The sequence below is a fragment of the Ailuropoda melanoleuca genome, chromosome 1 (assembly GCF_002007445.2).
Source record: "Ailuropoda melanoleuca isolate Jingjing chromosome 1, ASM200744v2, whole genome shotgun sequence".
Classification (NCBI taxonomy): Eukaryota; Metazoa; Chordata; class Mammalia; order Carnivora; family Ursidae; genus Ailuropoda; species Ailuropoda melanoleuca.
Genome location: NC_048218.1, coordinates 167,486,777 through 167,558,865, shown reverse-complemented (window position 1 = coordinate 167,558,865; position 72,089 = coordinate 167,486,777). Strand labels below are relative to the sequence as shown.

Genomic DNA, 72,089 nt, shown 5'->3' with positions numbered 1-72,089 from the left:
GCATCACAGGGGTTCTTGTGGAGCAAGGAGCTCAGGGCTCATCAGAGCAGCCGTGGCAGAGCTGGGGCCTCAGCAATGGGTCCCGGCCACTCATCACTGCTCCTCAGAGGAGGCTCCTCGCCCCACGGCCCTGTTTCCCGGCCTGCAGAGCTCCAGAGTCACGAACCTGTGCTCAGCAGGCAGTTTGGCCTGTTCCGTCCTCAGTTCAGAGAAGGCCCCTCCTGGGTCCTGCGCGGACCGACCGTGCACACCCTGACCACTGGGGCCCTCAGGCGTGCCCCCACCCCAGGCTCTGGCTGTGAAATGCCCCCAGAGCCATTGTTAGCCCTCTGTGGGTCCCGCACTGGGTAACCTCGTTAGCCATCTGCTCCTCACAGCCAAGCCAGGCCTCGTGAGCACCTACTTCAGCGTGGGCAGTCCCTCGCTGAGCTGGCTTTCCTGGAAAGTGGCCTCTGGCAGACTCTCCTCCCTAGTAGGCAAGTTCTGGCACCCACACCCCTCCGGGCCCTTGGGCTCTCCTGTTTAACCCTTTCACTCCCCGGATTTATAAAGCCGAGGAAGGCTTGAGACCGCGAGGCCCAGATGGACACTGAGAGACTCCTGGGGACACGCAGAGGTGCACCCAGACCCCAGACACACACATGTCCATCAGTCAGTCGTTCCCCATTTACTGAGCACCACTGAGTGCCACGTATGGAGATAACAGCACTAATAACACAAGGTCCCTATTCCAAGAAACCCAGAATTGACTTGAGAAGAAATAGCTCCCTAACGGCACCAGGTAGAAGCAGGAGGAAGGATGTGCTGTGTCCCTACCTGGCTGGCTGGGTCTGCCGGTGTCTGTTTCTGTCTGCTGTGGTGAGGAGAAGAGGGTCAGGCCTAGGGACGGAAAACAAGTCAGGTTCTGCGGCTGGCGCTTTCCTCAGCTCCCTGCGTTTTCCACATTTCTGAGACCACGTCCGTGGTGGCCTCAAGCCAGGCAAGGTTTGGGGGACACAAGAACCTCAGCTGCCCTCCCCTGTTCCCTGCCCATGTCCCATAGTCCAGAGACAGACAGAACTGGAAAAGGAGCCCAGTGTTTGCTGCTCTTCCTTCCTGGGCATCTTCAGAGTGAAGTGGGCAGATGGGGCGCATGGGCAGTGAGGCAACGGGCTGGGAAGGGGGGCTGCCACACAGCAGGTCGCTCCCTTCCCATGTCTGAGGCTGACACGGGCGTGCCTGGGGGCTGCGAGGCACGAGCGGAGTCCTTTCCTAGAGTGACACTTCAGCCAGGGTCAGAGAGAGGTCTGTGGAAAAGAGCTCTGCCTCAAGCCAGGGAGCCTGGCCAGGGGCTCTGAGAACACACCTGGGTGGCTCATCAGAACCCACGGGACTGCTCTTCAAGAGCAGACTTCGGGAACCGTTATTTCCAGACTGGGTGGGATCTAGGAATCTGCATGTTCACAAGCCCCTCAGGTGTTTCTGTGCTGTCTAGTGTGAGAACCGCTGAACTGCACAAAGAAACATCTCATCTCTTCTTCCCAACACACACACGAACACACACACACTCTCTCTCTTTCTCTCTCTCTCTACTAGAGAAAGGGAAGGTGAGTGACATGACCTGCCTTTCTGGAAACCTCTAAGGGAAGGCAGCTATAGCAGGAGGAAAGAGGCAGATACAAAACATGTAAATTTATTCATCGATATGCTTATTATGGTTTCCAGCTCTGCCCCTGAGATGCCACTAATTCTCCTGAGGGAGTCGCCCCACTTAAGAGATGTTAGTTAGCGGGAGGAATGGGCTGAGAGCATGCAGAGATCACTGCCCTGTGTTGACTGAGTTTCCCCCAGATATTGTTGGTAGGGATTTCTTTGCTCAGAGCCTGAGGCCCTCCCACAGAGCTGTGGCATGCTTCCCTCACCACAGAACGTGGACCCCATCTACAGAATCCCGTTCATTCCACAGGACCCAGCCCAAAGAGTCTCTCATCTAGGAAGTCTTCCTACCAGCGTCGGTCAGACAAGTCCCCCCTGGGAGCCCCTATGGCAATCCTTGCCAGGCTCCACTGCCAGGCTGAGAATTGCTCAAGGCCTGTGCTGCTACTTACACCCACAGCAAGAGCTCTGCACCCAGTAGGAGCTCTAGAAACATTCACTGAATAAACGGGCCTTGCGTTATCTGTTCCACCCAGAGCTGGTAACTCACAGGCTAGAGTCCAGTGCTAGCAGGACAGACCAAAGGTACAAAGAATCCCAGAGATCTATTAGCTTTACGCTGGGGGAAAATCCATTCTCCTGCTCCATACCCCACCAACACTAGAGCTCAGGGGCCAGGCCCAGCCTGAGGGCATCCCCTCTCCACATGCAGGCAGAAAATTGGAGGAGAGCCTCATCCTTCCAAGACTTCCCTGCAGGCGTCCACCCATTAATCTCACACCATGGGGCCCCATGCCTTGATGGGCCCTAACTTCCTGCTGGGGTGGAGGTAGGGGACCAGACTTGTGCCCCTGCTGTCTAGGGTTGTGCCCATGGTCCTGTCCTGGGGGAGTGGAAGCACCTCTCCCAACCACATGTCCTGGCTTAGCCAATTGACTTTATGATCACCCTGCTTAAACCTCACATTTGTCTGAGGACACGGCAGGGGCCACAAATGCTGCTTGGAAAAATGAATGATGAAAGCCAGGGCCCCAGAAACTTCGAAATGTTGGCTACTACACTTTGGAGAGAGAACCCAAGCAGAGGGACCTTCCGAGGCCAAGTCTGGCATCCAGGCTTGATAACTGCTGGTTGGACAAATGAGTGAACAGGAAGGGGCATCAGCTCTGAAGAAAATTGTCCTTCTGCTTCTGCTGTGAAAACAAGAAGTAATTGATTGTGCTTAATAATTAGTTCTGCAGGGCACCAAGTGAAGCCTTCCCTGGCTCCCTGAGGCTCAACCGCATGCGATGAACAATCCAGCATCACGGATCCCCATAGAGGCCCCTCTGCCCAAGAAGATAGAGAAATTCAGAGACTTGTCATTTCTTCCTACTTCTCCCATTTCTGGTTTCCCTGTCCTCTGGAGAAGGCTGGTGGAGGACCCATGAAGGATAAGGGCCCTTTCCTTATTCCTCTAGCTTGGCCCAAATAGCTTGTCCTTCTGGGGCTTTCCAAAGCATGCACAATGGAATCTGTGCCTCTAGACCCTAAGCTAACGAACTCCCCCAACCCTGTCTCAGTCCTCGGTTTGAAACAGATTCTGGGCTGTCCCCCGCCACACACCCTCAGCATTGCACAGCTAAATGTTAAGGTCTTTATGATGCGGGATCGTCGAGCGTGAAGGTCAAGAAAGAATTCTTGAGACATTTCACGGTGCAAAAAGGTGCTTGTATTAAAGCACGGGGACAGGACGCACGGGCGGAAAGAGCTGCCCTTGTGGGTGTAAGGAGTGACTGATTATATACTTTGTAGTTAGTGGGGGGTTAGGGCTAAGTCTCTAAGGAATTTGTATATGTTGAAAGTGAGGTTTACGGGATCTTGGAGGTCTGGCTATTGTCAAGATAAGGTTACCCTTTCTTATCTAGCAAAACATGAGTCATGAGACCCTTGACAAATGTCCCATTTGCGTTCTACATGTCTCAGATGTGCATCAGTGGGCTGCGTGTTGTGTATGATTTATTCTTAGTCATATTCTTCCTGCCTTTGTTTGCCCTCAACATTCCCACCTGAAGGGATGAGAAGAAAAAGTCCTTCTTTGGAAATGTGGGTTCTTTTCCCTACCTAGAAAAACACAAATATATGAAATGTACAAATACTATGCATTAAATAGTGCAGAAAATTTCCACAGAAATTCTCAAAAGAACCACAGAACCAAGTTGAAAAGCCCGTGACCTCAAGAGACAATAAAAACGCTCTCATGCAGCTAACGAAAGAGTGTCTCACGCTGGCGGTGCTCACGCCTGCCTGTGCCAGAGACAGCGGGGCATTCTGCGTCACACAGTTTCTGAGCCCACTCCAGGCCTCCTGAAACACAGTCCCAGGGGGTGTGAATTCGCACTTCTAACAGGCTCCAGGAGTGCTTCTCACCCAGGAGGGCCCTGGGAGCCACCAGCACACAAGGCCCTCCTCCCTCCCTCCCTCCTTCCTTCCCTGGCACACAAGGCCCTTGGCTCCCTGCATCTCCTGCTCCGACCACCTCTCCCCTGCAGGGCACAGCTCTGCCTTTCCTGTACCACCTACTCTATGCGGGTTGGGTATCCAGCTGGAGCCCTGTCTGCCCCGGCCCTGAACTGCCAGGACCCAGGAAATGTCGGGGTTCCAAGACAGATTTCATTTGAACCAAGGGTCCAAAAGAATGAATCTGTAAACCACTGAATTTACACAATCTTCGTTCCTTGGGTTCTCTCCTCTTGGTGCCCCGGGTAGGAAGGAGCTTTCTAAGTGAGATTGCTAGAGGAAGCTTCTACCAAAACACAGTGGAATGAAACAAGACAGTACACGAATTAGAGTACATAGCAGGGCTAGATGTGTCAGCGTGCTGAACTTGGAGGGAGAAAGCACAGAAGTGAACACCACACATGCCTCAGCATGGCAGACTGGACTAAATGTTTTCCCATGTACTTTCTCATGTAATCCTCTTAAAAATCTGGCAATATAGAAAAACCCGGCTTATAAAGAAAAAAACAAAATAAAACGCTCGCTCGCTATCCTGAGCTACCAGCTCCTTTCAGGGAGTCTAACCCAGATCTGGGAACTCTTGTCCCTAAAGAACCTTGAAGTCTTAGAGCTTCTCTGCCTCAAACTTCTCAGAGTCTACAGATTTTGTAAGAATTTTTAAATTTACTACTTTCATTTGTTATAATCTTAAAAAGCCAATGAAAGTCTTAAAAACAATCATCTTAAAAAATATTTGACCCTAAAACACCCTTTTCATAGCATCAACTGAAAGATAGTTAAACTATCTTAGAAAACATTAGCTGCAGTTCCTCAAACTGGGGATTCCTTAATGTATTCCATGGAGTTTTGAGATTTTGTGTCCTCTATTAAGGTCACTATGATATGAATTCGTGCACCTGCCTTGGCATGAACAACTCGGCGACTGTCGGGCTTTTCTGGAGTGGGGACCTGCGTTTTGGGCCTAGAGTTGAGTTACACATGTGCGTTGAAGAGTTGATGTCGTGAAGTAGGCCAGTTTTTACACCAAAATACTGAATGTGGAAGCTGCCCTGGAGAATGTTCATTCTGAAGTCAAATATTTCTTGAGCACCTACTCAGTGCTCGCACTCTTCTGGGCCTAACAGGCATATAGCCACAAATAAAACAGACCCAAATCCCAGACCTCATGGAACCGACATTCTGACGGGGAGAGTGAAAATTAAGCAAGATAAAGAAGGAAAATATGTTATACAGTGTTAAGCAATAAAGGCAGCAAAATAAATGAGGGATGGGCTATAAAGTGTGTGCTATAAAGTGTGTGTTTGATTGTGAGGGGAGGAAGGTTTGGCTCGAGGTTGAGACTGTAAGTGGAATCACTGCGGAGGCCTCATTGGGGTGACTGCTGGATCAAGTCCTGAGAACAGAGGCAATACTTGTGAGCATCCAATCCTGGCGGGAAGCATTGCGGACAGATGGAAAAGTCAGCGCCAGGGCCCAGCTTCCGCGTGTGTGTATGCGTGTGTGTGTAGGTTGCTGGGGAGGGAGATGGGGGAGACCGTGCAGGTATTATTCTTGAGAAGAAAAGCCACTGAGTCTGAATTTGTAGGACCAATGGGCTCACTTTGGCTGCTGTGTTAAAAACAGATTGTGAGCTCAGATAAGAGTCTTGCAACACACCAGTGGGGAGATGGTGGTGGCCGGACCAGGGTGGTGGCCCAATTCTGAATATCCAGTGAGGCTGGAGTTGAGGGCCTGAATGCAGCATGTAAGAGGAAAAGCAGTCAGGATGGGCATTGGGGAGCTGTTACTATCCGAGAGGTCAGGTTTGCAAGCTTGCTTCAGGATTCTTTAGAGAAAAACAGAAGGTCTGGTCTCAATTTTTAAAAGAATGTTAATAAGGATTTTTTTAAAACTTGTGTTTTTTTTCCTTTCCCACAGTCTCGCTGTGCTTAATCTCACTATCAATTAACTCGCACTCAGATGCAGAACAGTGGGTTTTGATGAACTAAAAAAGGTTTTAATTAGGCTAAGTTGTGTTAGTTAGCATAACTGCTTTTGCGTTAATTGTTGGCGATTGAGTTTTAAGACAACAAATGCAGACACTGTCTGGAAAAATTCTACGCGGGCTCACTTCTGTACCAAGTCCAGAACATTACAAGAGGCAGAGAGCTCTGGCTCCCAAAGAAAGAAGGGCTCTTTTTTCCCAGCCTCACGCTTACGAAACTTCCATTAGGTTCAGGCTCAGGCTGTAGCCTGGGACAGAGGCGTGGAGGGCTACAGCAGGACCATCACAGTTAGACGGTGGAAGAGTCGGAACTAGAATGCACTTTATGTCCAGCACAGCCCCACCCCACCCCCATATCCTGTAAGCCCGTAGCTCCATGAGATCACCCAGGGAAACCGAAATCCCACTGCACACTTGCCCCTCCACCCTGCCCCACTTATGCAACTATCTCACTGGATACAGGTTCTTATTAATTTACATTTTCAAGGGAAAGCCCTTTCGGGGAAGCAATGGGTCCAGCATTTCACATGGTAAGAAAGTTCTCAACCGTAGAACAGTAGGGAAAACCCCGAAAGGGACTACAATCCCCTCCGAGGGACCCTCCACAGCTCATCTTGACTGCACTGTCCCTGCCCCCCAAACACACCATTACAGAGTTAGGGCTCCCACAGAGTAGATGGACATTCGCCAATTCAAACAGACCCCTTTCTCTTTGAAATCCAACTGCACAGGAAGAGGACTGAGGCTTCTCAAGCCAGTGTCCCGGGCTGTAGTTCTACAGTCACCTCTCTGGCCAGCTTGGAGTGGCCTTAGATTTAAAGATCAAGCCAGAAAAGGCTCACTCATTGGCCTTTATTCACTTAACACGAGTGCCAGCCACCCCACTGGGCCCAACACAGGTCCATCTATCTGCCTAAAGCTCAGAGGGTTTCTTCTTTCTTTTTAAATGAGGACATGAAGTTTCTCTAATGGTGAAGGCTTGTCAGCTTTAGGTTACACAAATATTCCAAGACACTACCCATATGTAGTGTCAGAGCCCGAGTCACACATGGACGTAAAGAATTCAGGCCAAGGACAGGAACTTTCCTCTCAACCAGCTCGAACGGCAAACTTCAGGGAGTGAGGGGGAAGACAGACACTCAGCTGTTTCATGGGCAAACTACCTTAACACTGAACCCATTCTGTTCAACCAGCTTTCAGAAAAGGAAATAACCCTCATGGACAGGAGCAAAAAGACCAGGTGACTTAAGTGACAACTCAGCTCTCCCCTCTCCAAGCAAAGGCCCTCCCTTACGGTTCCTTTTTTTTTTTTTTTTTTTTTAAAGATTTTATTTATTTATTCGACAGAGATAGAGACAGCCAGTGAGAGAGGGAACACAAGCAGGGGGAGTGGGAGAGGAAGAAGCAGGCTCACAGCAGAGGAGCCTGACGTGGGGCTCGATCCCAGAACGCCGGGATCACGCCCTGAGCCGAAGGCAGACGCTTAACCGCTGTGCCACCCAGGCGCCCCTTACGGTTCCTTTTATAATACTTTCCTTAGCACCCATCACAGCACAGCGCATCTAACGAACTGCCTGGGCCACGGACTCGGTTCTCGGACACGAGCTCTAGCCAGATTTCAGAACCAGAAATGGTTTTACAAAACAATACCTAAATGGTTTTGGTAAATCTAGGTATCAAGGCAAACAGGAATGCTCTGAAAGAACCTCCTGATGCTGAGTAAACACTGTCTTTTGTGGTGAATACCCCCAAGCGGGCTAACATCGCACAGCAGACAAGAGGTAAAAGCAGGAAGATGAGCAAGTGCCACATCAGACAGGAGAAAGGGGACAGGGAGGAGAAGAGAGGAGAAGGGAGGGCAGAAGAGGAAGAAATTAGCTAGCTAGGGCACTAAGCAAAGTCAGCGGCTGACAGAAACTGAGGTGCACAGAGACAGGAAATAGTTGCTGCACACAGTGAGCCTACGAATGGTCTTCTCTTACCTTCTTTCATCTTCTTCTCTAGTGTTAGCAACACCCTCCTCAAGCAGAGATCTACAGTTTCTCTTGAGAGAAGTCATGACTGATACAACTAGACTTCCTAACCTGGCTGAGAATCAGCTTTTACAAACTCCAAAGTATGGGACAAGAAGGAAAGGTCTTGAGTTACGGGGCAGGGTTAGATACAAATGAGCATATTCTGATAGCAAGAAACTACTGAAACTTTGTCCTAAGTGACCGAGTAAGACGCTGGTGCAGTGAGGATAATGACCAGGACGGGAAGTTAAGTTAGTAGGCTTCGCCAGGAGCCCCATCCCATACAGACCTACAGGCCTATTCAGGTAGTCCAGTTAGCCACAAAACCAACTATTCTAAGGCAGTAGTGATTAAATGGCTATACCTCAAGGTCAGCCATTTTGATTCCAAGAGCTCAGGCCTTTCCAACATCTAAGAAGGTACGTTCCCACTGCTGTCAGAGAACATGTGGATCTCCTCATTCACTGAGGCTGAATATCCTGAAACATTTTTTCAAAGGCAAGATTTTCTTAGACACTTCAAGACACCCAAACTAGCAAAACATAGACAGCAGCACAGTGTGACATGATCATGCACTTTGAACGTGGTTCAAAACTGGTTCTGCTCTCGGAGTGAACCTGAAAAGGTTTAGCTTTCTTTTCCTTTTCTGTAAAGGGACAATAATGATAAACTACTGTCTGGGTTAAAACACATAGGCACCCTCTTTGAACACAGCATAGCACATGGGAGGCACCCTACAAATGGGCCCTTCCCTCTATAAACAGTGCTGCAAGACTGCACTGCCGTCTCTGGACAGAATCAGAGCAGGCCGGGCAAGTGGGACAGAGGGGAATTCTTCCCCCAACACCAGGGGAGGGAAGCAGAAACTAAGCGGAGAGATGCTTAGGGTTTGTGAGAGCACATTTAGAGACCTCTCAGCAAAGTACCACAAAAACAATGCCGGCTAAATTCATCTTTTTCTGGAAACTTTGGTGTTGACATGACCCCTATTGTCAGAAGAAATCCTTCATTCAGGAGACCTTTCTCCAGTTCGGCAGAGAGGGGGCTCAGGCTCTTTATGGCTTGAGCTGAAACCTCCTTTAGAGCAGTGGTTCTCCCCCGTGCTTTTAGAATAATATCAATGCCCAAGCCCCACTCTGGAGAAACTCATTACACTTTGAGGGGGACACAGACATGGGTATTTTTTTAAAGCTCAAGTCATTCTACTCTGCAGTCAGGGTTAACATCTTTTACTTCAGTGCAGGTTTAAAGAGATGTGTCCTTTAACATGCTGGGAAGATACAGCATCCAGCTGGGAGAAGAGCCTGTCACAAACACAAGAGGAGACCCTGGACAAGAGGTCAGGGACACGGGCTGCTGCTTTCCAGCAATTCCTGTCGAAGCTCCCAAATTATATCCCAATTTCCAGAAGAGACCAAATTCCATCCACATAATTTTAACACCATTATTGCTTAGAGGCAGCCCGATAACCAAGAATTATTGAAGACGCAACAAGAGGGTAATTTTGAAGCACAGCAAACTTGTTCATCCATTCACTTACTGAATCAGCTCTATTTCCTCATGGTGTTGGCCAAATGCCAAATTAAAACCCACCTTAAACAGACTATCAGCAAAGATACTGGTGCAAGTTTCTTTAATGAAAGCAATGCTTTCAAAACCTCTCCATCCTAGCCTCAGTCAAGAGATACAGAGTAATGGTTTTTCCTCGTGATAGAAGGTTAAGTGGAACTATATCAAGCTAATTTGGATTATTTCCAGGGCACCCAGTTCTCTCATGAACAGATTCCATTGGCTAAAACAGTCACTACCATTACCCTAAGTTTATACTGGTTTAGGGAAAAGTAAATAGAGGTCTAAAAGGAATCTATTTCAAGTGATTTATTGAACAAAATAATTTTGCAAGTTGTTGTCGCAGAGATCATTTGACATCTGACATCTCTAGTACTGCCTCAGGCAATTAGTAAGATCATGTCTATATTTTTATGACTTGGCAATGAATTCCTTTTCTGCAACATCCACCTATATTCAGTGTTTTACTATTATGAGCTGTTAAGCAATATTAAGGTTCTGGATTCCTGCACAAGTCAGGCACAGATCACTTCTCTAGACATACCTCCTCATTGTATTTGAATGCCCTGAATTCCAACCTAGGTTTTAAAGGAACTACTGTGTTCTTACACATATTCCATGGAAACCAGTTTGAATCTGACCCCTCCCCATCGCTATTTCTGGAGAGAATGATGAACAGGAATAACTTCTCTGAGAGACAGTGCTGTTTATCCAGCTCTTGCTGAACTAGCCCACAGTCTGATACACACGGATACACAAATAATTAAGAAAAAGGCCTCATAGAGCATCAAGCCAGAAAGACTCTAGCTTTAAATACATACGGAGCTTGAACATTAGAGGGGTATGTGTGTGTGTGTGTGTGTGTGTGTGTGTGTGCACGCGCAAGAGCCTCTTCATTCAGAAGACAGTCCTTCACCGGCTTGTGCTCAGAATTGAGCACATACAGCACAAACAAAACTAGTGAGCTCTGCTACCAGCCCACGTTCCCCACTCAGGTAATCAGTCACTTGAGAGACAGCGGGTGTTCACTCAGGAGAAATCACGCACTGGCCCTAGGGGAGAACAGAGAAGAGAAAGGGAGGGCTCCCAGAATTACTATCCAGGACCGAACTCATGACAGATTTATTTGCCAATGAAAAGTGAAGACAGCTTTAGTTCTAATCCCTTTATGATCCAAAGTAGGCAGATCCCACTATGTATTAAATACGTATCTTTACTATTAATGAGCTCATAACAAGGTCTGAGGTGGTAGTGACTGACTGACTATGGAGGTCCTCGCTGTAAAAGGAAGGAAATGAAAATAAGCAAAGACGACCCCCAGCCCCAATGTAAGAATGCCAGAATATATGCCAAGTCAAGAGCTATAAGAAATTTGAGGTGAAAGGAATCCCTACAAGATGAACACTCAGTTTATTCAAAATCTAGTTCCTTCTAAGTTAATAATGAATGCTTTAAAAAGCACCAGGCAGAAGAGAAATAAGCTTCAGTAAAAGGCTTTCTTCCCCAAGAAGTTAATTCAAAAATTCAAGACTCATCCAAAGTCTATTTGTTGAATACCTACTACGTGCAGTACTGTGGCTGGCATCATCGGAGAGGAGATAAAAATAAAGGGAATCCCTGGGGGATCCACTACTTCAACTATTCTTCATACCCAAGACAAAGGAAACATTCTGGAGACCACCCGGACCTACCCTATACTGTCTGAGAGGAGGCTGGGACACTAGACAAGGTCCTAACTCTGGAGAGAGAGTTGTTTAAATTTGCACATCCTTGAATATTTTCCTAACAAATAAATATATGCCTTCTGAGTGTTCTCTACAAAAACATAATAGAAGTCAAGTCCCTCAAAAGCTGAGCCCAAAACTGCTAGGCTAGAATCACGGCACCATGATGGTTGAGAATTGCTAAGTGAGATGAGACAGGTGGGGTTCCTCCAGCATCAGGAGCTCAATGATCGCCAGGGCTACTTGCGAAGCCATGTACAAGCATGCCTTAAAATAGCAGCTTCTGCCAATGCACCCCCTCCTGGAGACTCAGAAGAGCAAAGTCTTTTTGACCTGAGAACAAAGTCGTCACTGCTGGCAGCCCTAAGCCAACACAGCAGCATGCGTCCTCTTCCCCTGCTGCTCCTGCCGCCCATCCCCCCCCTCAGCTTTCCCTAGAAGTGGTTCCAGCTGCTGAGGAAACGCTGTCTCTTTAACACAATGCATCACTTCCTCAGAAAAAGACAAAGAATAGAAGAAGCAAATCTAGACAGACAGAAGGTAGGTAAGTGGCTGCCTGGGGCTGGGATTGGAATAGACAGTGATGCTAAATGCACATGTAATTCTTTCAGAGTGATGGGAATGTTCTAGAACTGGATTGCAGTGATGGCTGCACAATTCTGGAAATACACTAAACATCACTGAATTGGACACTTAAAACTGGTGAGTTTTACAGAATGCGAATTTTACCCCAATACAGCTGTTAATTGAAAAAAAATGTATTAACTGTGTTTAACGTTAAGTCATGAGCAGGTCTACCCAAAGGTGGGAAAAAACAGCTTTGCTGAAAATGCAGAAACATGAGCAAACGGATTACAAGTCTGTTCACAATTCCTTCAACTTTAATTGTGGGGGTCAGATCAGGCAGCCACTGAGGATAAAATGCAGTCCCCAGGAGTAATCGCAATGCTGTTTGTAAAGTGGACATGATAAGAGCTATTTTTTTTTATTAGGGCAAGTGGTCGAAAGTTGCCAAAATTGTCGTCATTCCTCGATTGTCTCTTTTTTACCAGTCTCTTGCCCTTCAAAGACAGGATACCTGGCCTCCACATCGGCCCACGTGATGCTGCCATTGGCCAGATCGCAGACCACACTGGGCAGTTCAGAGACCTGGGGTAAAGGAAAGAGAATTCCAAGAATCAACAAACTTGATTAGACTGTTGAAAAGAAGATTCACCCTGAACTCAGGAGACCTTATAGAGAGGCAAATCAGTGTCTAAATAATGACAAGATCCCTCTGCAAACTGGTCCCTACAGAATGGTTCCCGTCACTCCTATAGAAGCCTCCTTACTTACTTATACTCACCTCTCTCCCAGGCCTGGGTTCACGCTTTTCTTCCAGCCCAGAATGTCTACCAGCTCCCCTGGATCACTCAATTCTCCCACAAAGCCTTTCCTAATTATTTTAAATCGCTGTCACTGGAAGCTATGTCGTGAGCGTTAACTTTAACTCTAAGAAGAGGAGCTAGTCAAGTAACATGAGTGAGGGGAGACTGGCAAACCAGAGAGCCCCAACCAAGGGGCCCGCTCTTACTCAGCCATTACCAAACACTGGCTACCACCCAGCAGTGGTTCTTAAACTCGAGCATGCATCAGAATCATCCAGGGGTCATGTCATGCCCACTCTCTATCTGTCTCCAACCTCCCACCCCACCTGTTTCTGATTCAGTAGGTCTGGGGTGAAGAGCTTGCTTATTTAACAAAATCCCAGGTGATGTGAATGCTGCTGGTCCAGGGACCACACTCTGAGAACCACTATCAGATGGGACTGTAGGTCCAGAGTAGCCAGAGCTGGCTTTGTAAAAAGACAAACCAGAAATTCTTGACTTCCAAATTCGACCATAAACTCCTCTGGGAAAAAAAGCAGTCTTTTACTTCTGTTTTCCTATTATTAACTCTCTGTAGCAAGCTGAGCACATAACAGGCATGCTAAATAAAACCTCTGCTCAAAACCAATTAGTCAGGCAGTTGTCAAGTAAAGTGGGTGTTCTTTCCTTCCCCTTCCATACTTCTCCCATCTCCATTATCCCTTCCCATTAAGTAAAATTACTGAAACATTACTGGCTATGTTGAATGGATTAACAGGAAAAGTTTATACATACATATGTATCCCTACATATGCACACATTTGTATAGAAATATAAAGATAAAAATGTCCAAGTCCCCCAAAGCCTGCCAATAAAGCTATGGCATCAACCACTCAGGATCATACTTCTCTTGCCCAAATAAACAAACAACTACATAAAAGCAAACTGCTAGAGAATGAGCCCAGAGCGAGCCAAATGGTTATAAAACATTAGATAACTGTTAACAGGTATTTTCATAATTAAACCAAGGGGATTTGGGAATCTGTGCTCTGTCTGATATAAGCCTATGATTAAAATTCAAAGAAAAAAAAGGGGGAGGGGAGCATAAACATAACAAAATCCAGGTCCAATCAGAAAGAACCAGTATACATTTCTAAGACTAAAAATGCCAAAGAGAGGGGCAGCCACCTCTGCTCTGATCTGCCGCATGGAGTCTCGGTCCCGCAGAGTTGCCGTGTGAGGGGTCTTGTTCACTGTATCGAAGTCAATGGTGATGCCGAAAGCCACGCCAATCTCATCAGTCCTGGCATAGCGCCTTCCAATAGACCCAGAGGAGTCGTCTACTTTGTGAGAGACGCCGTTCCTGGTCAGGGCCTCCGCTATCCAACATAAATTATGTAAATTAAAAACAAAAAATGGACAAAGTCCCAATGTCATCTACATGTTGTCATACAAACTCAGGAAACTTACAAAAGGGACTCAGACGAGAGAGCAATAAGTAACAGTTGCAAAAGAAGGAAAAACCCCCAAAGTTTACTAAGTGCCTCACTGTAGCTTCTATGTACATCTCACATGGCCGCAGGGGAACGAGTATCACACTAAGAGCCAAGGCCAGGAGGCCCCATCCAGACTCCCCCACCTCCACCTGCACGACCCCAAGCAACTCAATATGAACTCTTCCCACTTCCCAACTCCGAAATCAGTGGGCCCCACCACATGACCACTAGGAGCCCGTTCAGTGCTATGGGTCCAGTGGATGCAAATCCACTAGGGTTTTAACACTCCACTAGGATTCCCCTGATGAAGGGAGCAGCGCCAAGGTCAAGAGGAGAAGCAAGGATATTTTAAATCCGACCCTTGGGTCCTACCCTGACTAATTCAAATGCTAAGAGAAAACATTCTGAACAAGCACACTCTCTCTTTTAGAAGTAAGGGCAGAGGCTAAAATCAGTTGGATTTACTCCTTATTCTGTATGTATTTTTATTGAAAAAAAGATACATTTCCTAAAATTCAGTCTACTTGGCAGTGTTCCCTTGGAGATGACCCAACTGGATTTGCTTACATAATTCCTTGACGAACGGCATGAACTCCTGGTTTTGGCTCAGTGGCAGGACCGAACATTTGAATGGAGCTACGACAGCAGGGAAACTGAAGAACTACATGTTTTAAAGAAGAAAAAAATCCAAAGACATTAGTTTACAAATATCTAAAGAGTAATGTCCAAACTTCATTATCAAAATACCAGAAAACATGATTTGAAAAGCAGTGTGACAAAAGAGAAAAGCAAGATAATCAGACCCGGAAGGATCTGGTTTTCAGCTCTAAATTCGAACTGCCTTAGTGAACTCTGGATCTTAGTCTCTGCATCGAAAAGCGGGCCTCTCCCACATGCTCTGCCTACTTCACACGTCTGTAAGAAGCTGAATGATGTGAAAGCATTCAGAAAGCTACCATGGAAGATGGTCATTTCTTGGTACCACATAAAAGCCTTACTTCTTTCCGTGGAGATCCCTAAACAACCTCTCTCCAAATCATCAAACAGTAAGTGGCAGTGCCAAAAACCAAAATCCCATTCTGTCCTTTAAGAAATTCAGCATAGCTGTGAGTCTTAGTGACCAGGTAAAACAGAAAAATTTAATTAGTTTGCAAATGTACATCCAAAAGAAATAGGGAAAAACAAGAAGAGGTGCTTTGGATTCCTATACTGAAAATTACAACTCTCCTAAATGGCTCCTAAAGTAGGTTTTAGAGTAACTGAAAAATAAAGGAAGAAAAGATACTCTGGAAGGCGAACTAGTGTACGGGTTTGAGTTGGAAATAAGATCTGAAGCCAGTTTTTAAATAATATTTGTACAAAAGGTCCACAGGAAGGTAGGAATATGGAACTCAGAAGGAATAGGTCCCACAAAAATCACTGACACGGGTTCCAGCTGAGTCCCTCAAAAGCCTCATTAGCCGTAAATGCCAAGCAGTGGTGACTATCCCCGCTGTTAGCCCTACACTCCATGGCTGCCTGAATCATAGAACATTCAGAATCCACTCCTCTCCTCTACCTGGTGAGGGAGAAGCGAGGACCTGTCTTTATAGAAAAATAATTTTTTAAATCTCACTGGCAATATTTTTATACCAAATTTATAGGAAAATGGATTAAGGGACTATGTGATAAAAATTTAGCAACATTTCTGGCTTCTCAGAGCCTAATCAAATTTCTCTTCATGAGGGTAATCTCTATGCAATTCGTAAAACAGTCACTAATTTGCTCTTGCTTAGCCCTTATAAAATTTTTATTGAAGATCTAGTTGTATCAATATTGTTAGATTCAAAGACAGCGCTAAAAGATTTTTAAAAAAACCTTTATTAGAAAAATAAACAGAAAAGGCTCGAAGCAAATTTGGTATCTAAAAAGAACACTTTCAGTGTGCCACCATTCCTCAAGAATAAGCATGCCCATTTTACACGTCTGGTGTCTAGACTAAGGTTCCTACTATCTGCTGAATGAATGAAAACCTATTCCTTAAATGTCAGGAAATGAAGGTGCAATTAGGGTAGAGAATAAAACAGTTATGTTAATTAGCTACATTATTACCAAGAGTGTATCAGACTTTTTAAAATACTGGCACTACGAACTCATCCATCTCTTCTTCAAGGGTAAATGTCCTAGAAATCACTATAGAGTGATCAACTCCCATAGAGTTGATGTCTCACATTATGTACACTCTGCTGCAGAATGGTCATGCAGCTAAGAATGTTTCATTCCCTTAACTTGGCATTTACAACCTCTCCACTCTAGCCAGTCTTCTGACTGATTTTCCCGGAAGTCTGTGCCTATTAAGTGACAAGAGTGTCATTTCTGCAGGCAGTGGAGAGGTGAGAAAGGTGGGGTAAGGCAGAGTGAAGAGATAAATGGTAGGCATGGAACAGTGATTCAGAAGCACCACGGCCAAAAGACAGTGTGTGGGAGTTAACGAACACTTCTTAGAACCATTTCCCTTTAGCAGTGCTTGAATGCTAGGAAAGGCTATATATACCCCAAATACCACTGCCCAATTTACTACCTGTTGATCTCTCACACTGGAATCACTTGGGCTTACAAGAAAATATAAATCCCTGGGCCGCCTGGGTGGCTCAGTCGTTAAGCGTCTGCCTTCGGCTCAGGTCATGATCCCAGGGTCCTGTGATCAAGCCCCACATCAGGCTCCCTGCTCGGTGGGAAGCCTGCTTCTCCCTCTCCCACTCCCCCTGCCGATGTTCCCTCTCTCGCTATGTCTCTCTCTGTCCAATAAATAAATAAAATCTAGAAAGAAAGAAAGAGAAAAAGAAAGAAAGAGAAAAGAAAGAAAGAAAAAAGGAAGGAAGGAAACGAAGGAAGGAAGGAAAAAAGGAAAGAAAGAAAAAGAAAAAAAGAGAAAAAGAAAGAGAAAAAGAGAAAGAGAAAAAGGAAGGAAGGAAAGAAAGAAAGAGGAAGGAAGGAAGGAAGGAATGAAAGAAGGAAAGAAAATACAGATCCCTCGGTCTCAGATCTGTGAATCAGTATCTCTGGACCAGAACCTTTACCCCAAAAGTCCCCGAATTTTATGCAGTTTAAGGAAGTTCCCTTTAATCCTTCCTCAGTGCATAGATACAGTTATTTGGTTTGTCCAAATTCTCTGAGCCATCCCCTTCTTCCCAATTTTCTGAAAACGTGCGTATATCCAGAAAGTGCCAGTATCTTCCATTAATGCAATACAGATAGTTCCCCCACAGTAATATATTCTGTCTCAGAATAAAAGCACCAGGCAACTGAAAGGACCCCATCTAGAATAACCTACGTTTCCCAAAGCTCAAGTGAGCTAACGTAAGAAAGTGCTTTGCTTTGTAAACACCTATGCAAAGATGAGTGTTAATGCTGCTAGTACATTTGATAACTAACCAACCATTCCAGAGTCTTATTAATAATGTACTTCAGCAAATTTCATTCCCTGACACTACGAGAGAATAGCATACTATCCAAGACAACTTACCGTTCTCTGCTCATCTCCCTCACGTACATGGAATGTATGTTCAAATACCGTATACATGATCCTGCCCAGGCCAAAGGAGGGTTCAATTACATTCGGAACAACTTCTTCCACTGCAAAAGAGATAGAAATACAATAACATTCTCTCAAACCCTACATAATGCATTGCAGGTCCTCTCTCAACAATTCGTACTAGCACTAAAAAGATCTCTATTCTAGGTGGACTTGATTGATCCTATCATCAGGACAAGGAAGTCAGAACATCCCTTAAAACTATTTGCTGATAGGAAACATGATCCCTTTAAAGAGAAAGCTGGAGTGAAAAAATTTTTCACCAAATTTTTCTTTGCTTCTATAGCATACTATGTACGCAGTATACCACAGCTGGGAAGCTATGAGCAACAGCGGCTACTCCATCATTTGCCTTGCCCTACAGAAAGCATTAAAACTCTTGAGCTTTTATAAGACTTTGCTAGAACCAAAAACCTACCACCATAGCTGGCAAAATTAACAAAAACAACTCCTACACACAAGTATCACGTGCTTTGTGTTTTACTTTTATCTAGCTATCCTGATGAGAACTCTAAGAAAGTCGAGTTACTGCCATCGTACTCCCAAGGTTCTGGGGTCAAGAGGCCCTGAGAGAAGAGTTTGCTCGGGGATCTGCACTCAATCAAAGACACTTACCAGAGGCCTCACATGGGGGAGGCTACACCTGTGATACACACAGGAAATGGATTCATTATTACTTATTATTCGGAAAGGAAGGATTGCTAAGCACTGGGTCTAAGGTAACTGACCTTAACCTTGGATAGTTTCAAGGGAAATGAGATGAGTAGAACCAAAAATTCACATATGTGGAGGAAAAGAGAGGCTGTTTTTTTGTCTGTGATAAAGAGTACTTTTTAAAAATATGACCAAGGCATCTCCTGCCCATCCTTCTGGGTCACCCAAGCAATGGTGAAGTACAGTTCTGAACCAGCTGCCAGGATGGTGGCTAAAAAGCCCCAGAGCAAGAAGGATCCCCTGCTTACTCTGGTCACTGGTCAGATGGTTTTTACAGCTCACTGAAAGGGCTATAGGGCAGGCCAAAAACAAATGGAAAAGTAGGCATGCTCTCTCCAACAGCAGTAGCTTCTCAAATACCCACCTACTACTCTGTTTCCAGAAGCTTCCACTCAGCCACAGTTAACCATAAGCATCCTTTGTATATTCTCCAAAACACTCATATCCCAATTCACATAATTTATTCTACAAAAAATAATCACCTCCTTATCTTTTAAAAAAGCACGAAAGATCACTAATCTAAATGACTTTTTAAAGGGTTAATTTGCCACGAAAGCGAGAGGGGGTGAGTTCTCTCCTTTAAAAAAACAAAAGGACATTTCCTTAAAATGGGAGAAAACAAAAAGATGGCTTTAATCAAAGAGGTATTCTTCATATGTACCTCAGGTCATAGGAAATACAAAGGTGGCATTATAAACAATTTTTCAGTATTAATACAATTAAGTTTTTTAAAAAGGCAAAAGATAATGCATTAAGCATATTCATCAAATTTAGGGTTGTGGCATTAAAGATTTATTTTTCTTCTCCAAATTTTCTGTAAAATGGGTATGTCATAAAACCTAAAAACAATTTTAAGGCGTAATGATTTTTTGTTTCTTAATTATTTTTACAAACTTACCATGTAGTGTTTTCTGGAATCTATTCACGCTGACCATGTCTTTTGTTAACTGAAATGTTTTCCCCTCAGTTTCAATAGTGAATTCCCTACAAAGAAAACACATCATGTATTAGTGAAAACATGCACCCTTATGCCTTAATATAAAGGAGTTTAACCAACTGCTAAACTCTTTTCATTTTAAGTGTAATACAGGTTGGGCAACTCTCCAGATAAAATAGCTGAAGTCAAACTTAAATTATTTCATAAGGAACACCAAATTAAGTATTATTTTAACAATGGCACCAAACAGTATTCTGGGAAGCACCCAAAAACATGACTAGTCTTATAAAACTCCACAAGTGACTCAGTGATTAATTCCTTTGGTTTTGAGATCAAAATAAAGCCAAAACCATTTTTTTAAAATTTATTTTTAGAATAATTACAATAAAGTTGTCAGAAACAGGCCTGCTGGCAAAAAGACCACTGTTCTCATTATTGTCCCAAGAAATGTAAAAATGACCAGCTTGTCATCTTATAGGAGGTAATTTTAAAACCCCCACACTAATTCTAAAATAAACTTTGACTCTTATATTGAAGATCAGCTTAAAGAAATTTAATGATTCTGTTCGATATGTCAATATAGAACATTATCCCTTAGGGGCGCTTCAGTGGCTCAGTCGTTAAGCGTTAAGCGTCTGCCTTCAGCTCAGGTCATGATCCCAGGGTCCTGGGATCGAGTTCCGCATTGGGCTCCCTGCTCAGCAGGGAGCCTGCTTGTCCCTCTCGAGCTCCCCCTGCTTGTGTTCCCTCTCTCACTGTCTCTGTCAAATAAATAAAATCTTATAAAAAAAACAGAATCAAATAATCAAATAAATAAATAAATAAAAATCAGTGACTGCCTCATGTTTGTATCCTGAGATACGCCCATTCCACTTCTGGTTATAAGAATTCACCTTTTTGAAGCGCTTCATGTAATACCTATGTTTCAGTTTATGAGGTATTTCCTCACATTATGATCGGTTTGGATTTGTCTTGGCTCACAAGCAGCTCAGGGCCAGGAAAAGAGAGCCCTCATGTGATTGTCTTTACGCTGTGCAGTTGGCACATTTGCACTGCATTTTGCTAGTTTCTAGCACTAATAATCTCATGCATAAGTGGTTTTCACTAATTTCCTCCATTTTTACTATTCTATCTGAAGTTTGTAAGTACATTAAAATTCCATTACATAAACATCATCATATATATTCTGTGAGTACAGTCTAAGTGTAGAGTAGGTAAAAGTTATAAAAAATCTGAAATTAGCAAAGAGCCATTATTTGAGAATAATTAATGAAGGAAAATGTCATGTTTATGACAGATAATGGTATCTAACCAGTGCTCTAACTCGTCCATTTTAATGGCATTTGATGTTGTTTTAGCATAAATAGATGCTCGTTCTGTGAGACCAGAATGTTTTAAAATCTTCCTACTGAAATGGACGATCATATCTTCAACTTGTTATAAGCATTCATCTTACAAAGTTTCTTGACAATGTCCTCACGCAGCCCCCATCCCCCAAGGCTCCATTTCAATCCCCTCCACTCCCAGTCAATCAGTGATGTGCTTTCTATCACTATAAACTCGATTCATCTTCCCTAGTTTTACATATAATCTTTTGTGTCAGTTTTCTTTCACTTTGCCTATTGTCTAGGGCTAAATATTAACTCTTTCACAGTTTGCAGGCCATATGCAGTCTCTTGTATTCTTTGCTTTATTATTATTTTTTTTAAGAGTTTATTTGAGAGCGAGAGGGGAGAAAGAGCATGAGCAGGGGAAGTGGAAGAGAAGACTGAGACCAAACCCCCTGATGAGCAGGAAGCTTGCCCTGGGGCTCAGGTCCCAGAACCCTGGGATCATGACCAGAACCGAAGGCAAACCCAGAACGCTGGGATCACGCCCTGAGCTGAAGGCAGACGCTTAACCACTGTGCCACCCAGGCGCCCCCCTTCTTTGCTTTTTTAAACAACACTCAGAAAAAAACACAAAATTCAGTCGGAGGACTGTACAAAAAAACAATATAAAAGATTTTACAAGTTTACTTAAAAAACTGTACTCCTCGTTATTAGGTATTCTATAAATGGCAATTAAGTTGATTAATAATGTTTGTAACTTCAAACTCCTGTTTCGTTTTTGTTTTGTCTGCTTATTCTACCAATTACTGAGAGAAGGGTGTAGAAATCTGATGTAATTGTGGATTTGTCTATTTTCCTTCCAGTTCTGTCACGTTTGCTTTATATATTTTGAGGCTGTTTTTAGTTGTATACAGTTAGAAGTCATATGCCTTCTTGATGAACTGATCCCTTTAACATGATGAAATGTAACTCCGTCCCTGGCAATTTCCCTTGTTTTGAAGTTGACTGTCTGGATACAGCCAGTCCTAGCTTAATGATTAATATTTGTATAGGAAATATTTTTTGATTCTTTTATGTTTAAACCTATTGGTGTATTACAATTACAGCAAGGTTCCTATAAATAGCATTTAACTGAGTCTTGATTCTTTTAACTAGTCTGACAATCAATGGCTATTAATTCAAGTGTTTAATTAATTTAATATAATTGATACTGCTGACTTTAAATCTAACATCTCAAGAGTTACTTTCTATTTGTCCCATCTTTTCTTTGTTCATTTTTCCCCTTCTCCTGCCTTCTTCTGGAGTATTTTTTATTATTCTACTTTATCTCCCTCACTGGTTTATTATTTACATCCCTTTAGTTTTTGTGTGTTTTTTTCCAGGTAATTGCTCTAGAGTTTACTGTATGTACTTTTTCAAACTTATAGTCTCCCCTCAAAGAGTATTATGCCACTTCACAAAAAATGTATGCACCTCACAACAGTATATTCCCAATTCTTTGTTCTCATCCTTTGAGCTGCTGATGGCATTTTACTTCTATGTTATAAATTTCACAATACGTTGTTACTGTTTTTGCTTTATTTTTTTTAAGATTTTTTAAAGATTTTATTCCCTTGAGAGAAAGAGAGCACAAGTGGGGGTAGAGACAAAGGAGAAGGAGAAGCAGGCTCCCCACTGAGCAGGGAGCTGGACCCGGATCTCAATCCCAGGACCCTGAGATGATGACCCGAGCCAAAGGCAGATGTTTAATCGACTGAGCCACCCAGGCACCCGTTTTTGCTTTAAACAGTTATCTTTTAAAGAAATTAAGAGATGTTATTTCAAAGAAATTACAGAAAATGTTAATATATTCACCTACATACTTATCATTTCTAGAGCTCTCAATTTCTTTGGGTAGTTACATTTCCACACTTCCACCTGAAGAACTTATTCTAACATTTCACCTAGTATAGGTCTGCTGGCAATGTATTCTCTAAGCTTTTGTTTGTATGAAAGTATTTTGCTAGGCACAGGACTTCAGGCTGTTAAGCACCTTAAAAGATTTCATTCTACTGTACTGTGGCTTGCACAGCCTTTGAAGAGAACTCTAATCATTCTTAACTTTGCTCTCTTTTTTTTTTTTTTTTTAAAGATTTTATTTAACTATTTGAACGAGAGAGTGTGAGTGAGTGAGAGACAGAGCACAAGTTGGGGGGAGAGACAGAGGGAGAAGCAGACTCCCCGATGAGCAGGGAGCCTGTGGGGCTCGATCCCAGGACCCTGGGATCATGACCTGAGCCGAAGGCAGACGCTTAACCGACTGAGCCTCCCAGGTGCCCCTATCTTTGCTCCTTTTAATGTAATGAGTCTTTGTTCTCCTGGCTACTTTAAAGACTTTCCTCTTCATTGGTGTTCAGCAATTTGATTCTAGTACCTTCATGTGGTTTTCTTTGTGTTCATTCTGTCCGAGGTTGAATTTCTTGATCTGGGTTTACAGTTTGCATCAAATTTGGAAAATTCTAACCTATCCTATGTATTTCAGATATTTTCCCTGTACACCTTCTCTGTGACTCCCAATTACACATATGTTAGATTGCCTCATATTGATCTAAAGGACACTTTTCCCCAGTCTCTTTTTTCTATGCTTCCCTTTGAATAGTTTCTATTGCTCTCTTTAAATTCAATGATCTTCCTTCTACAATGTTTAATCTACTGTTAACCCCAGTTGGTGAATTTTCATTTGCAATACTGCCTCTAGACGTCCGTTGGTTCTTTAATATATATTTCCATTTCTCACCTTATACGTTCATGTTTTCCTTTACAGCCTTAACCATATGAAGTATGTTTATTACAGCTAAAACATCCTCATGTGTTTATTCCATGTTTGTCACTTCTAGGTGTTTCTTTTGACTGACCTCCTCAATACAGGTCAAGTTTTCATGCTTTTTCATATGTTCATAACTTTTTTTTAAGTAGATTCCACACCCAGAGTGGAACACAATGTGGGGCCTGAACTCACAACCCTGAGATCATGACCTGAGCTGAGATTAAGAGTCAGACACTTAACTGACTGAGCTACCCAGGCGCCCCTGTTTAGAAATTTTTTGTTTGTCAGATACAGTTAATTTTACATTGTTTAGTACTGGATTTTGTCGTATTCCTTTACAGATCTGTCTCTATTGTTTTTATCTTTATGCTTAAAACAAATACAAAGACCGCTCCAAAGTTCAAAAAAAGAGTAACTAAGAGAATGTCATTTCTAATTATTCCTCAGTCACTTCCTTAGACAAACCTCCTCCTCTAAGAAAGTTACTGGGGTGGGGGGGAGAGAGGGAAGATCATTTCAAATCTATTTCCAGGCTATAATGTCAAAATCTCAGCAAACACAGTTCTTTAAATATAAAGATAATACTTACTTGCAAAAAATTTCTACAGAAACTGATCTCACCCTTTCAGAACCTGCAGAGAGGATATTATCTAAGTGGAGCCCACATAAAAGTACACGTTACATCTTACCCTTTTTCATTCAGTAGTTTCTCCATTTCTGTAATGTAACACTCATCACAAACGGCCAGGTACTCCAGCACCAGCTTTGCATCCTTCTTATACGCCTTCCCAATTGCTCCCTTATTGGGTTCAAACTGAACAACATTGACTGTTTTGTATGAAGTAGTCAAGGAACCAAAAAACACAGAGAACTGCCATAGTATTTTGGAAAACGATCTTGAGGACAATCCATCATCAAATTAAAACAACAACTAGTTCTCTACTGGCACCCTAGATCCTGTTTACACCGACTTCAAGTGTAAGATGAAATAACTACCCACAAAATTATTCAGACAAACCTCACTGAAAATAAGTAAACACTGTCAACAGAGACTTCTACAAAGTTACAGTGAGATAAAAGGGACAGTATCTATTCAGCACCATAACCTGATAGGCAGCGTAATTACCTCTGCTTACCATTTACTGACTTCTGAAATGTCCCAAAGACAACAGGATCTACTTTCTGTCACTGGCCTACCCCTAAGATGAGCTCACAACTTCCTAAGAACGGAAATTTCTTTGATTTAAAGATCAAGTGAGCTAAATTATTATTTTATTTACCATAAAATGGCACTCATCTTTTAACAGAAGTATTCACCAGGTACCCTTTATTTACAGAGCACATAGGTAGGTGCAGGTGTGGAGAAATGCACAGTGGAAATAGCTAAGAATAACTGGCCAACGCTCGGAAAGACATTCAGAGCACTCTTCTGAATGAATATGTTTCTTTTAAAGACCAAACATTGGGTGGGTATGTCAAATTACAAAGAGACTAGGAAAGGAGCAATGAGATGGGTAGAATAATAGGTTTAAATAAGTGGTACCACAATATCCAAAACATCTCAGTTTATCCACAGAATGTGTAGGCCCGAATTTATCCATTTTCAAGATGTTTACACTTTAGACCTGAGTTGCTGCAGTGACCAGAAAGGATATGGGCTCTTTCAGACGTTTCTCAGCTACAAGTGGGACTTTGGTGGCTCGAGCATGACAAGAAAGGTCATAACAGGAACGATCAGCACATCCAACAATCTCAATCCAGCCCTAAGAAGACATAATAGATAAAAACATTTACTGCACTGGGTTCATTCACAGATGCACGCAGATAATAAGTAACTTTCACATACCCAAACATAATTTACTTTAGCATCTCCACTCAACTTTTACAAATGTTTGAAATGGGAATAGTTCTATACATCAGGCAGCTAACAACCCTATAAAATATAATTCACCCATGTACACAAAGTTGTCTTATTTTCTGGGCAGATTTATTTTGCCATATTGTGAATGTGGGGTAAACTAATATATTCTAGGATTTAATTATGGAAATAAAATGTGAACCTAGACAAAACCAGTAGATGTGCTTCAAATTTGAGACAATGATTCAAAATGAATCTGGCAGAAACCACTAGTCTCTCTGGATGAAGTGTCTATTGCTCTCACAACCTGGCATCACACGGCTGTGCTAACACACAACTCAGCTGGCCATGAACGTGGGCATTTGTGTTCAATTCAGTTTCTTACACAACAAAAGAAAGCTCAATAAAGAGCAGGTAACATTGAAGTCACAGAATTAAACTTAATAGCAACACCACCATATATATGTTAAAGGTTTATTTTAGTAGATATCTAGTTAGTCCACATGAATATTCATATTTTGCCTTTAATCCAAAGAGTATGAAAAATTCCAACTGTCACAACTACTAAGCTTTCCAAGCATGTGTTACCACACGGAGTGCTTAGACTAAAGAGGGCAAATGTAAACCTCACAAGCTCAGAAACCCCAACACATAACAACAAAACAGAAATTAAGAGAATGAAACCTAAAATCATGTAACTTGATCATCTGAGATTTACCAAAGATGTCAACATATGTATATACTAAAAGGTAAAATTACAAAAACATGTCCGAGAACGGCAAGCAACAACTCTGGGATAGTGGTTACCTTTGAGGAAGGAGAAGAGGACTGTGCAGCATTAGCTGCCTCAATAACTTTTTTTTCATTAAAAAAAAAATATATGAAGCACTCAAAAAGGAAGTGTTCAAGTCTTTTCTTGAATGCATGGGTTGTCTAATTTCTATTTATCAGACTGCTCTACTGATGGAATGCTTCAGATGGGGGAGGGAAACTCTTTACCTGTTTTATTTCCCTGATTAAAGTGAGTGAGAAACAATTCTCCTTTGTTCTCTTGGGCTGCAATGGAACAACTTTAATAGGGTTTTGGCATTTCCTTTGCTTTATAAAACATGCTCAGAAAACGGCACCAGTTGTCTACAGTTTGGTAAACTGTTAACAATTATGACATTTTATAAAGCAACTAGTTTAACAAAATCACTACTGTGAGGACTTAAAACAATAAAAAATCTTTAAAGGAGTTCTTCCCTCTCCTTGAAAGTTCCTGTTACTTTCGAGCTTCTGGTTTTAATTTTCCAATGACCTTACATAAAATGTTGTAGCCTAATCTCAATGCTGGGCCCACACTTTTCTCTTTCCAATTTTCTTCTTTAATTAAAAAAAAAAATGTAGGTACAACTGACATGAAACATTATGTTAGTTTCAGGTATGCAATGTAACCATTCGGTATTTGTAGATAATGCAAAGTGAGCACCATAAATGAGCAGTAAGTCCAGTTAACAGCTGGCACCATCCGTGGTTCCAGAATTTAAAGGACCTACTTTCTTAGCACAGCACAGCATTATTAACTACAAGTCACCATGATGGTCATCGCACCTCCAGGACTGAAGCCCACATTTTCTGACTCTCAAAACTCGACGATTTAGCCACAGCTCACAGTGACACTCAGAAAAGCATGGGCAGGAATGTCGTAGGGTCTATTAAAGCAGTGTAGCACAATGGTTAAGAGCACGGGCCTGGAGCTGGTTCAGACCCCAGCTCTACCACTCACTGTGAGACTAAAGCAAATTGCTTTAACTTCTCAGCACTTCAGTTGTCTCAGAAATAGGACCTGTGATGAGGATTACATAAGATACTACATATGAAGCATTTAGAATGGTAAGCACAGCCCTTACCAATTACACATGCCGAATGAACAAACAAATGAAGGAAATAAAATGTAATCCAGGCCACATTCAGAATCTCAAGTGAGATAGCAAGAATCTGTGTCTGCTTTAACAAAATTAGAGTCAGAGCAAACTCAGAAAGGGAACTGGTATGGAACAAAGAGAAAAGAAATAATCTTTTCTCACACAACACAGAAAATACTTTATTGGTTTGATTTGCAAATATGAGGAAATTCTAGAAAATTTAAAACATGTAAAGAAATTAATATTCATCTATAATCCAAAAATAACTACTACTATCATCTTGGTGTATGTATGTCAAGCAAATCTGTGAGGAAAATAAAGTAACAAGAAAAACCCAACAGATTATAGAAATTCTTTCCTAAATCCACAAAAGAAAAAGAATATATTTAAAACAACATCAATAACAGGCGCTACAGATATTTGCATACCATTATGCATGTATACATGCGTGTATGTTTGTAAGGCATGTAAAGCCATTTAGAACAGCAGCTAAAAAACCCTTAGGGCTAAGAAAGGTTTTTACATTTTTAAAGAGGAAAGGAAAGGAAAGGAAAGGGGAGGGGAGGGGAGGGGAGGGAAGGGAAAGGGAAGGGGAAGGGAAAGGGAAGGGAAGGGAAAGGGAAGGGAAAGGGAAAGGGAAAAGGGAAGGGGAGGGGGAAGGGGAGGGGGAAGGGGAAGGGAAGGAAAAGAAAAGAAAGAAAAGAAAAGAAAAGAAAAGAAAAGAAAAGAAAAGAAAAGAAAAGAAAAGAAAAAAGAAAAGAAACAACAACAAAGAAGCAACAAAATTCTGCAAAGCCCAAAGTATTTTTACTACATTTACTATAGAAAACATCTGCAGATCCCTGATGTAGGAGAGACGTGAATCACTTTGGGGAGATGTATAACAACTGGAAGTCTCACTTTCTACATAATATTCTTCGGAATTACTTTTTGTCTTTTACTTTACAAAAAGGACTCATTACTTAAAATAACTCATTTTTATTTCTAATTCTTAAAAATGAATTAAAAGAAAGCCATTTTGAAAAGTAAAGAGTGAAACCAAGGGCACGTGGGAACGAATGACTGTCAAAAGTCACTCGGGAGCCTCTCTAGCACCAAATAAGGGAAATGCCAGGAGGCTCTCAGGCCCCTTGTTCTGGATGCCACCTTGTTCCCACCGCCACCAGGGCAGAAAGCATCTTCTACGTACAAATGTCTTTTTTTCTTTTTAACTTTTTTTTAAATGTTATATATTTTTAGTAATCTCTACACCCACTATGAAGCTCAAACTCCCAGCCCTGAGATCTAGAGTCGCACACCCTACATCCAAATGTCTGTCAATCCTAAGCTCCAGTCGGGACGTTCATGTTTGGGAGGTGGGGGTGGTAAGGTACAGTGAAGCGGGAGCCTGGCGGCCTCCTCTGCATTATTATTAAACACGTAAGAATTTGAGAAAAGGTAGTTCCTAAACAAGAGATCATAAGCACTAGTCTATCACCAAAACCTAACAAACGGCTCTCTCAACAAAGAGCACTATGTCTTTCTTTACTCAGCCCACCACCGTTTTCAACGTTTGCTAGGGTCCTTGTCAAGAGGGAGGCCACCCCGCCTTAGCTGCACCCAGGGATATTACCCATAACACCCCCCACCCCAGGAATGTACACACCAGCACTGCCCCATCACTGACCTTCCCTTTCTGTCTCTCTTACTCTCTGTCTCTGTAAAAGCCATCTAAGTCTACAAAGGGCTCTTGGGACACAAGAGGAACCCCTTTCTTATAAGAGGGCAGGGGGCAACTGCTTTTTCCATTTTGCTTTGGAAAAGCCCTCTTTTCTCTTTGTTCCACTGACATAAAGCACACGAAGAGCAATTCTGATATCTACGCTCCTAAGTTGTAAGTGTGAAGATCACACGCTGACGACCCTTCCATTCTCCTTACATAGGATGTTTTAGATTCGGCATCCCAACAGTCACAGGCGTAGTGCGCCATCTCGTTCTCCATGTGCTGGCGGAAGCGGAGTTTATCTGGAGATACTCCGACCTTCGTGAGGTAGAGGTAGATGCGGCCAATGAAGTAGCCTAATACCGAGTTGTTAATCACACCCTAAAAATCGACGAATAAAAAGTAAGTAAGTAAATAAGAAAGCAAACATGCAAACAAGCAGAGAGGAAGGAAAAAACACACATTCTTTCAAAGACCAATCTACCATTCTCGATTTATTCACATTCTACTGGAAAATATTTGAAACACAAGGTAAACTAATTTCTCTAGCTTTCAGAACAATCTCAAATACCCAGATGTGATTATGGCTATTTTTAAATGGGTTAATGTGAAGTTAACAAGCTGATAATAACAGAGTTATTCAAAATCTTTCTGTCATACTCACTGGGTCAGCAAAATTTCAACCCAATACCTCATACCTTCTAAGTCTACAGTACTAAAAATGCCATTCATAATAATGACCCTACAGAGGGGCAGATATATTTCTTCCGAATTAACAAAAATAATAAGACATGTTGAAGGGATTTTAATGCACCCTTATCCACTGAAGTCTGTGCACCCCTTATTATATGTATCATCTGATGATTCCAGTACCAGAAGGATCTTAGAAATCATCTAGCCCCATCTCTTACCCACTGTAGGGCTCTTCTCTGCAAAATGGCTGGCAAGTCATCACCCACCTCCACTGGAATATTTTCAGGGGCAGGAACTTCATTGTTCCCTGGGGCAATTCATTCCACTATCAGGCAGCAGCCACTATGAGAAAGTTTTCACTCGCTCACTTCTCTAGACAAATGATTAGAGAAATTCTAGTCTATGCAAGACTTTTTATCCAAACGGCTACGGGTAACACAGAAAAGATTAAAATCCAGAAGACTTGCTCTCTGTGAGTCAAAATGTCTCCCCGAAAGTAATACATATTGATGAAAGTTGGACTGATAAGCCACAGTTCAGACCAAGATCTTTTTTCCAAGTGCTCTGCTCAATATTTGTTTCATGTTAGTCCCCTGGCTACAAATTGGCATGTTCAGATAATTTCCTCCCACTATAATAACAGTGTAGGATAAATACTGTATAAAAACAAATACTATATAAAAACTAAAATGACTACTAAAATAAGTATTTTGTCATCCAGTACACAGAATTTGCTAAGTGCTGCAGACCCTAAATCGGAATAACCTAAATGAAGTTACCTACAGAATCTTACCTGCTCAACAGCATCTCCTAGGCGCATTTTTCGAGCAGACTGTCCGCTGACCTGGGCTTTTGCTGAATATAAATAAAGGTGGAGGTCTGCCACATTCTGAAACTTGGGGTGGTCCTTCTCACTGGGATCTACAAAGTGCTCAATTTCTGCCATTGTGAATTCTCTGGAAGCAAAAATATAAGGAATAAAAGCTGCATGCTCAAGTATAAAAAATAAACTAGACCCCCATTTTCAACTTTACAATGGTATAGGCCCTCATACTACAGGAATCTCTTATCACTAAACCAGAAAATTGTTTCCTAAGGGAATGGCAAAAAAAAAAAAAAAAAAAAAAAAAGTTGGATTAAGTTTGTCTGGGTGGCTATTACTTTTAAACATATTAATGAAAACTTTACAACTCACCTAAATAGTATTTTAAATAAATAAATACGATCAAACTTCCCACAAATATTAACTTCTGTCTTAATGACAAAGATTCTTTGCTTGCCCAAATTTTAGTCAGGCTCCTAAGCCTCCTCCTAGGCCCATCTGTATAGTTCTTTGTAAAATCCAGTTTAACCAGAACCCCCCCCCCCCCACCCTGCTATGTGATCACCTCTGGTATCTTTTGTGGGTTTGTCATCCTCCACCATCCCCCAGGTGATGTCTGATCACCCTGGCCTGTCTCCAGCAAGATCCCATTTCGTTGGTTTAGCCAGAATCCCCCTTGCCTTGCCCCTGATGGTCCCTCTTAGTAGTTTTCTAGCCACTGACCCCCCTCACCCCACGCCTTGGCTATAAATCCTCTCTTGCCCATGCTATATTCAAAATTGAGCCCTGTTCTATACTGAGATCTCTTTTCCCCTAAGTCTTGAATAAAATCTGTTTCTACCATCTTAACTACAGCCCATCTGTTTTTCCTTCCATACTAGCCATAACAACAAAAGATTATTATTTTCAATGGAAAGTAATTTCTAAAGAACAGATTGACAGTTTTCAATATTAGGAAAACTTAAGCAAATGTCAGACACAAAAAAGAAATGAGATACTGAATACTGACTTCCAAATCAAATGGTGTTCCTTATAGAACTAGCAAATCTTTATAAATATACAATAAATGAAGTTCCCGATATTTCCTTTTCAAAGAATGGGAAATTAAAAGTGAAATTGGGGGCGCCTGGGTGGCACAGCGGTTAAGCGTCTGCCTTCGGCTCAGGGCGTGATCCTGGCGTTATGGGATCGAGGCCCCACATCAGGCTCCTCTGCTATGAGCCTGCCTCTTCCTCTCCCACTCCCCGTTTGTGTTCCCTCTCTCGCTGGCTGTCTCTATCTCTGTCGAAAAAATAAATAAAATCTTAAAAAAAAAAAAAAANATAAAAAAAAAAAAAAAAAAAAAAAAAAAAAATAAAAGTGAAATTGTTCTTTAGCTTTTATAGTAGTTTGGTTTCTTCCTTTTTATTACTCTGAACAAGTAAATGACTGATAATGGTACCATACAGCTGGATTCTTTGGAGTAACAGCTTCTTGAATAAAGTGTTATTCAAGGCAGAGGACATAAGACATGAATTGAACAGGCTAGCATCAAGCTAACTGAATAATGATCAAATAAATATGCATATAGTAATGGTTTCCCAAAAAGATTTCTCTGAAGGGCAATTAAGTAGCTATTGGGGAAAAGTGTTTCAAGTTAATTTTATGAGTCAAAATCAAATCTCTCTTCTTTAAACACACTCTGCCACACACAGTTACTTGTGCACTTTCATTATTAGCTCAGATGTTTTAGAAGTAATGAAAAATTGTTTAAATGAGTCCTAAAAATACATGAAATGCACTGCAAAAGAGCTCTGATTTTTTAATGTTATTTTTTTTTCTTTTTAAAGATTTTATTTATTCGACAGAGATAGAGACAGCCAGCGAGAGAGGGAACACAAGCAGGGGGAGTGGGAGAGGAAGAAGCAGGCTTCCAGCAGATGAGCCTGATGTGGGGCTCGATCCCATAACGCCGGGATCACGCCCTGAGCTGAAGGCAGACGCTTAACCGCTGTGCCACCCAGGTGCCCCTAATGTTATCTTTTAATAGTATTTCTTACTTGGTCCTATAGCACCTATATCTTGTCTTTCAACTACTATCAAACACCTTCTGTGTGCACAGAGAAAGGACAGAGACAAAGCACAATGTCTGTCCTCACATAGCTTATAGGTTGGCAGATAGCAACAGAACATCTAAAATGCAAAGCATATCAAAATGCAAAGGGCTCTGCCCAGAATCCCAAAATAATCTGCTGCCAAAGCCTTTCCATCTGCTCTGTCAAATAATCCCAGCTCACAGACAGGAGATGGAAATCAACTCTAACAGTGATTCTACCAGTGGTCTCTTGTCTTTGCGTGCAGAGACTGTACCTGAACCGTGGAAAACTGTAATACATATAGTCTAGAAGACAGAACCAGCCAATCAAAATAAAAATAAATTTTTAAAAATTTCATATGAACAGTCTAACTCCTAACCTAAATAAAAGAAATCACAGCCATGCAAAGACTAATCACCTGGTAACTCTACGTCATCAAGAAGAAATCGCAACACTAAACAAATACTAGCCGTGTCCATGGAACAAAAACCATGGGGATACTGGCTTGTGGAAGAATGAGTGGACTTTTAGTCAGGATCTTACAGATGCATATAACAAAAACCAGCCAGAATACAGACAGGATGCTTTAAAGTGAAAATAACCAAAATTTAAAAATGACCAAGGAAGCCCCACGGACCTGTTTTACCAGTTAACTCCTAGGATCACTCCTCAGTTATAAGCTTTTTCGATTTACCACTTTCTATTCCACAGCCCCCAGGTTTTGCCTTACTTCGTGGTCCTTTTATAACTTCCAAGAGCTACTCTACGTTATATAAATCCTGTCCAAAACACTGGCTTTAGACAAAGTCAGTCTTACTGGGCTTCCTCAGTATTTTGAAAGCATGCTTGAAGACACTACTGGAACAGATGGAAAGCCAAAAAACAAAAGGGAAAAAGAGAGGCAGAAAAACCCAGATGCCAGGAAGTAAAACAGACTCAAGCCTGACAAGTTTTTCATTGTTATTATAGCTGGTTAACGTTTCTGACTACCTCTTCTTTCCACACGAAGGCCCAAAGGGATCCCTCCCACCCCATTTCTCTAAGTTGTGCAAGCCCCTTCCTCCACGAGGTAACCCCTGGTTCAGAAGGCTGAACCAATCATAGGCCTTAAGAATCAGTTTGGTCAATACATCGGGGCATTTCCTCAGCGGCTGTCATGGGGACTAACAAGATTGGGCAGGTGCTCTGGGTGCTTTGACGTAGTCAGTGGTTGGGACATGCTATGACTGAAGTCTGTAATTATAGTGAGTTAGAAAAGAGAAGAGATGGGTGGGGTGGTGGGGCTGTGGAAAATCCTTCTGGAGTCTTTAAGATAGTTAAGTTTACCCACATATCTTGTTTTTTACATGGAATTTATTATGCCAAGAGATGGTATCAGTAAGAAAACACACAGAAATCACAAAAAGCTTAAGTCATAAGCAGCTAAATCATAGTAAATTTCTAAAGAAAACCATAACTAAGTGCTAATATGCCCTCCCACACATTCCTGGATATATCTGGCAAAAGGATGTTATCAGAATTGAGACAAGTGAGCAGACTAAACAGAAGACAGCCTGCTAGCTGGCCTGTCATATAGGCACCTCAAGGGTCTGGAGGAATGTCAGCTGGTTATGGAAACACCCTCGGCCAACTCCAGCACTACCGTTTGCCTTGGACACCCAGCATGACACACCCAGCCTTGGACACTCCCCTCATAATTGTCACGCAGCCCCACTTCACCCTACACTTACATACATCACCACTGCCAGGAAACGCCTTGGTTTAGACAATTAAGATCCTGCCATCCTCTAAACACATGACAAACAAGGGGGAAAGATCATTTCGGAGCAGGTGAGAAACGTGATCTATCCTTCACCTTCCTTCGCTTCAAGTTCTCATGAGTTACTCACAACTACCTGATATCAAACATAAAACATCATTTTTTGGAGGACAAAAATAAAGACATGGTCATGTAAGAATGAAGCAGAACTGTTTCAACATAGCAAGGTTCCCGTTCTCATTCAATGCTGAGGTCATTCACAAATTGTAATGGGAAGAATAATATGGGCAGTACCTGACTCTGATCAACCCAGACCGAGGGGAGATCTCATTTCTAAAAGAATTTCCGATCTGGGCAGCAGCAAAAGGCAACTTTCCTTGGTTGAATTCCAAAAGTCTCTTGAAATTCAGGAAAATCCCCTGTGCGGTTTCTGGTCTCAAGTACCTACAAATTTAAATAAATCAGTCTGTTAGAAGGAAAGAAATTAAGTTTTCCAAAAATCTGAAACTCTCGATACAAATCCTAGTCCTAAATATACTATTTTCACACAAAGCAGTACGTATATGCTCTAAAGCAAAGGATTAGGAGGAGCAGACATTTTCCTTGGTACCAAACATTCTCAAGCGAGTGTTAGAGAATATACCAAGCAACTGGTATGGAAATATTCATATTAGAAATGTCATTTTATCAGTCCAGTAAGTCATATACCACCTCTCTCTCAATGTCACTAAAACCTGATTAATTATTTACACGGAGGCAGACAACAATTCAGATCCTTCTGAAAATAAGACCTTGCCTAAGTATATGCCTGTTAACCCAGGTATCAGAGTGTAACTGTGGCTACAAAGAAGCCCGTATGGGCTCACACTCAGCATTAGAGCTCACTCATCACTATCATCACACCAGGCCAGGCAAATTTCAAGGTTTTTCCTATCATTTTCTCCTTTGCGGTAGTCTACATTTCCAGCCAGAAAATGGCTTCTCTTTTTCTCCATGTTTTAAAGATGCAGTCAAGCAAATACACCATGATAGCCATTGTCCTCTTCTCAATTTTACAGAAAATATTATTTGCAAACACATCAACTAAGAAAGTTTCCCAACACTTTACTTCAAAATAAACACTTTATGAAAAGAACTTTAAAACAAAGAAAAAAATAAAACATAATTGTACCCTCTTCTCACTCTCATACACCAACTCGTCATTCTGGTGGTCCTTTCCAGATTTCATCCAAAAGAAGTATAACTACAGTTGACACGCATTTTTTTAAAATGCTGTTAAGACTTTTAAATTTCATTTTTTAATTGATTTTTAAGTAGACTCTACGCTCAACGCGGGGCTTGAACTCATGACCCCAACATCAAGAGTCACATGCTCCACCAACTAAGCCAGCCAGGCACTCCTATGTGCGTGATTTATAAGTAAAATGTGTAAAATTATGTATCCTTTATTTCCCCATTTTCTAAATAATCATAAAAATTTCTCATATTTAACAGCTGCAGAGTATTCTACTAAAACGATCTACTTTACTATAATTTACTTAACCATCTCAAGTTTTTGGATAAGTAAGTTATTTCTACTTTTAATTTATATACTCTTGATAAATATAGCTTCCTTTCCTTTTGAATTATTTCCTCAGATAAATTCCCAGGAGTGGGCTGACAGGTCAGAGGGTCTGGCCCATTTAATGACTCTCTGTGTGTACTGCCAAAATGAAAGGCTTACCTTTGGCCTCTTTCCATAAAATATCCTAAGTTGACACAGTGTGTGACTAAAATAATTCCAGTCATACATTATGTCACAATTAATTTTTATTATTCTTTAGTTCTACTCCAGGAAACATGATCTATCTAGCTTCATCTAACCAAAGCCTACCCTCGATGACCCTCCAATGAGACCATAAGAAAAACATCAGAAGTTATGAAGTGGAATACTTTGGCTAAGTTTGTTAACACCGAGAGGGAATCTGTAAATATAAATTCTAGTTCTGGATCATACTATAAACTGTTCAGCTTTCTTTACTGTGAAAACCACATCTTTTAAATAACAAGCTAAACTTATGTTGTTCAGTATGGTAGGCCACTAGTCAAATGCCTAAATTTAAATTAACTAAAATTAAATACATTTTCAAGTTCAGTTCCTCAGAAGCACTAACACCATTTCAAGTGCTCAGTAGCCACATGTGGCTAGTGGCTACCATATTGGATAGCATAGATTATAGAGTATTTATACCACTGCAGAGAGTTCTAGTGGACAGTGTTGATCTAAACTAAATGGTTTCTAAGTCTCCTTTAGCAATAAGTTCAATGACTTTCAAAATCATTCTTCAACTATCTCTCCTGCCCTATCACCACAAGATATGATGATCACAGACTTCTGTTTATTTTGTAGCAAAAAAAATGATCACATATACTAAAAAAATATATATTCGGAAAGAATTAGAAGGAATAAATTTAAGAATATGTCTGTTATTATTTCTCCTTAAAATATTTATCTGTACTTTCTACATATCATTTTTCAAAAATTTTCCTTCATGGCTGATTTGATGTTTACTTTTTATTACAACAATTTTAGTAACTTCATTACAAAAAGAATTAGTGATACATACCCAGGCATGTTTCCTCCAGGCCCAATGAAGGTCTTGAACATTAAGTTAAAAGGTACTGGAGGGGAGAGATCATTTCCAGTAATGGGGGATTTTACATTATAGTTCACAAAAAGATCCCCAAGTTCCTGCTGTCCATAGTTATCAAGCTAAAGGACAGGTAAAGAAAATAATTAACATAAAAGACTGAGGAAAAAAACAGGGCATAAAAGTATTGTATATTTAAAACCCATCCATCATTAAAAGTCACTCAAAATAAGAACAACAAAGTTAATCTAACCTTCAAAAAACCCAAATTAAAATCATAACCAGTTCGCTTTCTGTTTATCAATTTATCATTCAGCATTCCAGAAAAATGGAGTATCTTTCTGGGACTGACCTAAAACTCACACATTCACCATTTCACAAGGAAAGATAAAGAAAAATACCTCTGGTTCAATTATAATAGTTGCTGATTGGCAAGAATCTGAAATCATATTAAATAAGTTTTTTTTTTTTTTTTAAGATTTTATTTACTTGTCAGAGAGCAAGCACACAAGCAGGGGGAGTGGCAGGAAGAGACAGAGGGAGAAGCAGGCTCCCCGCTAAGCCCAATATGGGACTCGATCCCAGGACCCTGGGGTCATGACCTGAGCTGAAGGCAGACGCTTAACCAACTGAGCCACCCAGATGTCCCATAAATAAGTTTTCGAGGTTGCATTTTACCACTCTGCATATTTAAGAGTCAGGTACACTTCCCTGTCTATTAATTAAATGTGCATATAACTTTTCCTTCCCACTAGATATTAAGCTCTTGAAGGTAGAAACTGTTTCTTATTCATGTCTGCTTGTTCCAGTGTACTGCACATTTTATAACTGATAACCAATGTGAAACTCTCTAAAATGATGTATGACCTCCAATTCAAATAGACTATGACAAACCATCTAATACTGAAGAACATTCAAAACTTAAAAAAACAAAAAAAACTCCTAACAGAAGCAAAATAATTAGATAAATCAACTCATGGCCATAAGAACTGAGGCTCTGGAGTCAGAAAAACCTGGGTAAACTGCCCAGTTCAGCCACTTACAGATTGTATGACTCAAGAGTAAGTTCTTACCTAACCTCTCTGAGCCTCAATTTGCTCATCTGTGAAATAGGGAAGCAGCATCTACTTCACTATGAAGGGCTACTACGAAGATTAACTATGGAAAGTACTTAGCACAGGGCTTGGCACACAGCATACAGGACACCACTTACTAAGCGTCTTGCCAAAACATCTGATTGGGCCTCTAGGTCGGACTACCAAATTACAAGTAATATAGAAACAGAAGAACATGTGCAATAGCACCAAAATAACGCCATCAGCCAAATCCAGATGATAGAAAACACTAAGAAGCAAATGTCTCAACTTTAAAAAATAATTTTTTAATGAAAATACAAGGAAAATTAGAGATAAAGAACCTAAAGATCAAAAGAGATTTAAGAAATATATCAACCACTCACAAAGTATGGAGTTTATCTGGATCACAATTCAAACAAAAAAACCTGGTTAACATTTAAGACAATGTAATAAAATGATGTTTTAGATGTACTTCAAAATAATTTAGGAAAAGGAGGCAGGAAATGGATTCAACAAAATTTGGTAACATTGTAGGAGGTTTATGGGCCTTTGGCCATGAATCCACTGGGGCCATTTCTGAGTACTAGACCACAGTCCCCAACTTTTCACTGAAGGTTATGCTGACAGCTTGTATGTATATCTGATATGGCAAACCAAAAAACAGACTGCTCTCTGGGGCGCCTGGGTGGTTCAGTTGGTTAAGCGTCCAACTTTTGATTTTGGCTCAGGTCATGATCTCAGGGTCATGAGACTGAACCTTGTTTTGGGCTCCTGCGTTGGGCTCCTGCGTTGGGCTCCACGCTGGGAGTGGAGCCTGCTTAAGATTCTCTTTCTCTCACTCCCTCTGCCCCTCCCCTCACCAGCACACACATGTATTTTCTCTAAAAACCAAAAACAAAAAAACAGACTGCTCTTCTAAGACCATGGATAGGAGACAGAAAGTCAGGGTTCAAACTATAAATGACTTAATGAATCAACTAATTACTTCCTGCTCTGACAATTGACGCGGAAATGAACGAAGCTGTTGAGATAAAAGACACATACTCAGAAAAGCTTAGTAAGTCTAACATTCTAAATGGGAAACCTTAACTTAGGGGTAATTAGAAGTGCTTTTCATTTCTTCTTTCTAATAAAGGTCATGCCTTTGGGAAAGAAAGGAAATTAGAAATGAATGTTTGGCTATAACGGTGTCAAAATCTAAGAACTGATTTACTAAATCATGAGCAACAATACTAAAGCAATGAGCTTCAAGCAAAGGATAAAATATACCTCACAAGGACTAAAATAAATTGGCAGATGAGTCAACAGCCAAATTAAGATTTTCTTTCAATTTAAATGAGGAAGGAGAAAATTTCTCAGCTACTGTTAGAAACCTAGATACCATAGGGAAAAATCAGCATATTTTTAGAAAACAAGGCACCAGTGGAAAAGTATCCAGTAAATTCTCATGAGAAAATGCAGAGGTAGGGATTCCTATATTCAGCCTCACACATATATATACCAATATAAAGGAAATATGTATAAATATAGCACTGGTTTCTGCATGTGTATGTACTTTTTTGCCCAAGGAAGTAAATAAAATTTAAGAGGTGAGCCTTGGTGGACCTCATGATCAAACATGGTGTTGGAGAAATGTATTTTGCTTAAATGGGTACAGAAGGTGACAGATCAGCAACATACATACATGAATGTGTGCATCTTCCTGGGGGAAAGAGGTACAGTTTTCGTAATATTTTTAAAGTGATTTGTGACCCAAAAAAGGGATAAGAACTACTTCTGATATAGAAGGTATTCCTGTACTTGGTAAAAGTCAGAACAGATTATCTCTATGGTCTCTTTTAAGTTTTCCCTCAACTTTGCCTACTTAAATAGAAATTGTAAAACTTTTCATCTATAGGAAAAGCAGGGGCCTGCTCATCGGGCTCTAAAGAATAATTGCATGTAGTCAGGGACAGCACAACCAGAAGCAGACCAAGTGGCTGATGAGACAATGTTCATAAGGGTATCTGTCCCCAAATCTCCACATCAAGACTGAACACTATTCATCATTAGTCACTCCTCTGGTTTTTGTTACTAAATCCAGAAAATTGGTTTCCAAAGATATAGAACAAATTTCATGCCTATTTACACTGAATTGCTAGTTTGGGCTAAAATAAAGTGTTAGCCACAAAAGGCAGAGAGAGAAAATAAAAATTCAAAGATAGACAAGGTAAACTCCACTTCCTTACAATTGTGGCCTAGGTCAGCACAATGTGGAATTCAACAGGCACCAAACACTGTAAGAAAGACAGCACCTACCTGTGTTGCTGTGATAGCATCTCTAAAGTACTCACCTGAGCCAAGACACTTTCCATCTCTGATTTCTTCTCAGCAGAACACTTCTTATCAGACATCAATTTCTGTAAATGAGCTACAGGAACAGTGTTGGTATATGTCAATTTCAATCAATGGCTAAAAGGACAATGCACTTTGAGTTTCAGTGTTGGAGAGGTAAAAAATGAATCCAAGGATAATGTTCTCACTTTATATAAATACCGTGGTTGATTTTACAGGGAGAATCATGATACCGTCCTGATTCTTTTGCTGACTTAGAATTCCTAATTATCATATATAACTTCTTTTTGTTAAATAAGGGACTCAAGTTGTACAGGCATACCTCGGAGATATTATGGGTTCAGTTCTAAACCACCACAATATAGCAAATATTGCACTAAAGCAAGTCAAATGAATGTTTTGATTTCCCAGTGCATATAAAAGTTGTTTGCCCCATATTACACTGTTAAATATGCAATAGCATTATATCTAAAAAAAATAAATGTATACCTTAATTAAAACATATTTTATTGCTAAAAATGCTAATCATCACCTGAGCTCTCAGCGAGTCCTTATTACTGATTACTATAACAAATATAATAATGACATAGTTTGAAATATTACAAGAATTACCAAAATGTGAGAGAGAGCAAGTGAGCAAAAGCTGTTGGAAAAACAGCACTGATAGACCTGCTTGACCCCGGGCTGCCAGCATCTGCACAGCACAGGTAGTGTGCAATAAAATGAGGTCTGCCTGTATGGTTGAGATCTGTGCACTTTACTCTTTGTATATTATGCCCCAAACGAACTTTAACAGAAAAAATATGAGAAAAGCTTAATCTAAACCCTTTGTTTTGATCAATTTTACTTGGAAGAATATTTATCCGAGATGAAAAACCATACCTTTTAATAGATGGTCAGCACGAAAACACTCTCCATTTTTTACATCTTTCACCATGAAGTCAGCAAATTTGTCTACGTGGCCAGAGGTCCTACGTTAACAAATGCCAAGCCAATTTGTCATTTTCATACAAATTAATACATAAACTTTCTGTTCTAAGATAATCCCCCTTCTATATGAAGTATATACCTGTGTATCGGAACATGGAAGCTCCCATATATATAATGATGTACCCACAGTAGATAATAACATAAGCCAGAGAAAGTTCTTCCTCAAATCTATCTCCACCCTTTCTTCTGAGCTCTTCCTTCCCACAGGAAAGAGACATCAACTAGATTATACTCTTTTACAAGCTGTCATAAAGTATGTGCTACCTTGCAGAATCAATTAATCCATGCCTATCCCATTATTAATGATTTACGCAAAGACCAAAACCAGGGGGAATTTGACTAGGGAAGAATTCACGATAACTCAGTATAGATCCTGAATCTTCAGAAAAGAGTTTTCTGCCACCGAAAACTGTATGGACACTGGTATTCTCTCTTACATAGTTCCTATTAACGGAGCAACCAGCTAAAGAATAGGTTGTCTTGATCTTTGAGATCCATCATCAGGAATTCATCTTATTTTTATTGGCTGAAATCACTGAGAGAGCCCAAAGGATGCAAACAGTGAAAATTAGCTCTTTACCAGGCAACACTAAATGAAGTGATGAGATAGAAAATATAAGGATTTTTCTTTCTATATTCTAGCAATCCTGCCCTGCTTTCAACAATGTTAGTAAGAATAAAATAAATTTCAGCAGTTGATTTTAAATGTAGACACACCTTTGCCCAGAACTTCTAAAAACTCAGAGTAAGGAAATATCATATATACACAAAATCCATCTATCAGGATGCTTGGTGGACTCAAAAATCAGGAAAAACTTATTTTTTTTTAAAGATTTATTTATTTGAAAGACAGTGCACATGCACAAGAGGGGGGTGGGGAGGGAGAGAGCCAGCGAGCGAGCGAATCCTCATGCGGATTCCCTGCTGAGCACAGAACCTGATGTGGGGCTTGATCCCAGGACCCTGAGATCCAAGAGTAGGCTGCTTAACAGACTTAGCCACCCAGGTGCCCCAGGAACAATTTAAATGCCTATGATATGGCACTAGCTAAATAAATTATAGTATATCCACACGAAAATACTATGCTGTCATTAGAAATGCTTTAGAAGAATATTTAATGACATAAATAAATGTTCACCTGTATTACATGAATAACATGCTGCTAACATTGATGTATGCACAAGGACTTACAGAGAAAGAAGAGAGGATAAACACAATAATTTTGACATGGCTGCCTATGGACATTAGGTGTATATTTTCTTTGTTTTTCTTTATTTTCCACATTTTTACAGTGACTATGAGTAGTTTTTGTCATCAGGAGAAGTTACTTAAATATGCATATTAACGAATTTCAGCCCCCAAAGTAGAATTCTTACTTTAAAACTGGCTCAGGGGTAAGCATGGTACAATCAATCTCCAGGATCTGTTCCTCTTGGATGAAGTGCTGCCTCCAGGTCTGAATAATATTGTTCTTCAAAGCACATCCAACTGGCCCAAAATCATACAGACCACTAACACCTATAAAATATAAACAAGGAAAATCCGTACTTTACCCTGTCACTCTGAGCAAATTAAAGCGAGGAGATGTAAGAAACCGTAAGACTTCACATATTCTCAAAAGAGTTATTAAAGTCAACAATTCAAACCCCTCAATAGTGAAGGGATTACTGGAAGTAATCCTGTATTTGCAGCTAGCTGACAGAAGTAAAATTAAAGAGCTCTGACTCCATTTACTACTTCTATATTAAGAATTCCAAGTAGGATTAGCAAAAAACTAAAAGCAAAAGATGTTCCTCCATATATAAGAAACAATGAAAAACATTACAGTTTTCTGCCATAGATCTAACTTGTTGCATCAGCTGATAACAATGATGAATTGTAGCACCCAATTCTCTAATTTATTCCTGGATATATAAGCCAGGATCATCTTAGGTAGATGAGCCACTATATTTAAACCTCAAGTTAAACATTTAGAGATCTGCTTAGCCAAACTAGAATCAAGTTTCAGTAGCAAAGTACTAAAACTCTAATACTGTTGCAATGATCTCCACTGACTATGAAAAATACCACTGTACATTTAATCAGTGAATTATATTTACCTACATACCTTCAGAAAGCATTCAGAAAGATGCAGAGATTTACCTACATACCTATGAAGAATGTTTTCTCCTGGCAGTTGCCATAAAGAATAACCTAGAGACCCTGGCTTCTCACTGCCCTTGTGTGAAGGTGTATGATACAGTTGGTCAGTGTTACAATGGCCCTCAACTGCTCCAAAGAAGAGTCTATCTGATAGGTACGTGGATATATTAAGTGCTTCATACCTGGGCCCCTAATAATTCCCTACATCCTAATGGAAAAAAGCAGTCTTCGAGAATAAGTAGGGTGGAAAGGAATAAACAGATTTTACACCAAATGGCCAGTTTTAAACAAACAAAAGCAAAATATTCTCTGTTTTATGTGACCTGATACAATTACTTATCAATTGAAAAGCCATCTTTCTGGTTTAAGAACAACAGTAAAGCCACCAACAACATAATTGCTCCATCATTAATCCCCTACCTCCATAAATAGCAAAAGCTTGATCGTAGAAAAATCTCCTCTTGAGGGTATCTTCCATTTTTGCTCTGTCTACAATGTCATCTTTGGGTTGTAATGCTAGCTCCTGTAAGGGATTTTCAAACAGAAAACATGTTATTTGGGGTGAGAGGAAATATGAATTTATATGTGTGAATTTGGTTTATTCCTCAGCAAAATTCAATATAAAATTTATCAGACAAGATTTTGATGCATTTAAAAAACAGAAACCTTAGGTTTTTTTCCCCCTTTCAGTTGCAGAAAAGATACCTTTAACTTAATTATTTAGGAAGACTAAGCTTACTTAGATGCAGATACTGATAAGCAATATCTGAATTTTTAGTGGATCACCGTAGTGAGACAATGACTTAGAACTCCAATGGGAGATTTACTGATTGAAAAATCTGGGAGCAGGTATCAGATGGATACACCTTTTCCTTAAAAGAAAAAGAGTTTAACACAAGACCATTATTTCCAGGGATAGAAGAATTCATGAAGAAGAGCAAGCACATTTTAAGAAAAAAAAAAAAACAAAAAAACAAAAAAAGCAAGCACATGCCTTCCAGGGAAATTCACGGAGTGTATTAAATCTAGGATTTAGGGGAGGGGTGGGTCAGAAGTACTCAGGGAGGCCTCATAGACAAGGTGACATTTTGAGATGTGGTGTGAAAGCAAAAGTCGGCCAGGTAGAGGATAGGAAGGTATGCTGGATAAATAGAGATAAGGCAAATGATACCCCTTCAAACTTTTCTAGGTCTTTCCCACCCAAAGAGATCAAATAAAGATGACATTCCTCTTTTAGGATCCCAAGACTCACCTTTGCTTCCAGAACCCTCTTCCGGGCTTTGAGCTCAGCTACAGCTTTGTCTACATCTACTTGGGGTGCTTTATCTTCTTTCAGTTTTCGTACAAGATCTCCCTAGCCAACAAAGAGAGTTGATATTCAGGATTGGTTTCGGAAGTCAAGAAAAGTCAGGAATGTGTTTTTAAGCGTGCCTTTTAAAAAGTGTCTGTGTAAGAACGAGGCCACTCAAACATTTATTATGTGCGATTTCATTATAAATAACTGAAAGTCTTTGCCCTCAGCATTTATAGTCCAGCGAAATGCACAAGTATACAAATATCTATGTTCTAAGGGTAATTAGTACTACTGTACTTTTTTTCCTTTTGGGAGAGGAGACAGGTGGAAAAGGAGGAGAGGAAAGCATTGATAAAAACTGTGAAGAACAAGGTTAGTACTGAGAACACAGAGAACCAATAAATAAACCACCCTCCCCTTGAATCTCTCTCTCTGACTTACAAAAACGACCCTCCTGGTTTTCCACCTACTTTGACCATTTCTTCTTAGTCACAATTAACTCATATTCCTCTGCCCTTTTCTTAATTGTTAGAATTTTTCCTTGATAATTTCTCTAGAAATACTTTGTTCACTTCCAACAACCTACTACCTGTACACTGATTCCCACACTTATGGTAATGTGGTGGAATAAGTAATCCGAAAAAGCAAACAAACAAAACATTACCTATATGGTCTAGGAAATTTCAAGCTGAGAAATTAAAGTTGTCAAATTCATAGAGCCTTTGGGTTCCCAACAAAAGTAACTGCTCTCTAGAGAAGTAGGCCTATTAGGATTCTCACAGGTCAAGTTCACCTAAATAATAAGCATTCAACTCAAGCCACCATAGGTGAGACTCAGTGGACATGACAAATAACAGAAGGAGAGCCTCCAAAGTATTAGAACAATCAAATATACTTTGTAAATACTTAAGACGTTAAAAAGGGAAAGGAAAGGAAAGGAAAGGAAAGGAAAGGAAAGGAAAGGAAAGGAAAAAGGAAAAAGGAAAAGGAAAAGGAAAAGGAAAAGGAAAAGGAAAGGAGTCAAAAGCATGAGTAAAGAACTAGAGACTATCAAAAACAATCAGGAAACTTGACAAATGACCACACAGGTTCGGGTCCAAGAAGACAACAGAAGAGTGGGGGAGGGCCAAAATGGGTGACAGGGAGCAGGAGATAAAGACTTCTCATTATGGAATGAGGAAGTCACAGTAATAAAAGATACAGCATAGGGTACTGTATGGTGCTGTAACAGCACTGTATGGTGACGAATGGGAGCTACAATTGTGGTGAGCATAGCATAACATATAAACTTGTCATATCACTATGCTGTACACTTATATAACATTGTGTGTTACTATGCTTCAATATGAATAAATAAATACATAAATACATAAATAAGGGGGTAAAGAACCACACAGATGATCTAGAAATGAATCACTCAAATTAAAAATTCACTGGACAGGTTAAACAGCAGATCAAAGTTGAAGAGAGAATTAGTGACTTGGAGTACAGACCTGAAAAAATTATCCATGCATAATCCATGCAGAGAGACGAAGATGTAAAAATATAAACAGGGTAATGAGACACAGAAAAAAGAGAGCCTGACATTCATCCAACCGGAATTCCCAAAGAAAATAAAATGTTCTATTTGAAAAGATAATGACTATGAATTTTTCCATAATTGCTCAAAGACATGAATTCTCAGATTTAGGAAGCACCATGAAATCCAAACAACATACAAAACAAAAACCTACACCTAAACAAGTCTGTAAAATATAGTACTTACGAGAGATTAGAGATTGGGTTTTAATTCCTGATCAGCTAATTGTGAAACCTTGAACAAGCTGACACCTCTTTGAGCTTGCTTCCTCAACTGTATGATCAGGATAAGACCTCACCAAATTGTTATAAAGAGTAAATGAAACCATTTAAGTAGAATATTTTCAATAGCACCTAACAAACAGTAGACATACAAAAAAATTAGTTATATTATAAAACACCCCAACTTGGTTGTGGCTGAGTTATTTTTCAAACACTTCAAACCTAACTTGTTTATAACTGAATTATTTTTCTCTGCCCTAAACTTGCTTCTTCTCCTATGTATTGCTTTCCATACATTAACAACAAAAAAAACCCCTACTATTTCCCAAACAAGGAATATCAAGTTATCCTTCTTTACTGCCAATATCTGGTCAATTTCATATTGCAATCTTCTCTCTCCCTTTCACACCCCATAGACTAGATTGCTAAAACAGATTACCAATTTGGTTCTCATCCAAAAGTGTCTACACTTAAGATAAGCTCACCCCAAACTATCTTAATGCATGTCATTTCACTCTGACCTTTGTAAATCTTTTCACAAGCACAATGCATTCCCAATTTGGTGACTGTTCCTACCCCCATGCTTTCAATAATGTTTACCCTCGGGGTGCCTGGGTGGCTCAGTCAGTCAAGCATCTGACTTTCCATTTCGGCTCAGGTCATGATCTCAGGCTCATGAGATAGAGCCCCATGCCAGGCTGCCCGCAGAGCGTGGATCCTGCTTAAGATTCTCTCTTTCCCTCTGCCTCCACCCTTCCCCAACTGCACATGCGCGGGCACTCAGTTTCTCTCTCTCTAAAAAAATTTAATAATAATGATGATGGTGATGGTGATGATGATGATGATGTTTATCCTCTTATCCAAAAGCACTTCCCTTCACTTAACGAAATTTACTTCCTGAATGTCCCAACCTTACAATTGCTTCCCTCAATGCTGTTTCAACTAAAGGCTGAGTTTTCTCCCATACTCCTTGATCCTCAGAGGCTGGAAATGGAATAAATGTCCTCCTTATTCCCCTACGCACTTTCAAACTGATTCTTCTTTGCTCCTTCTAAAACCCAAGCTCCTTTGAAGGGCCGGTCATTACCCTTTCCCCTTGCTGACATTTTCTTAAGCTCCCGTTTACTTTCCCTCATTCAGTAACAGTTGTCCTTTCTGCGATTCACTCTACTTCAGAATGTCCTGGTCAGGGGGTGACAAAGATGTTCATAATTATCTAACCTAGAACCTAACTCTGCTTACATGTAATTATAAGTATTCTCCCAGTTTTAACATACACTGAGTTTTCCAGGAATGAACCCAGGAAAATGTAATTTAAAGGAAGACTATATACTATTTTGTTCACAATTTTACAGAGTGTTATTATTTGAAACAAACAAAAAATAACATGTGACCAATAGCAATGTTGTCTGGTATCTGAGCAACCAGTCGGATATACCTTTATCCCTTTATCAATGTGGATCCATTGCAACTCCACTCACTGTAAATCTATGTATAGGTAGAAGTATCTGCTTACTCCCATGTAACTTCCAGTGGATTCATACCCAAGTATTTACATATTAAAATGCACATTATTTTATTATAAATTATTTCTGGGGCGCCTGGGTAGCACAGCGGTTAAGCGTCTGCCTTCGGCTCAGGGCGTGATCCCGGCGTTATGGGATCGAGCCCCACATCAGGCTCCTCCGCTATGAGCCTGCTTTTTCCTCTCCCATTCCCCCTGCTTGTGTTCCCTCTCTCGCTGGCTGTCTCTGTCTCTGTCAAATAAATAAACAAAATCTTTTAAAAAAAATAAAAAAATAAATTACTTTATTTCTTTGTTTTACATTTAAAACATTATGTGTATACATATTTTTCTTTCATTAGATTTTGTAGATATTTTGTATGAATTTCATTACTGGATAGTAATGGGGAATTCCAAAATATCTGGTGTATAAGGGGACACTGGGTCTGAAAGTTCAGAGCCACTGAATTAGTTATTCCTCTTATTCTTTATCATATGTAAGTAAGTCTGGTCTGTTATTACACTAGTAGTTTCTATTCTATTATCCTGACCTCTCTAGCTAAAGCAACATCCTCAGTCATCTTCTAACTTTATTTTGGCTTCTTCATTACACTTACAATAACTGAAGTCACACAATCAATGCAGTGGCTTATTATTTACATGCATTTTATTTGTCCCTGTCAGGATAAAATAGGCTCTTTAAAGATGGGAATTCTGACATGTCAATTCTGGCACTCAAATACTTATTGACTGATATCACAACCTAAACCTAGCAAAGTACAAAGCACTTAGCAGTCAGTAAATGTCTACTGACTTACTCTTTACTCAGTGCTGCTTTTCCTTTCCTCTACCTATCAGAACACCTACCTCATAAATGTTCACTAACAGTGCTTTTTCATGAGGATAAGAACTCCGTGAGAGCCTTTGTTTTGAAAAGAGGTTGGCAAGTGGTAGCTCTTTTTGAAGGTCTGAAAGAAGCAAGCAAGTAGTTCTTTTGAATATCTAACCACTCTGTGTCAAGGGTTAGCATTCCCACATACTTCATCTACCTTTTCTTCTGAAGCTTTTCAGAGAACACTAGCAAGCAAGGCCACAAGTAGGGGCAGGAAGAATTTAAAATAAATTCCCCTGAAACACTTTTTTTGTTGTTGTCTTTTAAGATTCAGGCACAGAACACATACATCAAGGAAAATGCAGCTATTAAAAAGAAGCAGTGTGGGGCACCTGGGTGGCTCAGTTGATTAAGCAACTGCCTTTGGCTTGGGTCATGGTCCTGGGGTCCTGGGATCAAGCCCCTTGTCGGGCTCCTTGCTTAGCAGGGAGCCTGCTAGTCTTCCTCTCCTTCTGCCTGCCTCTCCCCCTATTTGTGCTAACAAATAAATAAATAAAATCTTTAAAAATAAATAAACAGAAACAGTGTGAGAGTAAGGATGCCTATGCTGAGTTAATCATCTGTAAAATGCAGTGAAGAAAGGAAATAATCATGTTTATTCTGAATAATAGAATAATTAAACCATGATTTATAATGATCCAATCCTGAAAACAAAAGAACTGGAGATGATCTAAACATGGAATGAAGGTACTTAAACAGTCCTAATATCTAATTATTTTCTTCCTTCTTTGTTCACTGCTCAACTATATTTTGGGTTGTGCTTACATGCATGTGTATGTGCGCTGAATAAAAGTGATGTGAAGTATCTCTAAATTATCCTTAAGAAGCTTAGTTCCTGGATAAATTCCTACCATAAAGACATATATTAGAACTAAGTGCCTGTGATGATAAAGCAGAGTAGCTGTTAGATGAGAAATCATTCCAAGGGATCGTATTCCTGGATCCTTCATATACATCATGGTGCATATTCAGGTGGCCAAGAAAAACCAACAAGAAAACATTTGCTCACCTAGCTTTACATATATGTAGGTAGAAGAATTCTGTTAAGATTGAGTTCATCTCAGATTCCCAAATGTTTTATAATTATTGAAAAAAACTTCAGAAACTTTTCATCTGCCCTTTTTGTGGATTAAGCAAGAGCTTTAATGGGTACTCTTAGTCCAGAAAATCAAAGCAGAGAAAAATCCAGGGCTCTTCACCCTAAGTCTTCTTACTACTACCAAGATGTGAGTTTCATCTCTGTCTTCCCAATCACAGCAAAAAAAAAAAAGAAAAAAATGTGAAATACTGAAACACAATATTTATTATTCACAGATCTATTCCTACCATCAGCGTTTCAGATGGTAAATCATTACAAAAGACCTCCCAAGAAACTACTAAAAAGGCTTTTCTAGCACCCCATCTCACCAAATTCAGAAGACATCAATCCTCTCCTAAAGGTGCAAAATGTTTTCAAACTGGCAATCACAAGAAAATGTGAGCTCTGTGCTAGCAATGGTTTGGTAAAACTAGCACCCCCAGTAAGCCACAATCATCTCAGAACAATATCTAGCATTTTAGCAAGAGCTCACTATATGCACTGTGGGCAGTATTCTCAATACTTCACATGAACTATCTCATTTTAATGTTTATAACTCTATTCCCATATTACAGATGAAGAAGCTTGCTACAAAAAGGTTAAATCATTTGTGGAACATCACCAGCTAGCAGATAGTGGAGTCAGATCCAAACTCTGGAAATACAACTTCAGAGCCTACACTTCTTTTTTTTTAAAGATTTATTTATTAGAGAGAGAAAGAGAGAGCTGGGGGGAGGGGAGAGGGAGAGAGAGAGAGGGAGGGAGAGAATCTCAAGTGGACTCCTCACTGAGCCTGGAGCCTGACACAGGGCTCAATCCCAGGACCCTGAGATCATGACCTGAACCAAAATTAAGAGTCCGACGCTTAACTAAGCCACCCAGGCGCCCTAGAGCCTACACTTTTATTACTAGACGCATTAACACAAAAATATGCAAGGGTATGAAGAAAGCCCATTTAGCAATTCTGCAAAACCTCTCCTATCTTGACAATTATTAAATTCTACTACAGGTTTTAAAAAAAAAGTTCTTCTTGGTTATTTTTCTCTATATTAATTACTTTGTTAGAGCATCAAGCTACATCCACCAAAATCATTTCAGTGACCTCTTAATTCCAAGCAATGATACTGAAAATACATAACCAAATCTCTACACCAGTTCCTCCCTAAACCTCCAGATCAAGTGAAAGTCATTTCAACAGATCCTGTTTGCACTGAAACCTTGAGATACACGTTTCTTCAGCTACAGAATCTCACCTCATGTTTAGACAAAGCTGGGGGTGGGGGGAAGCATTCTTGACAGGAGAGTGTGATCAACACGATTAAATGCTTTAGATAGGTAAAATGATGATTACTGAAAAGTACCCTTTAGGGTACCAGGAAAGGGCAGCAGTAGAGGCCAAGGACAGAGAGCAGTGGATAAAGGGATGAATGAGAAATAAGAATGCGGAGACAATGAGAGGGCAGGAGAAAACACTGAGCTGTAAAGGGAAAAACAGGCTGGGGAAATGGGAGATACTGGGGGCTACGTTCCAGACAAGAGCCCAAATCCATCTTCATATAAATCAGATACTTCCATTCCCCTAAAACATCAGTTCTACAACTTCTTGGATCTTAGAACCTCTTTATACTGTTAAAAATTACTGAGGATCCCAAAAAGTTTTTGTTATTGTGGTTTATTTCTACCAATTTTTACTATATTAGAAATTAAAATTCAAATTTAAAAATATTAATTCATTTAAATAACAGTAAAAGCTCAATATGTGCCAATGTACATAAAATTTCTGTGAAAATAACTGTACTTTCCAAAACAAAACAAAACGTAGTGAGAACAGGTTTTATAATTTTGCAAATACTTTAATTTCTAGCTTAACAGAAGATAGCTAGATCTGCACATCTGCCTCTTTTGCAATAAAGCATTTTAATGGTGAAGTATACAAAGAATATCTTAAGTTAGAAAAGGGAGAATTTTAAAAGCTTTTTCAAATAATTGTGGATATTCTTCTTTTAGACTACACCCAAATTCTGACAAGTGGTAGTTTCTTAAAGGTTATTTCATAAAGGTTACTAGCAGTGTGTAATTGGAAACTATACCAATGAACTTTTTATACCATTACATTAAATCCATTACTGTATCTTAGACTCTGAATAAATCTTTTACCAATATTTGATTCTATAACATCATGCATTGTCATTTGGAAAATATTAGTTAACTGAGTTATGCAGATCCTCTAGAAACTGACCCACTTATTACACCATATCAAAAAAAAAGCAAATTTGTTAATATCACTACCCATCCCATCAGAAAAGTCCGTAAGTGCTGTGAAGCTGCCAAGTTCATGCAGCAGATAAGGTTTCCAAAACTCTAAAATCAACCGAAAACCTGGTTTTATTATTGGCTACAAATACTATCAGTTGTTTTCTTGAAATGACAGGCACACTTCACTCATTTTTCAGAAAATGAATGCCCAGTATCCAAAAGTGAATTTTACAAATAATGTTCAATGAAAATAAGCAGACAGTTCAGCTTGCAACTCAAACAATCGTACAAGTGTTTTTCCCGAGACAATCATCATATTTCCATATGCTTTATGTGTATTTCCCATTTTGTCACACTGAACACTAAAAAGCTGTAAGAACAAAGGTCTGGATTTAATAAAATTAGTAATTAATAACTAATAATTTTTGCTGCTCCATCAAAGACACTCTAAAGAAAAACTTTTTTTTTTTTTTTTTTTTACCTTTTAGGATATGACAATATAACTTGTTGTCTTATTTTGTTTAGTTCAAGGGCAGACAGTTCTATCCATCACTACTTTTATATCGTCCATGCAAATAACACAGTAAAAAAAGGAAATAACCTCAATTTTACTATGAAAATGGCTTTGCCTTTGAGGACCTCCAAGGGTTTGAACACCAGAGAACCACTGCCCTACAGTAACTGTACCCAAACAAGACACCCCACGACAGAGGTTTTTCCAACACATGGTAAAAGGGAAAAAAAGGCAATGTATTAGGTCTTTTTTTCAAACCTATACCTATTAAATATAAAAAAGCTGAACAAAAGTTAACTTTTTTTTCAAATTAAAAATAAAATAATAAAAGCTAAACATGAAAGACTGCTCTTAAAAAAAAATTGGGTTACCCGGCTGACTCAGCTGGTAGAGCATGAAACTCTTGATCTCAGGGATGTACGTTCAAGCCCCACCTAGGGTGAAGAGATTACTTAAAAATAAAACCTTGGGGCACCTGGTGGCTCACTCTATTAAGTATCTGCCTTCAGCTCAGATCATGATCCCAGGTCCTGGGAATCTTGCTCAGCAGGGAGCCTACTTCTTCTCTGCTTGCAGCTCCCCCTGCTTGTGCTCTGTCAAATGGGTGAATAAAATCTTTAAAATACATAAATTAAATAAATAAATAAAATCTTTAAAAAAGACTGCTCTTTCTTTTGAATTATAACCTGCTTTTTTTGTATTAAAAAGTCCTTTTATAAAATAAAAGGGGAAAGTAGATGGTAGTCTGAGGGTTATACTAGTTTTTTATTACTCTTATTTGGCAAAATGACGGCTGGCCACATTGTGCTAATTCCCAACTTCTTAAAAAAATAACATTTTATTTTATTTTTTTAGATTTATTTATTTATTTATTTAACAGAGACAGAGACAGCCAGTGAGAGAGGGAACACAAGCAGGAGGAGTGGGAGAGGAAGAAGCAGGCTCATAGCGGAGAAGCCTGATGTGGGGCTCGATCCCATAACGCCGGGATCACGCCCTGAGCCCAAGGCAGACGCTTAACCGCTGTGCCACCCAGGCGCTCCTATTTTATTATTTTTTAAAAGATTTATTTTATTTTAGAGCGAGAGTGAGAGCACAAGCAGGGGAGGGGCAGAGGCACAGGAAGAGAATCTCAAGCAGACTCCCCAGTGAGCATGGAGCCTGACACAGGGCTTGATCCCATGAATGACCCGAGCAGAAACCAAATCAGATGCTTAACAGACTGAGCCACCCAGATGCCCCAATCCCCCCTTTAAAAAAAAAACCTCAATTGCCCTGGGGTGCAAGTGACGGTTCTGAGTTCGAGCCCTAAGTTGGGAGAGATTACTTAAAATAAATAAATAAATGCCTCAAGTGCCCCAGGATGCCCTTGATCAAACAACGAATGTGTTTTCTAGATGCTCTGAAGCCCTCCTGCAAATTCCATAACTAGTTCTCCAGGAAATAACTAAGAATATGCCACAGGAGGGGTGCCTGGGTGGCTCAGTCGTTAAGCGTCTGCCTTCCGCTCAGGTCATGATCCCAGCGTTCTGGGATCAAGCCTCACATCGGGCTCCTTGCTCAGCGGGAAGGCTGCTTCTCCCTCTCCCACTCCCCCTGCTTGTGTTCCCTCTCTCACTGTCTCACTCTCCATCAAATAAATAAAATCTTTAAAAAAAAAATGCCACAGGAAAATACATGTCACTTGATCAACAAGACAAACCTTTAAAAGCAACAGCATCCACGTAGTCAAGCAGATTAGCAAATTTATATAAAACACATGCCACTAACAAGACCAGTTGTTAAGTGCCTTAAAAATCCCACTCCAAGAATGTCCTCAATTGCATAAACTTTGCAATGGAAATATGTCAAACGGATGGATGTGACAATGTGTCTCATTTCCTCATAAGCAAAAAAAAAAAAAAAAAAAAAAAAAAGAGCTTTAACTAAATGATCTTTAAATTCCCTTCCAGCTGACACCGGAATCTGTGTGATTCAAGATTCCAGGTAGCTAAATGATACATGTGTGGTCCTGGAGAAACAGAAAAAGAACTCGAACTAACAAAGACCTTCAGAAAAAAATCTTAAAAGTACCAAAAACAAAACAAAACAAAAACCCAAGCCAACATAAACAATACACTAAATAGTAATCACATCAGAAGGCTGTTCCAAGATCAAAGTTTACTTCAGTCAACTAGTTCCACAGTCTTACTACACACGGGTAATTTGCACTGCAGTTTCAGGCTAACGTGGCAGAGGGAGGGGTTTGGGTGTGTGTTTTTCCAAATTAGATGTATTCTCCCTCCTCAAGTAAAGGATATGGGAAAAAAATTGAGAGTTACAGAAAAGACAAAGAAGCCACACCTAATTTTATTTGGGTAGGGTGGGGGGAGGAAGACAGAGAGTAAGCATACACAGCATTCTGATACCAATAATAAATAAGAAAAAATGAAACCTATAGTGAAATTTCAAAACGAAACAGTACTGAATCAGGCTCAAACTGGAGAGAAGTAGACATTACAAAGTGGCAGAATTTGCTTAATTTTTGGCAACTCTGCCCCCAATGAATTATTTCCAAGGCAGGGTTCCACCCTCCGTAGCTAAGGCAAGTTATTGCATCAGGCACTGGTGCGGAAGAAACCCGTTTGGTGTTTACTACTAGGTCACAGACACCTGGGTCCTATTCCAAGCTTTTGGCTTTGCCTGACTGGATCTGAGAATCCACTTGAGCTAATCTTTTTCCCTGCCCTCTCTAAATTCTAATATTCATGCAGTGCCCTAGGAAAAGGAGGCCTGTATTAAATCACCAAGCCCTCCAGCCCAAGAAACTTCCCTCCATACCCCAAAATCAAATTTCAAAATGTTCCACACAGAGGATGGCTGACTTCAGCCAGTAACTCAGCAACGTTTACAGTTTCCTAGGTTTACGATCTGAAAGCTCACTCACTCCAAACAGTCTTCTGGGAACCCAGAGAAGATGACAGGAGTGAGAGAAGGATGAAGAGCCAAGGACAATGAACTCACATCATGATCAGAAAAAGAAGTTCAACACCTCCTCACATCCACGTTTCAACTTTTTATTTCCTCAGCCGATCATCTGGCTAACTAAGCACTGAATGAAGGAAGGTGTCAAGGAGGAAACACTATCCAAAGCATCCTGAAGATTAAAAAAGAGTCCAGTCTTAAGAAGACAGAACCGACAGCTTCGCCTCTGACCGGGGCGGGGGGGGGGGGGAAGAATTAGGAACCTCGCCACCCAAGCGGCACGAAGAACACCGCAGAGACCGGAAAACTGAAGCTGAGGAGATTGAGCTAGGCCAGAAGAAAGGTCACAAATTCCAGCCATCGCAGACAGGAGAGGCGCAGACACTAACAAGGACTGGGAAAGGACAGCAGATCGCGAGGGGAGGGACGCAGGATGTCGGAGGGGATCCGAGGGAGTCACCCAAGGAGACGCTAGGACGCGGGTCCACGGCAAGGAAGGTGGCCGACGCACGCGGGGACTGGAGTCCAAAGTGGGGGAGGCGAGGAAGATACCAAGAAACCAAGGGCTTCCAGCGAATGAAGGAGAGGGGTAGCCGGCACGGTGGACAGGTGCCCGAGGAGGAGAGAGGATGACGGAGAACAGACCAGGAGAGGAGAGCCCGCGGCCCAGGGGAGGCGCAGAATGCCAGTACCTGCTGGCGCACCGCAAGCCTCAGAGGGGCTAGCACCTCCTCGGCCCCGGCGCCGTCCATGCTGCTCCGGGAGGCGGTGGCGGGGAATGAGGTCGGGGTGCGGGCGCTGAGCGGTCGGCAGGGCGGGAACCGAGGCCGGGCAGGGAGCCGGGAGGGCAGCGACAGCAGCAGCGCGGTGCGGGCGGCTCTAAGCAGCGCCGAGCACAGAGAGGGCATGAGCCGACGGGTCTGGGCGGTCTGGAGCGGGGGGCGGCGGAAGCGGCGCGCGCCGCGGGCCCGGGAGCATGATGAAATCGCCGCGTAAACGCCGCGGCGCGTGCGCAGCCGCACATTCCCCACCCCGCGACGCGGCGACCGGCAGATTCGACACAGAATCAGCCGTCCTTCAGAGACTCGAGAGGGTTCGCTCCACCTTGGGCCCTTGGGAGGGCTGCGGGATCTCAGGTAACAACCCGCCAACAGACCTGCACAAAGATAAGCCAGGCCACCCCAAGAGGGTGGACATTCCGGGACGCAGCCCCGTCCCAGACCTGCAGACTGAGACGCACAAGGACCTTCAAAGCATAGGCTTTGGGCACTGACACTCGGGCTCACCCACGGAAATACACACTTCTGTTTGTGTTCGTGCACCCCTGGGGCCTTAAAGGCTTATATCACCTCAACTCAGGGACGTGGACTCAATGTTGCTCAAGCTCTCGTGCTCCTCGTATGAAGAAACGAAAGAGCTTAATGAGTTGCCCATCGTAACACACCCATGCCTTACCGCGTCAAGAAAACAGCTGGGGAAAAGCGGAGGAGAGGTGAGGGGCTTTATGGAAAAGGTCAGTTCTGAGCAACCTTTGTAGGGCGAGCAGGATTTGAACCAGTAGAGATGAGGAAAGGCAAGAGGCAAATAGGGGAGGAAAGACTAGGAAACAAGATAATGCAGGGGAATGGAGCTGAAAATCTAGGTGCCCGTGATTCCCTCCTCATGGCCTTGCCTCAGCAGACCTGCCCTCTTGTGCTTGGGCCTCAGCTGACTACTTTCCAGAGAGGGGCTTCCTTCCTCCCTTCTGTCCCAAAGGTGGGTGAGCAGGCAAAGCTGGATTCCCTTTCCAGAGAGAGAATAGAAAAATAAACAAAGTGTTGGTTATAGAATAGCATTGCCCACACCCTCCAGAATGTCTAAAATGAAAGTGTTGGAAAATGCCAAGTTAGGCTCTGGGACTGTCCCACACTGCTGAGAGCAGTGTCAGCTTGTACGCCGCTTTAAAGAACTGTTTGATGGCATCTCTTAGAGTCAACCATATACACCGTCCCTGTGACCACCTCAGGAGCTTAGGAGAGTAGACAGGCTCACCAGAATGAAGTTGCCTTTCCCAGTATTATCGAAGTCCGTATTCTCTTCCTGTCCCAATTTGTGGTTCTGGAGAAGTACTGACAGTTGAGCATAAAAGCGGGGCAGGTGCAGAAAAACCTTCTGCAGTGTTAAACCATTCGGGTTTTAAAAAGTTTTATTTCAAGATTTGACATTAATCACAATTTTATTTGGCTTCATTTTATTTATTCTTTTTCATTTTTTCGTTTTATTATGTTAGTCACCATACAGTACATCATTAGTTTTTGATGTAGTGTTCCATAGATTCATTGTTGGCTTCATTTTAATAGGTAATTCTGAGTTTAATATTTTTAAAGATGAAAAACAATTTTAATCTTTACATATACTTTTATTTACATTGTTATTAAAACATACTCAAATTCTGTATATTTTGGATATAATTCTATAGGTATTTTTAATTCTTTAGATCAATAATGTCTCATCGATTTTCACGTGAGGACAGTCCCAGCTCTTGTCTCCAAATCCATTTTCCCCCCTCCAGTTCGTCCTCCCTACTGCTGCCTCAGTGATTATTTCTAAAAGGCAAAGCTGTGCATCTTGCTTCTCTGCTCAGGACACTTCAATAGGTCCACACGGCCCTTAGCAGAATTTCCTAAGTGGTTTCCCGTGGGAAGCTACATCTACAAGACAATAATAATAGATTATATTCATTGAGGGCGTACTATGTGCAAGTTAACATTCTAATTTATCTCCTATAAATTTATTCACAATCCAATGAGTAGACTCCATAATAATTCCCGTTTTATAGGTTCAAGATTCAGAGTGCTCGGATATAAATAACTTGGCCATGGTCACACAACTACTGAGTAGAGGACCAGAATGTGAGCGCAGAGGCTGTTTTAACGTATATTTCAATGAAGCTCAGTTTGTCTCTCTTTTTTTTTTTCTTTTGCTCATTTGCTTTGTTTCTTAAATTCCAAATATGAATGAGATCATGTGGTGTTTGTCTTTCTCTGACTGACTTATTTTACTTACCTTTATGTTCTTTAGCTTCATCCATGTTGTTGCAAATGTCAAGATTTCATTCTTTTTTAGAGCTGAATAATATTCCATTGTATATATATTCCACATTTTCTTTATCCATTCATCTATCAGTGGATACTTGGGCTGCTTCCATAATTTGGCTATTGTAAATAATGCTGCAGTAAACCTAGGGGTGGAGCACCTGGGTGGCTCAGTAGGTTAAGCATCTGCCTTTGACTCAGATCATGATCCCAGGGTTCTGGGATTGAGTCCCACATTAGGCTCCCTGATCAGCGGGGAGTCCGCTTCTTACTCTTCCTTTGCCCCTCCCCCCTGCTCCTGCTCACATTCTCTCTCACTCTCTCAAATAAATAAATAAATCTTTTAAAAAGATAAACATAGGGGTGCATGTATCCCTTTGTATTAGTGTTTTTGTATTTTGGGGGTAAATACCCAATAGCATGATTACTGGATCATAGGGGAGTTCTATTTTTAATGTTTTGAGGAACCTCCATACCGTTTTCCACAATGGCTACACCAGTTTACTTTCCCACCAACAGTGCAAGAGGGTTCCTTTTTCTCCACATCCTTACCAACACTTGTTTCTTGTGTTTGTTATTTTAGCCACTCTGACAGGTGTGATAGCTCACTGTGGTTTTGATTTGCATTTCCCTGGTGATGAGTGATGTTGAGCATCTTTCCATGTGTCTGTGGGCCAGCTATATGTCTTCTTTGGAGAAATGTCTATGCATGTCTTCTGCTCATTTTTTTTTAAACATTTTTTTAAAGATATTTTTATTTATTTATTCGACAGAGAGATAGCCAGCGAGAGAGGGAACACAAGCGGGGGGGGGGGGGGGGGGGGGGAAGANGAGGAAGAAGCAGGCTCGCAGCAGAAGACTGACGTGGGGCTCGATCCCATAACGCTGGGATCATGCCCTGAGCCGAAGGCAGACGCTTAACCACTGTGCCACCCAGGCGCCCCTCTGCTCATTTTTTAATTGGATTATTTGTTTTCTGGGTATTGAGTTGAGTCAGTTCTTTTTATATTTTGGATACTAACCCTTTATCAGATATGTCATTTGTGAATATCTTCTCCCATTCAGTAGTTGCCTTTTAGTTTTGCTGATTGTTTCCTTCCCTGTGCAGAAACTTTTTATTCTGATGTAGTCCCAGTAGTTTATTTTTGCATTTATTTCCTTTGTCTCAGGAGACATACCTAGAAAAATGTTGCTACAGACAATTTCAGAGAGATTACTACCTGTGCTTTTATAGGATTTTTATGGTTTTAAGTCTCACATTCAGGTCTTTAATCCATTTTGAGTTTATTTTTGTGCATGGTGGAAGAAAGTGGTCTAGTTTCATTCTTTTGCATCTATCTGTCCAGTTTTCCCAACACCATTTGTTGAAGAGACTGTCTTTTTTCCCTTTGGCTATTCATTCCTCCTCTGTCACAGATTAATTGACCGTATCATTTTGGCTTTATTTCTGCATTTTCTGTTCTACTCCATTGATCTATATGTTTATTTTTATGCCAATACCATACTGTTTTGATTACTGCCACTTTGTAATATAACTTGAAGTCTGGAATTGTGATGCCTCCAGCTTTGTTTTTCTTTTTCAAGATTGTTTTGGCTATTGGGGGTCTTTTGTGGTTCCATACAAATTTTAGGATTGCTTATTCTTTTTGTGAAAAATGTTGATATTTTAATAGAGATGGCATTTAATGTGTATATTGCTCTGGGTAGTACGGACATTTTAACAATATTTGTTCTTCCAACCCATGAGCATGGAATGCCGTCCCATTTCTTTGCATTGTCTTGAATTTCTTTCATCAGTGCTTTATAGTTTTCACTTCTGGGGTGTTTTGTTTTGTTTTGTTTAGGTCCTTCACCTCTTTGGTTAAGTTTATTCCATATTGTGTTGGTTTTGGTGCAATTGTAATTGAGATTGTTTTTTCTTTTTTCTTTTTTTTTAAGATTTTACTTATTTATTTGAGAGTGAGAGAGCGCAAGTAGAGGGGGAAGGGTGGAGGGAAAAGCAGGCTCCCTGCTGAGCAGGGATTCCCCATGATGCAATGATGAGATGCGGGAGCTCAATCCCAGGACCCTAGGTTCATAACCTGACCCAAAGGCAGATGCTTAACCAACTGAGCCACCCAGGTGCCCCTGATGTTTCCCACTCTTTTCTCAAGTCCAGTGAGTATCTTTATGATCATTATTTTAAAATCTCTATCAGGCATATTACTTATATCCATTTTACTTTGGTCTCTTGCTGTGGTTTGACCCCGTTCTTTCATTTGGGAGATATTTCTCTGTCTCCTCATTTTGTCTGACTTTTTGTGTTTATGTTAGCAAAGTCAGCTACTTTTCTTGCTCTTAACAATAACAGCCTTATGAGGAAGAGGTCCTGTAGTGCCCTGCAGTGTAGTGTCCCCTGTTCCTCAGGGCTGGCACTTCAGGGAGTATCTCCTGTGTGTGTTGCTTGCACTCTGCTCTTGAGTCTTGGCCTATTTTTCCTTCAGTCCAGTTGTTTGCAGAGGCTCTCTTTGTCTCTTGCGGGCAATATTTGGTCCCCAGCGGGAGTGGGGTGCATTTTAACAAGGTGTGGGGTAGTGTGCTTGTGAAATAAGGCATACCCCCACTGCCACTGGAACTGAGGTCCTGCAAAATGCACAGGTCCTGGAGATGGTGTGTTGGCAGGATTTGCACAGGTCTTCTGTGGGAGGGTCCCTCAGTGCCAGGACTGAAGTGAGCGTGACTGGAAAGGGTGGATCTGTGAAGCGTGGGGGAGGGGCGGGGCTTGGTGCAAAGTAGAGAGTTTTGTTGAAGTGCTGCTTCCTGCAGGTGGCCATTGTTTACGCTGAGGGGCATGGGAGGGAAATAATGCCTGCCAGCTCCTTTGTTCCTAGAGGGGTCACCCTGCAGTGATCCCTGTCTCTCTGGGCCGACTCTGAAATAAGCAAATCACTCTCCCTCTCCTCTGCCCCTGGCATTTGTCAAGCTGCTGGGTCTATGCTGTATGTGCATAGACTGTCATGCTATCTCTTTAAGGATAAGGATTCTATTTCCTAACCGCCTCCAGGCTCTCCCAGAGCTGAGCCTGCAGATTTTTAATATTCTAGGCTTTAAATCCTGCTGGTTCTAAGAACGCATGAAACTGGCCCCTCTGGCTTTCAAACGCAAATGTTGTGGGGATTCATCCTCCCTTGTTTATGGGCTCTCTGGTGGTATAGTCTGTTTTCTGCCCCTCTCCGTGCCACTGGCTTCCTCCCCACTACATGGCCGTGGTCCATTTTGCTCCCAGACTGCATCTTCAGCCTTCCTACCTTCTTTGATGTGGCCTCTTCTCAACCTTTAGTTGTGGAGTTTGTTCTGCCAGTCTTCAGATTGTTTTGGGCGTTACTTAAGCTGCTGTGAGTGTTACCTGGTTGTAGGCATGGGACAGGACAAGTCTAAGGTCCTCCTACTTCACCATCTTCTCCAACACCAACTGTTAGAAGGAAGAAAGCTCACAATATTTATTTCACCATTGATGAAGTATGGTGCCTTTGTTGAAAATAAATTGATTATGTAAGTGTGAGGCTATTTCTGTGATCCCTATTCTGTTCTAGTGATCCATCCGTCTATCAACCTTTATGCCAATATCACACTTTCTTGATTACTATTGCTTTAGAGTAAGTCTCAAAGTCAGATAATGTACATTTTCCACCTTTCCTTCTTTTTCAAAATTGTTTTTGACTATTCCAGGTCCCTCCCATTTCTGTATAAATTTTAGAATTGACTTGTCAGTTAAAAAAATACCTGCTGGGATTGTGAATCCATAGGTCAATTTCGGAAGAATTGACAGCTTAACAATATAGGCTTTGGATGTATTTGTTAAATTTGTTTTTAGGTATTTTACTTGTTAACTCTGAGTGTTATTCTGTTTTCCAATGGCTTGTTACTAATATATAGAAATATAATTGATTTTGTGTAGTGATCTTTCATTTACTAATTTTAGTAGTTGGTTTTTTATTATAGACTTGGGATTTTCTACATTAATACATCATTTGTCATATAGTCATTTGTCATTTGCATATAGAATCAGTTTTCCTTTCCAATCTTTATGCCTTTTTTTTTTTTTTTTTACTTGCCTAGCTGTATAGTCTAGGTCATTTTGTACAATACTGAATAGAAGTGGTGGGATGAATATCTTGCCTTGTTTCTGATCTTAGAGGCAAAGTGTTCAATGTTTCTTTAGGTTAAGTATCATGTTAGATGTAGAATTTTTAGCAGATGCCTTTATCATATTAATGAAGCTCCTGCCTATTCCTGATTTGCTTAAGACTTTGTCATGAATGGGTACTGAATTCTATAAAATGCTCTTTATGCATCTTCTGAGATGACTATAGGGTGTTTCTCCTTGATTCTCTTAATATACTGAACTACATTGTTGAATTTTTCAAATGTATCAAGCTTCCATTGCTAAGATAAATCCCATTTGGTTTTATCCTTACATTTTGCTGGATTTGATCTGCTCATATGTTGATAAGGATGTTTGCTTCTATGTTCATGAGCAATATTAGCCTATAATTTTCTTTTCTTGTTATATTTTTGTGAAGTCTTTCTATCAAGGTTATGTTGGCTTTATGAAATGATTTGGGCAGAGTTTCTCCTCTGTTTCCTGAAGTACCCGTCTTTGTAAGATAGGTATTATTTCTTCCATAACTGTTTGGTAGAGTTCACCAGTGAATTTATGAATAGGTCCTTTCATAGAAGTGAAGCTATCCATGTCTTCTATTTCCTCTTTTTTTTTTTTTAAAGATTTTATTTTATTTATTTGACAGAAACAGTCAGCAAGAGAGGGAACACAAGGAGGGGGAGTGGGAGAGGAAGAAGCAGGTTCCTAGCGGAGGAGCCTGATGTGGGGCTCGATCCCAGAACTCTGGGATCACACCCTGAGCCGAAGGTAGACGCTTAACGACTGTGCCACCGAGGCGCCCCTCTATTTCCTCTTTTGTCTTTTTTGATAAGTTTTGTTTTTTAAGAAATCTGGCTATTTCATATAAGTTGTCGGATTTATTGGCATAATATTGCTCATAACATTCCAGTATTATTCTTTAATGCTTTTTTTAATTATTTTTATTTATTTGACAGAGATAGAGACAGCCAGCGAGAGAGGGAACACAAGCAGGGAGAGTGGGAGAGGAAGAAGCAGGCTCATGGCGGAGGAGCCTGACGTGGGGCTCGATCCCAGAACGCCGGGATCACGCCCTGAGCCGAAGGCACACGCTTAACCGCTGTGCCACCCAGGCGCCCCTCCAGTATTATTCTTTAAATACACGTAAGGTCTGGAATAAAATCCCCTATTTCATTCCTGATACCAGTAATTAGTTTTTTTTCTCTCTTCCTCTCTTTTTTTCTTGATCAGTCTTGCTAAATGTTTACCAACTTACCAATTTTTCAAACATCTAAATTTTGGCTTTATTAATGTTCTCCATTGTTTTGTCCATGTTCTGTTCCACTGATTTCTACTTTATAATTTTTTCCTTTTACTTAATTTGGGTTTAAATTGCTCTTCTTTTTCTACCTTCTCAAGGTAGAAACTTAGATAATTTATTGTAAGCCTTTTTTCTTTTCTAAAACAAACATTTAAAGTTATTTACTTGCCTCTAAGTTCTGCTTTAGTTGAATCCCAAAATTTGGGGTACATCATGTTTTCATTTTCATGTAATTTAACAGGCTTTCTAATTCCCTATATGATTTCTTCTTTGATCCATTAGTTATCAGGAAGAGTGTTGTTTAGGGGGCTCCTGGCTCAGTCGGTTAAGCATCTTCCTTCAGCTCAGGTCATGTTCCCAGAGTCCTAGGATGGAGCCCCACATCAAGCTCCCTGCTCAGTGGGGAGTCTGCTTCTCCCTCTCCCTCCACATCTCCCCCTCCCCCTGTTCATGCTCTGTCTCACTCACTCTCTCTCTCAAATAAATAAAATCTTTTAAAAAAAAAGAAAAATGTTAATTTCCAAACATATGAAACCTGTAAATATATTCTGTTATTTTTATTGTTGCTTTCTAGCTTAATTCCCATGCAGTCGGAGAAAAGTGTTTGAAATTTATCAACTTCAGTAAATTTTGTGACCCAGCATAGGTAGTACCTTGGTGAATGTTCCATGTGTACTTAAAAAGAATATGCATTATGCAGTTGTTGTGCATAGTGTTTTATAAGGGTCAGTTAGACAAGGTGTTTGATAGTGTTTTTCAGATCTTCTTTGTCATTACTACTTTTTTGTCTCGTTCTATCAATAACTGAGAGAGGATGTTAAAATCTCTGATAGTGAATTCGTCTATTTCTGCCTTTCATTCTGTCATGTTTGCTTCATGTATTTTGACTTTATTAGGCATATACACATTTATAATTGTTGCATGCTTTTGCTGAATGACACTTTTGTTATTGTGAATGTTCATCTTCATCTCTAAATATATCTCTTATCTTTAAATCTACTTAGTCTCATAGTAACATAGCCATTCAAGCTTTTTTATGGTCAGTGCCAAGGGCTAATGGGGTACTGATCCTCCTGCCATAAGCCATGTGAGTGGACCACCTAGGATCATGCCTTCCAGCCCCAATCTAGCCTTCAGATGACTGCAGCCCCAGTCAATGTCTTGCATCTTAGAGAAGGTCCTGATCCAGAACCACCTAGCTGGAGATAATGTTTGTGCCTTTTTAAGCTGCCAGGTTCAGGGGTAATTTGTTACACAACAATGGATAAGTAATACAGGGTTCTTCCCTGAACTGGTTGTACAGTACCTTTTCTTGAGAAGTGAGTGACCAGACTGTTGGCCTTCAAGGCACCTTTTGAGGCTTTGACAGTGATTGTCACTGCAGTGAGAATAATAACCCCCCTGAATCTCCCTACTACAGAAAAACCAGGCACCTGTCATATTCAATAAACATTTACCCTTTTACCTAAGAAGCAGAAAACTCCATGGCTTGATTTTCTGGGTCTTTTTCCCTTAGGTGCAGGCAGCTACAGTGGAGGCTAAAGCAGAGAGGTGCCCTGAAGAAGATTCTAAATACAGGGTGAGTGAAACTGGCCTGTGACCCATGTGGTCTGGCTTCCATAATTCTCAGGCACTGACTCTCTTTTCTGGCCCCTGAACCATTAACCCCAAAGTTTTGCCTCAACTTCCAGCCTCCCTTAGCAAAGATTTGTTTTAGCTTCTGTTCTCCAACAACAAGGAGGTAAGGTCCCTTGAAACCTTAGTGATAATGTCAGTGGCTAAGGCAGGGTAATTTATTGTAAGATTAATTTCTGTTTTGATTTCACTGGTGTGGAAACATTGGGAATAAGGGAATGGCTTCTCTTCCCTTCCCTCCTTGATCCCCAGGGCATAGGTAAGGGAAGATTTAATCTTCTAAAACTGTTAAATTAGGAGTCAGGGGAAGATAGCCACTTAGGGACTTGTACATTGAGAAGCAGAAGTGGCTAGAGTAGCAAGATTTTCTCTGAGACGAGGAACAAAGGTTTGTGGATCCAGAAGAAATGGAGACAAGCAGCTGTTCCCAAATGCCATCTGGTCACAGTGCCAGAGTCTCAGTGAGAGGTGGTTACTGTGGTACCCCTTGGGGGGCTGGATCCAAGTGCTGGGACCCCTCGCCTTTGAAAGAATTCCTTTGCTGTAACTTGGCACAAAAGTGACTGCACTGTTGGGCTCCAAGGTACCTCCTAGGATTTGGACAGGGAATGTCACAGTGTCCTCCCTGAAATTTCTGTAATGCTTAAGAGCCCTGGCACCTGTCACATAGTTATTCAGTAAACATTTACCAAGCACCTACTATGTGCCAAGCATTGTTTAGGCACTGGGAGAACAGCAATGAACAAAACTGACAAACATCCTGTTTACAAGGAACTTAGGTTCTTTGGGACCAAGCGGGCAATATTAAAATAAGATGCTTAGGGGAGCCTGGGTGGCTCAGTCAGTTAAGCGTCCAGCTCTTGGTTTCAGCTCAGGTCATGATCTCAGGGTTGTGAGGTCATGCTCCATGTTGGGCCTGGAGTCTTCTCGAGATCCTCTGCCTGTCCCTCTTCATCTGCCGCTGCCCTCACTCGTGCTGTCTCTCTCTTTCCCTCTAAAATAAAATAAATAAAATCTTTATAAATATAAGCTGGTTAATAAATAGTTTCAGGTAGTGATAAGGACTCTAATAATTATAATATAATATAATATAATATAATATAATATAATATAGTATAAATAATAATAAAGCAGGGAGAAGCACCTGGGTGGCTCAGTCAGTTAAGCGTCTAACTCTTAATTTCAGCTCAAGGTTGTGAGATCAAGCCCCACATCAGGCTTTGTGGAGCCTGCTTGAAATTCTTTCTCTCCATCTGCCCCTCTCTTTTTCCCTTCTTCTCTAATAATAATAATAATAGTAGTAGTAATAATAATACTAAAGCAGGGAAATCTGGTAAAGCCTGAGATGAGATGAGGCTAGTCTTTAGATAGGTGGTCAGGCCTCTCCAAGGAGGCAGCATTTGATCTAGGATATAGAAATAACAAGGAATCAGCCATGAGAAGATCTGAAGTAATGGCATGTACAAAGGCCCTGAGGTAGGAACCTACTTGGCTTGTGTAAAGAATAGTAAGAAAACCCATGTGTCTGGAATGTTGTGAATGAAAAGGAGAAAGATAAATAAGATATTATATCTTATTATCATAAGTAAGAGTGGGTAGGGGCCATAAAGATATGAAATAAGATCAGAGAAGTCTGCAAAGTCCAGATCATATAGATCTTGTAGGCCATGATAAAAAAAATGCAACAGGGAGTTGCTGAAGCATTGTAAGCAGGGGAGTAAATGATCTGACGTCTGTTTTAAGATGATCATTCTGGCTGTGTGTGGAGATTGGGCTGGAATGAGACAAGAATGGAGACAGGGAAAGCAGTTAAGAGGTTTTGGTAACTGTCAGTTAGGTTTTCTGGATCAGAGGAGTAACAGTGGGCATGCTGAGACAGGCTGGTTTTGGAAAAACTTGGAAGGTAAAGCAAATCAGACATGCTGATGGATTAGTCATGTTAGAGGAAGCAGGAGAGGCAGGAAAAGAAAATCACAAAGATGGACTTGTGGATATTGTGAGCCTGAGCAAATGGGTAGATTGGGGTGTCATTTCCTGGCATGCAGACAAGTGGGGAGAAGCAACATCCCTGCCTCAGAGGAAAGGGATTCATAAAACAGGGTCTGGATTAGACCTGAGGAGGAATATGGTGGGGGAGGGCAAGGAGAAGAATATGGATCACGTAGAGACCGATGGTGCAGTTAAGGGATTTCCCTGCTGTTAGCGTTTGGTTTTCTGTGAAGGGGGAGACAAAGTCATTTTTTGCGTGCAAGGGGAAATCGTTTCTTGGCTGTGATGTTGGGGAGGGTGGAGAACGTCTGGAAAAGCCCTTGTAAAGAACTGAAGAGCAATCCTGCTGGGGAAATGTGGAAAGGAGTCACCCAGCTGAGCGTGGAGACTATTCTGGGTCACATTGTGTCCCCTACAAAACATGTGGTATCCTAACCTCTGGTACCGCTATATGACATTAACAAGCTCTGGGTGTCCCAGAGCATCTTTTGTTCAATGTGTCTTGTCTGCCTTCACCATCTGCTCTAAATGACCCCAGTGGACTTGGAATAGTCAATACCAGAGAGTTGACTCCTGTGTTAGACTGGGTCCTCCAGGATGCAGACACCAGGTAGGATTAAGTGTGCCAGGATTTGATTAGGGAAAATGAAAGGAAGTAGGGAGGAATCAGGGAGGCCAGGAGAACCACCAGACCATGATGCCAGTCCGACCCTGAGTGAAGGCGAGGAAGCAACAACTGGGTAAAGCATCCTAGCCCTGCCACGTGGTCTCAGGAAGGTTCAGCAAAGCCATTGGGGAGTTCTGGAACCAAGCTGACAACACAAGAGTGCCCTGTACTCATAGGAACCATCCGTCATAGCACGTGGGCTGCACTCAGTCACTGGCAGGGAGCAGCCTGCCTCCACACCAGCACCGTCACAGATTTCAAAGGGCAGCAGTTGGGGTCCTCTGTCAGTGACGCTTCCTGTAGTAGGAGCTCTGTGAGCCACATTCTTGTCTGCCACATCTCCCATCGAATCAACATTTAACCCAGGTTTAGATTTAGTTTTGTCTTGTCCCTTCTGGATCCTTTGAGTTCCAGCCAACGGCACATGATTGAATATGCCACATGCTACTTCCCAGCCCAGCCTGGAAGAACTCCTGTGTGCTGTCCTCTGTGCCCTTACCTCTCTGTTGGCTGGATGTTGATGTGCACATGTTAAAGATGGCAGAGACTGGTCCCTGAGTGACTATGGTCCCTGAGAGCCCATTGCCCTTCCTTTTCCTGATAAGCTGTTTGAACTGTGTTGACATGAGTGAAAAGTAAATTTCTATTGCATTTGAGCTGTGATACATTCTGCTCTATTTGTTAGAGCAGTAAGCTTGCCCGAGCTACCATACTGCCATGGGCCAGCTATGAGAAAGATGGTAAAGATATCTGGGATACAGGAGAAGGAGGGAGAGAGTGAAGAGAGCATTTGACTTATAGAAGTTCTGTTGATACATGACTTTTTAGGAGTATGGAGTTGGGTTGTGCTGGGATCACTCACACAGGCTGGTGGGGAATTATCCCGAGTGAGTAGACTGACTGGTGGTCCTGGTATACTTCTCTGGGCCAGTATCTCTCCTGCTTTCTCATGCCTCTGCTTGTAGTGAGGTACCCACCCCTTCTATTTTGCTTTCTCCTGCCATTTGTCCTCCAAGCTAAGGTATGTGTGGGAAGCCCGGGAGCCCCACTCTTGTTTTTGTCCAGCCCATGCCTCTAGGATCCTAAGAGATGCTTCCCAGACCTTGGTGTGGGAGGGAGGAGGCTCGTGTCTAATCCCAGCTCCTCCCCTAACTCTCTCTGTGGCCTTCAACAGGGCCTTTCCCCTCTCTGGCCTCAGCCTCCCTCTCTGAACAATGAAGGGGACTGGACCCGCTGACCTCTGGCCCCTTCCCACTCTTACTATGGGTTTATGAACTTGTGACTTTGGGAAACAAACCCCTAAGAAATGGAAGGAGAGCAGGTTTCCCTCTGTCCAGCAGAGGGGAGCAGTTCCCCACAAACTAGCACCTAGTCAGCGAGCGGGCTGTGTCAGGCACGTGCAGGCCCAGCCTTCAGAGGCTTTCAGAGCAGAAAGGAGCCAGAGTTCCAGCAAGAGGGACCCTGCCCCAAGACGGTGAGCATAGCGAAGCCCTCCAAGGCCTTCTCAGCCCTATGAAGTCATTCAGGGCCACCATGCCTCTCCTGCAGAGAAAGGGTGGGTCAGCCACTGAAAATTAGTGGGGCTCTAGCTTTGCCAGTTTGATGGGAAGGAGGAAGTTTATATAAGTTTGAAAGACAAGATAGGCAAAAACAGACAAACAAAAGGCTCACCGAAGCTAGGTGTTACTCCTAGATTGACAAGTCTCCAATGGAATGGGACTTCAGACTTCGGGTTGTGGTTTCCATTGTGCCCTCAGATCAGGCCACCTCAGAATGTGACCTTATTGGGAAGGGGGTCAGTGCAGATATAATGTGTTGAGTTCATATGGGACTAGGGTGGACCCTTAACCCAATATGCCTGGTGTCCTTATAAAATGAGGGGAAATTGGACACAGACACAGACACAGAGGGAAGATGGCCACATGAAGATGGAGGCAAAGGTTAGAATCGTGCTGCCAGAAGTCAGGTAATACGCGGAACTGCCAGAAGCTGGATGAATCTCCCCTACCAGCTTCAGAAGGAGCATGGCCCTGCAACACTTCCAGCCTCCAGAGCAGGGAGACAATACGTTTCTGTTGTTTGAGTCCCTCAGTCCGGGGCATTGTTACGGCAGCCCCGGCAAACTCGCACCCTCCGCCGCTCACCTTCCGTGGCCGAAGCCGTGAGTGGACTCAGCCCCGCCTCTGTGGCAGGTTTTGTCACACTGCACCGCATTTGTGCTGCTCTCGGTTTTCATTTAGAATATGTGCACCTTTAGCTGTACTGCTCCTGCTAATGCCTCACCTGGCCCTTGTGGGCATCTGAGCTGTGGTCCCTGCTCCACACTCCCTTGGGATTGGGAAGAAGAATCCCTCAGCTTCCTCCCAAACACCTCTCATATGGGCTATTCATTTCCTCTCTGGGCTTCCTGTCCACACAGGGCAGCTCTGACCCAGAGAAGGTTCTTTATGTTGGACAAAAATATGCCTCCCTATAGCTTCAGCCTGCCAGTCCTTGCTGTGTACTCTAGGGCCACAAAGAACCCTCTGTACCCTCTGCCTTTAAACATTTGCACACAGGAGCCTTATACCCTTAAAAATTATCTGGTCCCCAAGCCCCCAGAACTTCCTCATTGATGTAGTTTACTGATGACCCCCTTACCTAGACAGTTCCAGTTGTTAAACTCCCCCTTGTAGTTAGGGACCAAGATTAGAAATGATACACCTGGTGTCTGTTCTAACCTTAGTCAGGGGGCCAAGAGCATCACCTCCCTGGTTCTGAACTCAATACCTCTGATGATGTAGCCTAAGACCACCTGAAAGACTGTGACTATTACAATTTCAGGAGAGGGATGAGAGATAATAAGTTCCTTGACACCAGGAACACTTCCATGGATATAGAGGTGGTGCGAGGACGATAAACTGCCTGCCAGAGGAAGGAGTGGTATCCATCCAGGTGCTCAAGCGAGAATTCTTGCTTCTGAATTTGACCTCTTCCTGTCCTTTACCTATCGAATAGATTTTATCTCCAAGTCTCCCTAAAATCTGTTTCTCCTTTCCCCACTGCTCTGTCATCTCTAACCTGGATCCCTGCAACAAGTTTCCCTGTCTTTAGACTTGCTCCCAGCAATCTTTTCTCCTCACTACACTTATAGCGAGATTCCTGATTTGGAAATGCGATCATGTGAGCTACACACACACACACACACACACACACACACACACACACACACACAAAATCTACCCACCCACCCCCGTGTTTTCAGGATGAAACCCAGTGTCACCATGTCCTGCCTCCTAGCCTCACTCCCCACGCACTGTGTGATCCAGCCTTACTAACTTATAAGAGGAGTGGTCATTTGCCTTTGGCCTCTGCATGTATTC

At 41.4% G+C, this 72,089-nt stretch overlaps 1 protein-coding gene across 1 annotated transcript; it reads right to left on the bottom strand.

Annotated features, from left to right (window-relative positions):
- Positions 1-12,285: 12,285 nt before the first annotated feature.
- On the bottom strand, positions 12,286-56,905 carry GARS1 (glycyl-tRNA synthetase 1). The gene is made up of 17 exons (XM_002919256.4): positions 56,614-56,905; positions 44,872-44,973; positions 44,040-44,142; positions 42,854-42,995; positions 41,370-41,458; positions 40,487-40,563; positions 37,054-37,199; positions 34,742-34,891; positions 30,584-30,746; positions 29,314-29,478; positions 25,286-25,393; positions 24,320-24,465; positions 19,455-19,540; positions 17,774-17,883; positions 14,836-14,929; positions 13,961-14,151; positions 12,286-12,575 (listed from the first exon to the last, which is right to left on the bottom strand). The coding sequence occupies exons 1-17, from the start codon at positions 56,827-56,829 to the stop codon at positions 12,450-12,452; spliced, it is 2,214 nt and encodes a 737-aa protein (XP_002919302.1). The 5' UTR covers positions 56,830-56,905; the 3' UTR covers positions 12,286-12,449.
- Between the last annotated feature and the right edge of the window lie 15,184 nt (positions 56,906-72,089).

Bases quoted from the DNA above. Each gene is read 5' to 3' on its own strand.
- GARS1 (XM_002919256.4), bottom strand. From the start codon at position 56,829: ATGCCCTCTCTGTGCTCGGCGCTGCTTAGAGCCGCCCGCACCGCGCTG. The intron at 40,564-41,369 runs GTATGGTTTTTC...CTGTTCCTGTAG, and splicing joins TGCTGACCATCTATTAAAAG to CTCATTTACAGAAATTGATG. The intron at 14,152-14,835 runs GTAAGCAAATCC...TATGTTGGATAG, and splicing joins GCCGTTCGTCAAGGAATTAT to CGGAGGCCCTGACCAGGAAC.